The sequence below is a fragment of the Hemitrygon akajei genome, unplaced genomic scaffold (assembly GCF_048418815.1).
Source record: "Hemitrygon akajei unplaced genomic scaffold, sHemAka1.3 Scf000085, whole genome shotgun sequence".
Lineage (NCBI taxonomy): Eukaryota > Metazoa > Chordata > Chondrichthyes > Myliobatiformes > Dasyatidae > Hemitrygon > Hemitrygon akajei.
The window spans coordinates 3,075,007-3,147,095 of record NW_027331971.1 but is presented as its reverse complement, the minus strand read 5'-3'; the positions used below and the strand labels follow the sequence as shown (position 1 = coordinate 3,147,095).

Below are 72,089 nucleotides of genomic sequence, written 5' to 3'. Positions count from 1 at the left end.
ATGAATCCTCAAATCCTCTGCACATTAACAAATCAGTGCGCACTCCAAACACGCTGACACACCACATACATAATAAATTATTCCAAAGCAGAACTCATGTCCAGCAGTTCAGACAATGGCTGTTTCGACATTTAAAATTCGCACGCACCCCAAAATGCAATCGCAACTGTTGATCGGTAAACAAACCGCCCACGGAATATACAAACATCACATCATCTAATTACGCTCCCCTAATTGACTCCAAACCCCTAACTTTGCGCGTATCCCCAAATTCTTGTGCATATTTGTTGTGCATAGGGGTTGTGCCAACCCCTAAATCTGCCCTAAAACAAACTGCGGGAGTTTCCATATTGGTGATACCCAACTTAGATTAGGGTACCGCGTTGTGGAACACCACCGCTTTGATCTCACAATCTCAAATTCATGCGTTTAGCATGAACGAATGGACGTGTTAATCATTCCTAGTATTTCTATCCAAATTGGGTCAGCGGCCGGTCTATCAGAATGGAACTCAATGAATCCTAGGTAGATTGGCGAACCAATTTTCAATCTGCCTTGCCACCAGATGCAGAGATTCATTACGGAGACTTGCTCTGTGACTCGCCTCTCAACATATCTTACTTTCTGTCCACGCTTACATCTTCAGCAAGTCATTAGGAATGTTGATGTCATCCAGAAAAGGAAACTGGCTTCATCACTTTACATTCTGCAGTGTGAACCGTGTTCAATGCTGAACCAGACAGTACCTCCAGCGTCTGTAATAGTGACCACGATTACAGGCAATTCTCAGCACCTTAGAGGTCCCGTGCGAGTCAGAAATCTGCTTTGCCGAGAAATATATCTCCGTCCGTCACCGTTCTTCTCTACGTCTTTCCATTTGCTACTCGAAAGGCTGCAGTAGAAGTTAAGTTCTTCATTGCCATCTGAAGAGCAATTCGAGACACATAATAAATGACGCCTTGCTAACAACACATATTGCGCAAAGTTATAAACAAATTCAGTGCGAGGGTTGATATATTAATCAGTTAACCTAATGTCTTGGATAATAGCGCCGTTTACTATAAAATGGAAGAGTAGGAATGGAAATGAATTGCTGTCGCAACAAATAGCAGCTGTTTACGAGATAGGGATGAAAGCAATTCATAAGAAAAGGTAAGACTAGCGCCTTTAGGCTCTCAAATAGCATTCAATGAGCGAGAGGGAAAGCGTGTTATCAACGCTGAGAAATTCTCAAAGAAGCCAAGGGCCACGCATCAGTACGAGTTCCACAGTGCATACAGAGTGGCGAGTCATCCTATAGTGGTGATATCAGTTTGGCACATCGCTGATCGATACCAGTTCGCCAATGGATACAGCCGGATGAGACTTTCTCGAGACAATCGAGGACTGCACATTGGTACGAGTTCCACAAGGGATACAGAGTGGTGAGACTTTTTTTCCCCAATTAAGCCAGGAATTGCTCATTAGTACGAGTTCCTTAATAAGCACAGAGTGCAAGAGCAGAGGGAAGTGTTTGAAAGGCGAGCTTATTCTGCATAAATTTACATTGGCGATGAAGTGGAAAATGAGCAGACAATGAATGGCGAAATGGGCAGAGATATTCATGGAGTTATAGATTATTACTGAAGGGAAATAGGCTCTTCGGCCGATCTGGATCATCTCGCAATGAAATATCGGCTCCTCACATTTATTTTCACCGTCCATCCGTCTCTGAGTCACATACCCACTTAAACTTCACTGAAGTGACACCATTGAATTTACATCTTCTATTTACGCAGACAGGTCCTTCTTCAATCGCTCGACATCCTTCTCTCAAAACCTATGAACTCTAGTTGTTGATTCACTCAGAGGATGGGGAAAATCTCCGGGCATTCACCCTGTCTATAACTCCCATTATTTTCTGTACCTCTGTAAGATCTCCACTCATTTTCATGCTCTTCTGGGAATAAATTCGTCACCTATTCAGCCTTTCCCTGCAATTCTTGTCCTCAGTTCCCGAAATCTTTCTTGTAAATTGTCACTGCTCCCTTTGAAGCTCAGTAACCTTTTTAAACTGTTGGTAGGAGGCCAGAACAGCCCGCGATCTACGGCCTTACAAACGTGCTTTACAGTTTCAACAAAGTGTCCCAACTCCTGTACTCAGCGAACTGATAGTGAAGGCCAATGCTAATAGAGCTCTCGTTACTGCCCGATCAGCCTGGGAAGCCGCTCTCCTGAAATTATTCATCTGTATTCACAGGTCTCTTTTTTAAATAAAGTCCGCCTATGCAATATGTGCGTCTTAACCTGCTGTGTCTTTTCCTCACAAATTAGGCCACCTCACATTTGTCTTTGTTCAATTCTGTTTGCCATATCTCAACCCATTCTCCAGCCAGTGAAGATCAAGCGACCTGTTCCTGACTTCACATGAAGGTCCCAAATTTAGTGTCATCCGCAACTTTTTCGATTCAGTTTTCTGCAATAACATCTAAATGATTGATAGGTAACAAATAACAACGGACTTCACACCAATCCCTACGGCATACTAGTCGCAGTGAAATAAACAACCATCCACTTTCTGGCATCGTTTACTACCCCAGCGTTCGATCCAGTTGCTTTGCGTTGAAGTGTCTGAATGAAAAGTGGAAGACAGCATGCAATTTTCACCTGAAGGAAACAATGTGGTTACTCATCAGTGCTTCACAGGGATTTGGGATTTTCAGGCACAATTTCAGTATGAATATAATGTATTGCAGTTATTGGTGTTTAACTGGTGTTTAATTGGGGTTTAATAGACCAGCCGGGGAACTTGCTGGTAGATAACTGATCCTAGTTTCTACTTCTGTTCAACCCGAATATGGATGGCGAAATGATGATAGAATGGTGGCAGCTCTGGCTAATGTCTTTAAAGTTCATTAGACTGTACCGCACGCCATTCAGTTGTGGTAAAGTGGTCAAGTCTAGGAGAGGTTCAATGTCTCAAACCGAACACCCATGTGTGTGCAGGAAAAGAACGTTCAGCAATCGGTCCACAAACAGCAGCTAATATCGTGTGGGCTCGTATCTCTTTATTATCAAATATCCCTGAATTATTGTTCTCGATCTCTTTTAAATGCTTTGAAGAACATACGTACAGCGTGTTTTATTGTGATACATGACATCAGCTGTCACTGGGACTTTCAACATTCAAAACACTTGAAATAAGTAGAACGAACGACAGAAAGAATATCGCATCTGGGCCTTCAATAAAGTACTCCATTTCACCTGGCAAGCTGATTTCCCTCCCTCAATTTTAGAAGAGAATGTGCTCCGACGAAGGTGACAAAATAAATTTGTCTGCAGTTGATTGTCTGTGCTGATAGTTCAAGATGATAGCCGATGTTAGAAATAACACTGAGCAGAAAAATGTCCCATTTCAGCAGCTGAATCCTGATGTCCTGGAAATTAAATTGACAATGTGCATGTTATCTATTGTTTTAAAGTGTAACACGCCTCATGGCACAGTGACAGAGTGAGAAAAATAATTTAATGTAATTGTTTGTGACTGACATGATAACAACACTAACTGTCTCAGTGGAATTACTCTGAATTGTACATAACCCTGCAAAACTGATCGCCGGTTCATATGAGTAGTTGGAACATCCCGTACAATTGAACGCTGCTTCTGACGGATTATGGGATATCCAGCAATTTACCACATCGCGAGCATTTTCTATCCTGCACTTGTAGCGATCGGTATCCCTGGTAAGATAATAGGTCTGGTAACTACATGCATGGTACCGCCGTCATGCTTTTGTTCCGCGGTACTGTTCGGAGTTTTACTCAGCACAGACGCTACCGTCGTCTGATAGGTGTTTCCAGAATGGAGGATTCAAACATCTGACAGTTTTAATTTCATTATCCATGCTTTCTCGATGCAATTCTTTTCCTTTGTCAATTACGTTTGGTACTGTAATAGTTTCACAATTTCAGATTGTTCTGCTTTCAGAAGCGCTAATGATCTATGGTTTTCTCGGTCCGAGCCTCTGTCAATACAGCCACTTCGACCATACAGAACAACATTGCAGCTTTCGCAAATTGTTCTGTTTCCGACACGCAGGTCTGTTCATTCATAAATCAGTAAATGATAACTTAAGCGTTCAAACTACTTGATATCACTAGAATTACTCTCTTCAGCCGTTTCACCTTTAATAATGGAAATGATGTTGATTAGGAAACGGTAGACTCCTGACGGGACATGAGTCGTGGAAATCGGATGTCTCGTTCGAAACTGTCTCAAGGTCGCTAGCCCACTGCCACTCCAGTCCTTTTTTGTCCCCAGCTGGAGTTCATTGATGGAGTTCGCACACTGAGTTTCTGCTTCTCAATTCCAAAAGAAAACAAAAACGTCCTGCATAGCATGGGAAGAATGGTGGGCATTCAGATATCAGCAACTAACAATATTTCTGCTTTTTCCAAATTTCTTGTAGTTAATTTAACGGCGATTGTGATCCTATCTCGGGGAAAATGCGGACTCTCCAAATGCATCACCCGTTACCTGGTTGGAATGGCAACAGCAGATCTGATGGTGGTTATCGTTGTTGCTTTACTTGATCAGACTAACAATATCTACATTTACTCCAGATCGCTGCTCATTACTCCTGTTTGCGCTCTGACACTTGTACTTGGGGTTATAACGATCGACTGTTCTGTTTGGTTCACAGTCAGTTTTACCGTCGATCGTTTCATCGCAATATTTTATCGAAAGTTAAGGGAACGATACTGCACTGAGAGAACATCAACCTTCGTTATGGTGACCGTGCTTACAGTGAGTTGCGGGAGATGTGTCCCGTTTTACTTTGCCGTTGAACCTTACGTCATTATTGACAACATACCGTGGCGTTGCTCCCTCACAAATGAATACGCTACTTCACCCGTGTGGAAAGGATTCGAGTTGCTGGATAGCATTTTAATACCGTTGCTACCAATCGGCTTCATTCTACTGCTCAATGGGTTAACAGTAAGACGTATCATTGAAGCAAATAGTGTCCGCAGAGGACTTCGGAACAGCAGTGAAAACAAAAAGGATCCTGAAGTGGAAAACCGCAGAAAATCGATGATTTTCTTGTTTGCTATATCAGCTAATTTCATATTACTCTGGATGCCCTCTGTAGCTCATTCCCTGAAATGGCAACCGCAAAACTATTTTTATCTGGATAGATATTTGAGTTCCCCGGTGTACATACTACAACAATTTGGATATATATTGCAAATGCTCAGTATGTGCACCAATACTTGTATCTACACACTGACACAGAATAAATTCAGAAAAGAGCTGAAGAATGGAATCGCTTATGTGTTCACATTAAATGGCCGTCTGTGTAGATAATGTCCACGTCCAATTGCAAATCAGGAAAGTTTTCTAATAAAACAGTTTTAAAATTGAGAAGGCTTGTCATAAATTCAAACAATCATTTGCCTGGACATCTTGAAATCGCAAAAACAAAGGAAGATTGAGGAAGGAGACTGGCCAAATGTCCAATGCGCTGGCGTGATTGTTACATTGGTTGAATCACTCCCAACTATTGCAGAGACATGACAATCAGAAGAACAGGAATGGTCTCTGGTCATACCCGGGATCAGATATTTCAAGATGTACAGGGTGGGGTAAAAGATGGTAAAGGAAGTGTCCTTGAAACACAGGGAGAGTATGATAGTATCACAGGTGCAGAAAGCGAAGTCGCTGTGGAAAAACTGCCTATTGATAGACTTTGAATGGAGCTCAGAAAAAGAAATGGAGCAATCACAAGCATGCGCGTATTCTGTGTAGACCAGACCTGCCTGAAACCAACAGCAAAAAGAAAACTGACAGCTCGGACTCTTTGGGAGATAGACTTTTGGCCAAGTGCCATATTAACATGGTTGTTGCAACGGATAGCTTAATATCCCCGGATATTCATTGGCATTTCCTCAGGTTAAAAGGTTTAGACATGACGTAATTTCTCTGTTGTGTGCAGGTAGGAGTCGCCGTACAATTTGCGGGCATTCAGACTGTCGAACAGTCCATGCTGGATCTTGTACTAGAAAATGAAACAGATCAGGTGACAGATCTCGCCACGGCAAAGCGTTTCAGAACGATAGAGCACAATTTCCCTACATTTACTGTAACCTTGCGCTGGGACCGGAGCAACACTATGGAATGTACTTAATTGGTGCTATTAGGTAGGAATTCGGGAGCCGAAATTGGTATATGGTGTGCTCCTTGAAATGCGCAACAAAATCTGGAGATTGGTAATAGAACATTTGATTTGGAGTCAGTACAGGATTGTCTCATTGAGGCTGGGAACGCATGGTCGCATCAAGTAACCAGGTGGACAAAGGATATGGAACACCTCGGCAATAGGAAGAAAGACAAATACTTAAGGATTTAGGAAGAAAAGTTAAGGCAGAACTATGGAAATTCACAATGTAGCCAGGAGGGATTTAACAATAGACTTAGAAGATTTAGAAGGAGACATGAGAAGGCCCTGGAGAGCCGCATTAAGGTAGGTGAAGAACAGAAGGATTACCAGAGAGAGGTTGGGACAGATCAGCGATGAAAGAGGAAGAATGAGACTGGTTCAAGGAGGCAGTGAAGCTCCTTATTCACCAGTGAGTGCGACCTTGATGAATGTGGATACAGCATAAAAGGCAGATATGCTGGAAACGTAAAACATTAAATATAAATGTCTATTGTTAATTACATAAAACGAGCGATGATATCACTGCGCTTTTGTACATGACATTTGCATCCTCACTGGTCAAAGGAGTAGTTCGAGGTGACTGGAGCATGGGAAATGTTGTTGCTTTGCTCAGGAGATGGAATATGGACTGTCTTGATAATTACAGGCCTGTGCGTCTTACCTAAGTAATGGGCAAGCAATTGGACAATGTTCTAAGAGATGAAATTCATGAGTATCTAGAAATACTTATGCAGTTTGGGTAAAACGTCTCTTCTAATCAGACGAGCAGATGAAATATTACTATCGGAATTGTTTGCTCGGTGCCAAGTTCAATGCAGATAAATCGGATGCAAAACTCAGTTTGAAAACATAGGCGCCCTGTAGAAGTGAAATGTTTTAACTGCAGATCGTCTGCGGATAAACGTTTGCTTCCATCCCCTAGTGTACTGGAATATCAGGTCAAGTCAAGTCAAGTCACATTTTATTGTCATTTCGACCATAACTGCTGGTACAGTACATAATAAAAACGAGATAACGTCCATGGCGTTACATGACACAGTACAAAAACCAGGCAGAACTACGTAAAAAAAAACAACACAGAAAAGGAAAATACTAAACTAGACTACAGACCTAACCAGGACTTCATAAAGTGCACAAAACAGAGCAGGCATTACAATAAATAATAAACAAGACAATAGAGCAGTAAGGTGTCAGTCCAGGCTCTGGCTTTTGAGGAGTCTCATAGCTTGGGGGAAGAAACTGTTACATAGTCTGATCGTGAGAGCCCGAATGCTTCGGAGGGAGAAGAGTTTGTATCTGAGGGGTTTGTGGGGTCTTTCATGATGCTGTTTCCTTTGCGGATGCAGCGTGTAGTGGAAATGTCCGTAATGGCGGGAAGAGAGACCGCCATTAATGATCTTCTCAGCTGAACTCACTATCCTCACTATCCTAGTGGTAGAGCATACTTTCGCCGAGAATTTAGGGGCTTCTGGAACTGCTAATGACACCGATACACTTACAGCCAGGAATCTGCAAGAGAGATGTTTTACACTTTAAAATAGCTAAACGGGTCTATTTTCAGATCAACGTCTGCACCTCATTGCAAAGGTTTTGTAAGTTATGAAACACGGTTCCGCATTCCTTGTGAACCCCAATGCAGGGGAATGGTTGAACACACAAACGGAACATTGAAGAAAAAGCTAGTTCAAATGGCTGAACAGCAGTGAATCACATGGGTTACTGTCCCACCTTATGTCATTCTGCTAAACCGGACCAACAAAACTTCTTCAATAGAATTTGTAATTTTAAATTGATTACCGGGGGAGAAATGTGTTTGCTGATTGGCTGCATTTATCAGAGTCTGAGAATGATGCTATTGTAAAAGACGAAGGGTACAGGAATTCATTCGCACTGTTAACAAAGCTAATTTGTTTCGCCGCCCATAGCATCAGACCGAGGAAACTGCAAAACAAAGTGTGTTTATCGTGCGAACAGAACCTAAGAGGTGGAAAATAGTACAAGAAATGTTCTCATCTCAGTACATCAGCCATGTCTGTTTATACCTCCGAGATTTTTAGGAGCAGATGATGTTGTTGACTGGGCGAGTCCGTCAGCCAGGGGTGTCAAACTCATTTTAGGTCTCGGGCCGGATTGAGCAAAATGCAGCTTCATGCGGGCCGGATCAGTCGGACGCGTGCGAACGCAGCTTTCGTTGCCTCCGTTTTTTCAGCCTGCTCTCATGTGTCTCAGTCTCTGCTATAACACACAAAGTGTTTCACTTTACAAGTTCCCTTTCTTATGAAGAAGACTGCCGAGCAAGACTGCCGAATAAACACTTAAAACCCTGAAAACCTGGTACCTGAATAAACTCAGCATTAGCCATATCATACGCCATCGGCGCTTCGATTACTGGGGCCAGCTTTAATAGTAATTAGATATAATCTCGCGGGGCAAAGATAATTCAACCGCGGGCCGGATTTGGCCCGCGGGCCTTGAGTTTGACATATATGGTCTATACGATTCAGATTGCTTATAATATTTTCGGTTGATGTCATATTAATCAAACTGAAAGGCTTCAGAGAATGTTAATCACCTCTCGGAACTGTGGTGCATAAAACATATGATTTTCTGGATGGAGACGATGAAGTTCTCATATTTGTAAAGCATTCGAGGATAATGAGAAGGAAGGAACATTCCAGAGCAGCTTCAGTGGTTTGAGCAAGCTCCATCTGGAAGCTAAGGATAGTTCACCTCATAATCAGAAGCAGAAGGAGACAGTTATGCAAAACATTTATTTTAATAGCCCCGGACACATCAGAGACAACGGGAGACAGAAACAAATGGAATCACTAGATCTCCTCGGACTGAAGCTGGAAGGATAAGAGCTGAATTTAGGGAAGTATGAGATTAGCATTGGAATATTCCTACTGAGTGCACCTTAGCCATTGTAGAGTCGACAACAACTGATGACACAACGACTGAATATAGCTACTATATGTTGGTACCGAGACATAGAGATCTGTAAACTACTGCACTTGACAAAACTCCAATTCCTAGCTGGTGTGGAATAAGCCTCCAGGACGAAATTTATAAATTGCAATGAGTACCAAATCAAAATTTAATCTCGAGAGATTGGAAAGGGGGACGCACCGTTAGTTTTAATTACGTGATTGGGATAGGCTGCTGTGGATTCCGCGGGAAACATCAGATGGCACGATTTATTGAGGTCGAAGCCAGAAAAAAAACATGCCGATCCCAAGGTCAGTTACAGGCAGCTGGGATGAAGGGAAACACTGAACGCAGATGCTGCTGCTTTCTCAAGATGGAAATATGATTTGCATAATGGATGGTGCGATCTTTAAATTTGACGATTAAAGGTAAATCATAACTGTGTTGTGGAATAACTAGTTGAGGGGATATAGGCCCTCAAACATCTATGTGATCGTTTATGCATGGGGCCACCGAGGGTGGGCACGGTCTTCAGTGTGAATATTTTTTCTTAGATTATAACCGCAGAGAAATAAATCAAGGTACACGATATGGTGCTTGATATCTTAAAATAAAGGCCACTAAATCTCCAGAGCCTGCCCAGGCGCACATAGTGCAAATATTAATCCAGCCAATGCCGTAGCCAGAACTGAATGCATAACGGCTGGAGATGTGGTGAGGTTGTTTCGTTGTGCATGTGGAAAAAAAAGTAATTTATGTGACGTTGACTTTAAGTGATTTGAAGATCTCAGGAACAGATGATCTCTTGGGAGTTTTACTCACAACAGTTTCTAGGTTGGAAATACTTACGAACAAAACCCTAGTGAATGGCAGTTCTGTAGGCGAAAATGTCTTATTAATGAGAGAGATCAGAAGAGACTGGCCAGACTGCTTGAAATGCACAGCAAGGAAATACTACCTAAAATAACTGTGTGTGCAGTAGTGTTGGGATGGAGAGCATCTCTGAATAGAGTACACATCTAAACTTAAAGAGGATGCGCCCGAGCAGAAGAATACCATGAATTTATAATATACTCTGTAGTCCTTTCATCGGTGACGTGAAATGCCTGATACTGTGGCCAAACTGAGTGTATCTAAAAGACTTGCAGTAAAATGTGGACACACCGTTTAGCAAGAGTGAAGATGATAGGAAAAATGGAGGAGCTGTGGATTGCAAAGAAACATTCCCACTGAATCAGAATCATGTTTATTATCAATGGTATGTGCCGTGAAATTTGTTAACTTACCAGCAGCATTTAAATGCAATACATAATATGGAAAAACAAAACAACAATAACAATAAATACATAAGTAAATCAATTACAGTGTACCTATATTGAATAGATTAAAAATCGTGTATTAAACAGAATTAATAGTCGAAGGATTCAATGTCCATTTCCAAGTCTGATGTCGAAGGGGAAGAAGCTGTCCCTGTATCGCTGAGTATGTCTCTTCAGGCTTCTGTACCTCCTACCTGATAGTAGCAATGAGAAAATGGCATGCCCTGGCCGCGGCAGGTCTTTAATAATGGACGCTGACACTCTAATCCACGGATCCTTGAAGATGTCCTGGGTACTTTGTAGGGCGGTACACAAGATAGAACCAACTAAATTGACAATCCTCTTCAGTTTCTTTCGATATTGTGCAGATTCACCAAAACTGGCCCCTGCCATTACAGACAGCACCGTTGACGTACACTAATCTGCACGCACTCCCCAATCCAAGGGCATCAGAATATTCCACAAAACGCCCTGGAATCTATGCACATTCCCAAACCTGCATGCAGCCCATATTTGGGATACTTATCCCTAGATTTTGTGCAGCACTAAATTACGGAGCAGCCCAAACTCACCGACACTTTCTTAAGTCTATGCGCATCCCTACCTCCGTGTGCACCAATTTCATGTTTACCCCCTCCCCAAGTTTGTGCGCACCTCCAAATCCGCAAGCAACCCCCACATCAGCGTGCACACTCAAATCCCCAGACACCTGAAAGCGTGTGCTCCCCTAAATCGACATGCAGCCGCAAATACGCCGCCCCAAACCCGTCGTCATTCACTTTAGGTTATTACTGAGCAAGAATCATTTCGGAGTTCTCACAGAATAGTTTCTTTAATGAAACAGCCTCGAGCTTCGTTATACTTCCAAATCTGCAGTGTTACGTCCCCCGTAACTGGGTGTCAGACCAGCAGAGAGAGAAGAATCCGTTGGAGTCTGGTGGTACTATATATCAAAAGTGTTTATTAGTAAAATAAGCAAAACAATACCAGTAATGCAAATATATAGAAAACACAAGCGAGCAATAATAAACCTAAAAGTGTAGGAATAATAATAAGCAATAACAAACAAGCTCTATCGATGTCTAGGGGTAAATGAATTGTCATAGAAAAGTATAAAGTTCAGTTCAGTTCACGAGTGCTGAGGTAGTTATGGTTGTTGTGTTGTAATCATTGGAGAGAGAGTGAGAGAGATGGAACAGCTGCTGCAGGCAAACCTTCTATTTATTTCTTAATCCATCGTACCGTTGTGTTGGTCATTCAGCTTTGACCCTTCCATCCTTCAGCTGGACCATTCTTCTGTGGTGGACTCGTCACTCTGGCATGAGTGAACACACACTCAAGTCCCCACCGGCCCTGCTGTTACACTGAGAACTTTACTGACCGATCTGCTGATTCGGTCTCCGAAACCCCTACCTTCCCTCTGTGTTCACAACCCTCAGTCAATGTCCACTGGTGTGTCCGAAGGTTGTCTCTCCAGACCTGTCTTTTATCCCTACAAACGGGGTCTCAGCTATCAATCAATTCTGAATGACTGTGTCCATCAAATCAGGCAACTCCTGCAGTCCCCTGAGGAATGTTGACGAGCAAAATAATGTCCTTGAGCTAAATGACAATACAATAAATCAACAGTCTCTCTCTCTCTTATCTGTCGCAGATGTTTTGCCTGTGTCTCACCTCTCTCTCTCTCATAAGCAGCATAGCAACAGTAATAGTTCATGTTTCTCAGGGAGGGTGAATGGTTAACTCTGTACCACATTGTCCATCAGGTCTGTTCATCACTCATAACAGCAGATACCGCAAATATGTCCGTAATACACAGACATCTTGAATCCGCTTGCACACCCAAATTCGTGTGCAACACTAAATAAGCAGATATACTCGAATCTGTGCTCATCTACTAATCTGTGTACCCCCCTATATTCCAGAGCTCACCCCTAAAACTGCGCGCATGCATAAATCCGTGTGCACCCCCAAACACGTGTACCCAGAAAAATGCGCACATCGCAAGTTCGCACATACAAATCAAAGTGCACTACAAACCTACTGATACACCCAGATGCACAGCAGGAAGCATTTCAAATTATTTAGAAAAGGGTTGTCTCGACATTAAAAAGCCCCACGTGCCCCATAATCTATTTGTAGATCGGCAGACACATCCAGATTTGCTTGTCAACTCAAATTCCTGTGCACCCTCATATTAAACATCTCGAAAATCCGTGTGAACCCCTAAATCTGCGCGCATCCTCAAGTGAAAGCGCACCCCAAAATTTATGTGCACCCCAACCCGCACAATAGATTACCCGGACGAAGAATCCTTTCAAGCACAAAATGGTTGCCTTGACAGTAAAAGCCACATGCATCGCAAAGTCTACAAGAAATTGGCAGAGAGGAGGGGAGAGGAAAATTTGAAACAGAAGAAACTTAGTGACACAGAGGTCAATGTTTGGCATCTCTCGAAGTAGCCCATAAAGGCACCCCTGTGGCAAATCACTGTTGCAATTATTTCGTATGTCCTGGAACCAGATGAGTGGCTATCACGTTGCGTGGTTGTGGTAACCTTGTGGAATCTACCGGTGTGTCGACCCTTGCCTGGGTGGTGGTTCCCTTGAAGCGGGTCCTCTTTCTGAGACGCTATAGTTAATGATAATCCATATGTGGATTCGGTTTGGGATGTCCCAAAGTTGAATTCTGGTGTAGTACCACTTGTGTCGAAAGGAGATTCGTTCAAGATCACTGTCCGTGAGTGTGGAGTGGAACAACTTCGGAGATAAAAACTATTGCTATTGTTATTTTGTATTGCTGTCGTGGAATCTGTGAAATATCGACCTAATTGCCTTCTCACAAAATTCGCCTTTGGATTACAAATATCTCGCATCAATTAACCTGAAGATGGAACTGAACTTTCTTACATACCATCGTGCGATTTACTTACCACCTAAGCTTCAAGAAGTTTGTGGATTTATATACTTACAACTATATATGCATAACACTGTTAACTCTTGATTTACCTGTTTTACGTTAACATATGACGTAATTACTAATAAAATAGTGTTTTGTTAACAAGACTGCAGGTTTGTTCCACTGCTGCTGATTCTTTTAGTGTTGCGTGCATATAACTGGTACTTTCCGCAGCGGTGTGTGTACGTGACAATATATATCATAAATTCAGTTTATGCTGATTTACATTGTACTGCTGCCATAAAGACAATACTTTTCCTGAACTATACCAGTGATATTAATCCTGATTCTGAAGTTGTCAGGGGAGTACCGCCCAACCGTCACGTGTTCATACTTCACTGGATATCTGAAACAGTTACGGTAATGATTCCCAAGCCCCGCCCGGCGCATTTATTTACTAAGCCGAGGGAGCGATTACTGACTGCGGCGTGAAGACATCAACTTTACATCGGTAATTAATGAGGCCGGCCCCAAGAGGGCAGGTCTTATGTTGGGCAGTAAGTCCCGTTAACGTCCCTGAATTGGCAGTCTCGTTTAGTTTCCCAGACAAAACCTGCTGGCGTCACACGGTATGGGATAACGGCAGCGGAGTCGGGATGAGTTGAATAATTGGAACAGCCCAGGACTGAATGACGAAGCAGACTCGTGCACCGAATGGCCTACTTCTGCTCCTATATCTTATGGTCTTATGGCGTCTGACCGGGTTGTGGGACGTTCACTGCGAACCGCCTGAGATGAACCGGGGCAGGGAAGAATGAGGCGGTGATGCCGGGATGAGACCCATCTTTCATCTATCGCACGCTCAGACAAGGCGGTGGGATCCAGATCAGACACGGCCACCCATTATAGGGATGCATTCGTTTCTCACTCCATTCCACTGTTATGACCTGACGATGTGTTGCCAATGTTTCCCGATATATGATCCTATTTATGGGAGAATTGAATCTCCTCCATTTATCTGTGCTTACACATCTGGAGAAGAAGGATGCCTATGTGAGAATGCTGTTCTTGAACTACAGTACAGCATTCAGCACAGTAGTTCCATCCAGGATTGACAAGAAGCTCAGAAACCTCGGCCTTGACCTTGCCTTGTCCAGCTGGATCCTGGACTTCCTGTCAGATCCCCAGCAGGTTGTAAGAGTGGGCTCCATCACCTCTGCCCCTCTGACTCTCAATACAGGGGACCCTCAGGGCTACGTACTGTCCTTTCCTTTACTCCCTGTATACATATGACTGTATCGCCACCCACAGCTCCAATCTGCTAATTAAATTTGCCGACAACACTTCATTGATTGGTCTTATCTCAAACAATAACGAAGTGACCTACGGGGAAGAGGTCATCTCTCTGACACAGTCGTATCAAGAATACAACCTCACCCCAATGTAGCAAAAACAAAGGAACTAGTTGTGGATTACAGGAGAAATGGAGACGGGAAAACCGCTATTGACATCAATGGATCTGGGGTTGAGAGGTAAATAGCTTCCAGTTCCTCGGCATCCACATCACTGAGGGCCTCACGTGGTGTGTACAGACCAGATATGTGGTGAAAAAGGCACAACAGCGCAGCTTCCACCTCAGACAGTTGAGGAAGTATGGTATGACCCCTATATCCTAAGAACTTTCTACAGGAGCATAATTGAGAGCATCCTGACAGGCTGCATTACTGCATGGTATGGAACTGTACCTCCCTCAATCGCAGGACTCTGCAGAGAGTGGTGCGGGCAGCCCAGCGCATCTGTAGTTGTGAACTTCCCATGATTCAGGACAGTTACAAGGACAGGTGTGTAGCAAGGGCTTATAGGATCATCGGGGACCCAAGCCATCCCAACCAGAATCTATTCCAGCTGCCGCCATCCGGGAAGCGGTACAGCAGCATAAAAGCCAGGACTTACAGGCTCCGGGACCACCAGGCCATCAGATTAATGAACTCACGTGGACTTGAGTGTACTCTACATTACATTGACTGCCCTATTTATTATAAATTATTTTAAATTACAATGATTGCCATTTCACACTTGGATGGAGATGTAACGTAAAGGTGTTTACTCCCCACGTATGTGAAGGATGGAAGAAACAAAGTCTATTCAATTCATTTCAAAAAAATGTGCAGTTTAGTTACTCGTTCCTCCTTCCTTCCTCCAAATCAGCAACCCAGTTTGTTTAATTGACATGGGAGAGTCACAAATCGGTCATGTGAGCCTCTCTACTGCGGAGCTGCAGCATCTGCGGGTTGTTTTCCGCCCACCCCGCCCACCTCAGCTCTACAGGGGAGCTCATATTGCGCATGCTCAGTCTCTGGATAGCTGGTGTGTCCGTTTCCGTTGAGTGTTGATGCTGATCGTCGGCGGGCAGCGGGGGGAAGATTTACTGTCTGCAGGAAAAGCTCCTTTCGGTGAGTATTGAGGACTGTCCCGAGTGGGGAAGCCTGATGAAAGGTAAAGAGTCCCGTTAACTCACCAGAACAGGTTGCTGGACAAAACATGCCGGGGTCGATTCGGGTTTTGGACCTTCACACCGAACGCCTGAAATGAGCCTACCCTCAACTCTGCTGCTCTAGTCCCAGGAGCGGGATGAGGCAGGGTGCCGGGACTGTTCCCATCGGTGGAGTTGTTGCTGGGGAACTTTACCTCCATCACACGGCCCGGTAGCAGATCCAAACGTCACGTGGATCGATAATTGGCCATTCGATTATGTTGTGTTCTTGCAGACACAGAAGGCTAGAGGCAGTAGTCCCACTTTTGAGGCACTACCCCATGTGTATGAGCAGTTTAGCCTTACTTCTGTTCAGACAAAGCAGTGAGATCCACATTTCTGACGTCCCCTTATTTTGTCTGGGCATTTTTTTCCTAATTCCATTCCCTTGTTACGGCTTGCCGAAATGCAGCCAGTGTTTCCGGGTATATGACCCTATTAATGCGAGAAATAAGCGTATTCCATATATGCGTGTTCCTCAGAGGTTTGTACACATTCGGCAAGTCTCCCTCCAGATGTTCCAGAGCAGAAGCTCAGTCTGTCTCATATTTCTGCACAATGAAAGTGGGAGTCGTTTATTATTGTCACTTACGGAGGTACATTGAAAAACTTGTCTTCCATACCATCCATCGAGATCAACATATTACAACAGTACATTGAGGTGAGAGAAGGTAAAACAATAGCATATAAAAAGTATTATCACATGGAGTTTGATAGTGAGGTCCAGAGTCCAGATTATTAAGCTGTGTCTTATACTGGAGACATTCAATTTGATATAGAGCGGCATGCAAAAGTTTGGGCACTCCTGTTCAAAATTCCTGTTACTGTGAATAGCTAAGCGAGTAAAAGATGACCTGATTCCAAAAAGCATGAAGTTCAAGATGACACATTTCTTTAATATTTAAGCAATATTACATAGTTATTTCCATATTTTACAGTTTCAAAATAACAAAAAAGGAAAAGGGCCCGAGGCAACATTTTGGGAACCCTGGATGGTCAGTAACAACCCCCTTGGTAAGTATCACAGCTTGTAAACGCTTTCTGTAGTCAGCTAAGAGTCTCTCAATTCTTGTTTGGGGGCTTTTCGCCCATTCGTCCTTCTAAAAATCTTCTAGTTCTGTGAGATTCTTGGGTCGTCTTGTATGCACTGTCTTTTGAGGTCTATCCACAGATTTTCGATGATATTTAGGTCGGGGGACAGTAAGGGCCATGGCAAAACCTTTAGCCTGCGCCTCTTGATGTTGAGTGTGTTTAGGATCATTATCCTGTTGTAGAAAACATACTCTTCTCATCTTCAACTTTTTTTTAGACGGTGTGATGTTTGCTTCCAGAATTTGGTGGTATTTGATTGAATTCATTCTTCCTTCTCCAGTGAAATGTTCCCCATGCCACTGGCTGCATCACAACACCAATGCAGGATCGATCCACCCCAGTGCTTAACAGTTGGAAAGGTGTTCTTTTCATGAAAATCTGCGCCTTTTTGTCTCCAAATATACATTTGCTCATTGCGGCCAAAACATTCTATTGTAACTTCATCAGTCCACAGGTTTCCGAAAGGCATTAGATAGATAGATAGATAGATAGATAGATAGATACTTTATTCATCCCCATGGGGAAATTCAACATTTTTCCCAATGTCCCATACACTTGTTGTAGCAAAAACTCCTTACATACAATACTTAACTCAGTAATAATATGATATGCATCTAAATCACTAACTCAAAAAGCATTAATAATAGCTTTAAAAAAAAAAAAAAAGTTCTTAAGTCCTGGCAGTTGAATTGTAAAGCCTAATGGCATTGGGGAGTATTGACCTCTTCATCCTGTCTGAGGAGCATTGCATCGACAGTAACCTGTCGCTGAAACTGCTTCTCTGTCTCTGGATGGTGCTATGTAGAGGATGTTCAGGGTTTTCCATAATTGACCGTAGCCTACTCAGCGCCCTTCGCTCAGCTACCGATGTTAAACTCTCCAGTACTTTGCCCACGACAGAGCCCGCCTTCCTTATCAGCTTATTAAGACGTGAGGCGTCCTTCTTCTTAATGCTTCCTCCCCAACATGCCACCACAAAGAAGAGGGCGCTCTCAACAACTGACCTATAGAACATCATCAGCATCTCACTGCAGACATTGAATGACGCCAACCTTCTAAGGAAGTACAGTCGACTCTGTGCCTTCCTGCACAAGGCATCTGTGTTGGCAGTCCAGTCTAGCTTCTCGTCCAACTGTACTCCCAGATACTTGTAGGTCTTAACCTGCTCCACACATTCTCCATTAATGATCACTGGCTCCATATGAGGCCTAGATCTCCTAAAGTCCACCACCATCTCCTTGGTCTTGGTGACATTGAGACGCAGGTAGTTTGAGTTGCACCATATCACAAAGTCCTGTATCAGTTTCCTATACTCCTCCTCCTGTCCATTCCTGACACACCCCACTATGGCCGTGTCATCAGCGAACTTCTGCACATGGCAGGACTCCGAGTTATATTGGAAGTCAGATGTGTACAGGGTGAACAGGACCGGAGAGAGTACGGTTCCCTGTGGCGCTCCTGTGCTGCTGACCACTGTGTCAGACCTACAGTCTCCCAACCGCACATACTGAGGTCTATCTGTCAAGTAGTCCACTATCCAATCCACCATGTGAGAGTCTACTCCCATCTCCGTTAGTTTGTGCTTTAAGATCTTGGGCTGGATGGTGTTAAAGGCACTAGAGAAGTCAAGGAATGTAATTCTCACAGCACAACTGACCCCATCTAGGTGAGAGAGTGATTTGTGCAGCAAATACGTGATAGCATCCTCCACTCCCACCTTCTCCTTATACGCAAACTGAAGCGGATCCCGGGCGTGCCTGGTTTGTGGCCTCAGATTCTGTATTATCAGCCGCTCCATGGTCTTCATCACGTGCGACGTCAAGGCAACAGGTCTGAAGTCATTCAACTCCTTTGGTTGTGGTTTCTTCGGTACCGGGACAATACAAGATGTTTTCCACTGTCTGGGTACTCTTCTCTGATCTAGACTCATGTTGAAGATGCGCTGTAGTGGTTCTCCCAGTTCAGTTACACAGGCCCTCAGTAATCGTGGGGAAACTCCATCCGGTCCAGCCGCCTTGCTGGTACAGATCTTCCTCAGTTGACCTTCCACCTGTGCAGCCGTAAACCTGGGCGTGGGCCAGGTCTCCTGTGAGTGGATATTTTCCTGTGAGGGAAGTAAGCCTGGTGTGGAGTTCTTGTTTAGATGTTCTTTTGCAAACTTCTGACGCTGAATTTTGTGGTGAGGGCGCAGGAAATGTTTTCTTCTGATGACTCTTCCATGAAGGTCATATTTCTGCAGGTGCCGCTGCACAGTGGAACAGTGTGCCTCCACTCCAGAGTCTGTTAAATCTTCCTGAAGAACTCTTGCAGTCAAACGGGGCTTTTGATTTGCCTTTCTAGCAATCCTACGAGCAGTTCTCTGGGAAAGTTTTCTTGGTCTTCCAGAACTCAACTTCACCTCCACCGTTCCTATTTACTGCCATTACTTAATTACATTACGAATTGAGGCAAGGGCTACCTGAAAACGCTTTGCTGTCTTCTTATAGCCTTCTCCTGCTTTGCGGGCATTATTTATTTTACTTTTCAGAGTGCTAGGCAGCTGCTTAGACGAGCCCATGCTGCTGATTGTTGAGACAAGTTTTGGGGAGTCAGGGTATTTATAAAACTTTGAAATTTGTGGCCTTTCCTAGCCATGACTGTGAACAAGCCACAGCCTTAAAAAGTTTGTTAAGTTCTGAAATCTTGGTAAAAGCTATCTGAGAGCTCAAATCTCTTGGGGTGCCCAAACTTTTGCATGTTGCTACTTTCCTTTTTTCACTCTAAAATTGTACAAAACAAATATACTACAATAATCTTTCTTAAAATGTTGAACAGAATGTTTCATCTTTAACGTTTTGATTTTTGGAGATCAATTCATCTTCTACTCACTTTATTCACAGTAACAGAAATTTTGATCAGGGGTGCCCAAACTTTTGCATGCTACCGTAACAGCAAAATGGAAGCCACGTTTGAGCCTAGTGGCATGTTTTCCGTTTTTTTAAAAAAGTCTTCGATCAGGTGGGATGGTGAGAGGTGATTATGTCTGGGTTTGTGGGAAACTTTAACTATAATGCCTGCATTGCAGCGGGAAATGTAGGCACAGTCTATGGAGAGGCAGCCTGTTTCTATGTTGTGCTCAGCAGTGTCCACAGTTCTCTGCTGTTTCAACTTGTCATGGGCAGAGCAGTATCCGTATGAAGGCGGGAAGTATCCCTTTGGGATATCTTCTTTGACGAATTGATGCTGGGTAATATGCCAAATTTCAAATTTCAAATTCAAAGATCGTGCCGAATTTCTTATTGTTTGTTGTAGCTTTGTCATAAGTATCAGCAAACTGTCTTCTGACCTACATCTTCATCGTAAAGTGATCTCTTTCACCGATTCCTTCATTGAATTTTCTAGGAATAGTTGTTGTTTTATTTGTTTTCTGTTTTGTGTTTTTTGTTGTTTTTTTTCTTTTGTTAGCTAGGACGACCAGGGGTCTAATTGAGTACAGCACGAGGCAGAGTAAAAGCAGGCATTACAATTTTAGTTTCACCGTTATGAAATAGCTACAGTGTTGATCTTTGTCATAATGAAACATAGCATTTCTTATTCAGTTTGTTATTTCCTTTCTCAGTAACTTTTGCTGACCCACTTCCTCTGTTTCTATGGTAACGGCCCGCCAGAGCTGCAAGAGGTGTGGCACATTTTATCGCTCTGTGGTCACTGCCTCTCAGGGTAGAGACAGTTGCCCCAGGAGCAAATGCAACAGAATGACAGTGTGAGGGAACGATGCCGTGAGCACTGACTGTACGGGATGTATTACACCGGGGTCGGGTGGGGATGACATTTTGGGTTGTTCGAAACATTTTGAAATCAGCTACTATCTGTGCAATAAAAATAAATACAAACTGTTTTTGCCTGAACATTTAAAGTAAGAGAAAAGAGAATAGTGGAAACGATCAGCAGACCGGCAGCATCTTGAACGGTTCCATTTCTGAAACTTCCAACATTTCTCCTTTCATGGATGCAGCCTGATGTACTGAATTCCCAGCATTATCTATTTTATAATTTTACTTTTCTGCTACCCTGAAGGAAACATGCAGCCAATCATGTAGGGCAGGATCCCTCACAGTAATAAGATCTTGATCAAATGTGCTCAGTTGAGTTTCTGGAGAGAAGCAGAAGTGCATCCGTATCATCTCTCAAGCTATAGCCTGATTAATCAGTCTTAATCACCCTAATGACCCGGCACAGCATAGGGTCATTAGGTTCCAGTTCCACCTTAGTTTGTAAATCTAAAGTGGCAGGAACACCACGACAAATCGCCGAGTTCAAAGCGTTTGTGTGTCATATTAGGATGGAGTCTCTCAGAATATGCAACTGACACTGTACGTGCTTCAGATTGGGATCGGAATTTCCTCAGTCTGCAGTGAGGCTGAAGTCTCAGACGGTTGGCGACTACACCACCCGTTGGGACATCATACTTCTCAAGTTTTCTGGAGATGTGTGAAGAATAATTATGGAGATAGGTGAAGATGGGAAGTGATGTTCTGTATAAGGACTTTGGTAAAGCCCAGCGATCCCGCATGGCAGCTGATCTGGAAGTTTTGGTCACGTGGGATTCACGGGGAGCTTGCAAGGTGGATTCACACCGGGCTCAATGACAGGAAACAGAGAATAATGGACTTCCTCTTGTCCTTATCTGCCTCCCCTTCAGTCTCTGCGACTTCCACCATATCCAAAGTCTTACAACTAAACATATCTTTACCTTCCTCGCTCCCAACCCGCCCTCTTCTTTTAACAGGGATCTCTCCCTCCTCAATTACCTTGTCCTTTCATCCCTCCTCACTAATCTCCCTGAAGTCACTTGACGTGCAAGTGGCCTAAGAGTTACACCTACCTGTACACCTCCTCCCTCACCTGTATTCGGTGCCCGAATGAACCCTTCCAGATGCGGCAACACTTCACCTACGGATCTGCTGGGGTCATTTATTGTATCCCGTGCTTCCGCTGAGGTCTCAATTACATTGGAGGGACCCACATACCGTTTTGTCGAGAATCTCTTTATCATTTGGCACAAGAGGGACTTCGCAGTGGCCAAACATTTTAATTCTTATTCCCATTCCGATACGTCTCGACCAATGGCTTTCTCTTGTGCCAAGATGAGATCACCCTCTGGGTGGAAGAGCAGCACCTTGTATTCCATCTGGTTACCCTCCAACCTGATTGTATGAATATTGAATTCTCCTTCCAGTAAATAAATACCACACCCCCATAAACTTCTCAATTCCCCACTCTGAACTTTAATTTCTCCTCACCAACCTATTACTTCCCCTGTGTCCCCTTCTTCCCTTTCTCCTATTGACAGCTCTCCGATTTTTTCTTCTCCAGCCCTTGACCCGTCCAACGCTTGACTTCACCTATCACCTTCCAGCTTGCTTCTTTCTCCTCCCCGACCTTTTTATTCACATATCTTCCCCCTCCCTCCTCCGTAGTGAAGAAGGCTCTTTGTCCAAAATGTCGCCTGTTTACTCTTTTCCGTAGATACAGCCTGATTTACTGATTTCCTCCAGCGTTTTGTGTTTGCTGCTTTGGATTTCCAGCATTTGCAAGCTTTCACGTCTTTAAGTGAGGTATTTACCATACTAATTACTTATGCCTTGTTCAGATTGTATCTTGGATGTGGTGTAAACTCCTGATCCCCAGACTAACACGGGTTATATAGACCAAAGCACAAATTGCCAGAGGAACTCAGTAGGTCGGGCAGCATCTGTGTAGGGAAATGAACCGTCAACATTTCGGGCTGAGACACTCCAGGAAATAGTCAGAGAAAAGAGTTGCGGGGTGGGACGGTGCAAGAGCTGGAGAGTAAGAGGTGGATCCGGGTGAGGGGGAGGTGGTAAGTTGGAAATAGTGACAGAGGCTGGTGGTGAGTGGTTGGGGCAACACGGGGCTGCAGAAATAGAATTTAATTCCATGAAGGATTAACAAAGAGGTTAGAGACTATATGCTTTAGAGATTTACAAGTCTGATTCTTGGAGGACGATGATGATCCGTGATCGTCGTTACATAAAATAGAGGGCGGCAGATGTGTGGAGACCGAATGGTGCGAGGAAATGAGGATCAGGCAGAAACATATGGCTGAGATGAGAGAGCAGCCGCCATCTTGTTGATGGTTTGACGGGCTGAATCCTCACCTCCTGCTGCTTCTCATTTAACATTTCAGTTTTCCTGTCCTATGAGTCCTCGGGGGAATGTGAATAGAAATTAGTATTTATAAACACAGAACTGATTTGCATGAAATCTTTTCGGGTCTGACTTGTGTATCGGATTGGGATAGGAATCAAACCCGTAACACTGAGAACCGAGAGGTGGAGCGATGGGGACGCCGAGGATACCGGGGGGTGGGGGGTGGGAAGGGAATATATATTATATATATATATATATATATATATATATATATATATATATATATATATATATAAAATATATATATATATATTTTTTAAGCTATTATTAATGCTTTTGAGTTAGTGATTTAGATGCATATCATATTATTACTGAGTTAAGTATTGTATGTAATTAGTTTTTGCTACAACAAGTGTATGGGACATTGGAAAAAAAATGTTGAATTTCCCCATGGGGATGAATAAAGTATCTATCTATCTATCTATCTATCTATCTAACATATGAAGTAACGTGCAAAAGTGCGGCAGGTCGGTCGGGGCAGTGTGTGAGGGGCGAGGAGCAGCGTCACCGGTTCAGGTGGGAGACCATCCACACGTCACCAGATCCAGTTTCTCGCTCCCATTTCAACGCAGATCAGCAGCATCTGCTTCCGCGGCCAGCCCCCGCTCTCACAGTCTCTGGAATGGCGGTGGTTTTCTTTCTGTTCGTATCGTCGTATTCGTTTGCTGAAACGTATCGTCGGCTGTGAACCGGTGGGCTGATCGCTGTCTGCGGGACAAATTGGTCGGGTTCTCATCGGTCAGTGTTGAGGCCCGTCACTCGGGGTGAACGCGACCGGTAATTTCCCATCCGTGAGTACTGAACCCGATCCCGGGTGTGGGGAACCTGATGTTGGGCAAAGAGTCCTCGAGCTGGCAGCCTCTTCCCACTTCTTGGATACAACCTGTCGCGGTAGGTCCGGGTTCACACCGAACCGCCTGAAATGAGCCGCCGCTCAGTCCCTGGTGTTCTGGTCCCAGGAGCGGGATAATAGACAATACACAATAGACAGTAGGTGCAGGAGTAGGTCATTCGGCCCTGCTAGCCAGCACCGCCATTCACTGTGATCATGGCTGATCATACACAATCAGTACTTCGTTCCTGCCCTCTCCCCATATCCCTTGACTCCGCTATCTATAAGAGCTCTATCTAACTCTCTCTTGAATGCTTCCAGAGACTAGACCTCCACTGCCTTTTGGGGCAGAACACTTCACATATCCACCACTCTCTGGGTGAAAAAGTTTTTCCGCATCTCGATGAGGTGGTCATGCTGAGACTGAACCCATCCATTAAGATGCACCTGGGAAAATCTACCTCCATCACACGACCCGGTATCGGATCCAAACTCTACCTGGATCAATAACTGTTTTACATGTTCCCAGCACACTGGAAGCGGCCGTTCGGCCCGTTGTGTTCTTGCAGACACAGGGGTTAAACAGAGTAATCGCACCCTCAGGACACTGTTCCACGTGTATGAGTAGTTTTAATTTCCCCCGTTCAGACAGGACAGTGAGATCCAGATCTCTCACGTCCTTTCGGGGGACTGGGAACTTTATTTCCATCTTATTTCCATGTCTACGACTTGCCGAAATGCTGACAGTGTCCCCGATATCTGGCCCTATTAATGTGAGAATTAAGTCTTGTTCATTTATCTGGGATTCTCGGAAATGTGTACACTCACTCTGGAATTTCCAAATGAGCAACCCAGGATGTCTATATTTCCACACGATTGAAATGGGGAAGCTTTATTTTGTTTTAAATGTACAGAGATAGAGTGAAAATCGTGTCTTTAGTGTTATCCACACAGATAATACATTGCAGCAGTACATTGAGATAAAACAATACCAGAGTATAACGAATCCTTCTGGGTACAGAGGAAGTGCAGTGCAGGTAGATATGTGGTGCAAGGTCACATCGATTTAGACTGTGAGGTCAGGAGTCCACTCGTCACGCTGTTCGCTTCTAACAACAGAATGGACACCGTCCTTGACCCGGTGGCAAGTCTGTTTTATTTTATCTTGGCCCCTATGGGAGGGTGAGAAGTGAGAATGTTCAGAGTTGTGGGGATCCTTCATTATGCTGTCTGCTTTATTGAGGCAGTGGGGAAGTATAGATAGATTCCATGGAGGGGACGTTAGTTTCTATGTTGTACTCAGCTGTGCCCACAGTTCTCCACTATTTCATTCAGTTAAAGGAAGAGCAGTAACAGTATGAAGATGTAAAGTATGAAGATGGGATAATTTCTGCGGTGTATTGAAAAAGCGTGTAGAGAAGAAGAGTGCATATACCAAAGTTCTTATTATTTATTCTGGCTTTGTTATATTGGAATCTGTTATCTACTAGTGCTTACTATTATTTCAGGATCTGTGTATTGCTGGAGGGCTATCAAGGATCGTCCTTCATCCCCTTCTCCCATCAGGCTCCATCTGCTCATCCCCTGCACATCGTGTTCAACCTCTGTCCAGCCTGTATCCCATCACCTCAATGATATATATCAACCACCTTGTTCAAACTCTGACCAGCCTGTATCACATTGCTGCAATAATATATTTCAGCAAACTCTCTTTCAAACTTTGTCTTCATTCTGATGTTTTGTTTTGCATCTTTTCCGGGACTGGTCTTTTGACAGCTAGGACTACCAGAGGTGTAACTGAACACAGCACACGACAGGGTGAAAATAACCCTGTTTAGTTTCCCCTTTACAAAATGGCTGCAGTGTTAATCTTTGTCATAATGGAACTCATAGCATCTGATGTTTTTCGGTTATTTTCGGTGAGCCACTTCCTGTGTTTCCAGGGTAACAGCCCATCAGAGCTACAGCAAGTGTTGCCCATTTTAGTGTTCTGTGGTCACCGCCTCTCAGCGTAGACACAGTGTCCACAGGAGCAAATGTAACAGAACGACAGTGGAAGGAAGGGATGCTGTGAGTATTAACTGTGTGGTATGTATTACACAAGGTTCAGAATGAACTCCGAACTAACAAATTGTTTGGGCTGGGGTGGCATTTACAGTTTAGGGTAGCAATCAGTTATTATCCGTGCATTAAAGTAAAGAGGGAAAAATACTATTGCAGGAAATTTAAGTTAAGGAGGAGAAAATACCGGAGATGCTCAGCAGATCGGCAACATCTCGGACAGTCTCAGTTCTGGAACTGGGTCTTCCACCATTTCTCCTTTCAGAGATGTAGTCTGATGTACTGAGTTCCCAACATTTTCTACTTTATACTTTTACGTTTTGTTCCTGCTACACTGCAGGAAATATGGCAACCAACTGTGCTGCGCAAGATCCTACACAGCAAGTGATTATGATCAGATGTGCTTGGTTTAGCTGCTGGGGACAGGCTGAAGTGTAACCGCATCCTCTACATAGCATCGGCCCCGGCAGAGGGTCATTAGGTTCCAGTTCCACCTTAGTTTGTGAATCGGAAATGGCAGGAACACGAAGGCAAATCGCCGGCACCAAAGCGTCTTTGTATTGGTTATAATATTGCGCATGTGACTCTGAGGATATGGAAATGGCAGTATCCAGGGCTTCAATCCTGGTTGGTAATTCGACAGCTGGGATCGGAATTTTCTCAGCCTGCAGTGAAGCTGATATTTGGGCATTGGTTATGGGGAAATCACCATCTACACTGCCCAATGGGACATCCTTTCTGTCAAGTATTTGGGAGATTATTTAAGAGTTAACTAGGGAGTTAGGTGAAGTTGGGGAGTGATGTTGTCAAGATGGACTTTGGTACAGTCTCTAACAAGATCCCGCATGGCAGCTGATCTGGAAGGTTCGGTCACGTGGGATTCACGATGAGCTGGCGCGGTGGATTCACACCGGGCTCGAGAACAAGAAGCAGAGGGAGATTATTGAAGATGACTTTTGCAAATAGAGGCTTGTGATGAGGGCGATGTGTGTGCCAGTGTCGAGACCTCTATCATTCTTTATTCATGCCATTGATTTGTATATGAACGTACATGTCACGATTAATAAGTTTGAATTGAATTAAACTGAATTGATTTCTTACATCTTTCACATACACCAGGAGTAAAAGTCTTTACGTTACGTCTCGGTCCAAATGTGTCAATGTGTAATCAAAGTAATGTATATTAATTTATAATACATTGAATAGATCATGTGATATAGAGTAAACTCAAATCAGCGTGAGTTAATTAGTCTGATGACCTGATGGAGGAAGCTGTCTAGGAACTTGTTTGTCCTGGCTTTTATGTTGTTGTGCTGTCTCGCGGATGGTAGCAGCTGGAATAGATTGTGATTGTGATGACACTGGTCTCCAATGATCCTCAGGGCGCTTTCTACACACCTGTCCTTGTAAATGTCCTGAATCATGGGAGGTCCCATGCCAGGCAGTAATGCAGCCAGACAGAATGCTCTCGATTGTGCTTCTATAGAAAGTTCAGGATTTGGGGGCCAATTCTGAACTTACTCAACCGTCTGAGGTAAAAGAGGCGCTTGTGCCTTTTTCAACATACAACTGCTGTGAACAGTCCACGTGATGTCCTCGGTGATGTGGATGCCGACGAACTTAAAGCTGTTTGCCCTCTCAGCCCCGGATCCACTGATTTCAATAGGGGTTAGACCGTCTCCATTCCTCCTGTAATCCACAATCAGCTCCTTTGTTTTTGCGACATTGAGGGACAGGTTGTTATTTTGCCACCACTGTGTCAGGGAGATGACTTCTTCCTTGTAGGCCACCCCAGTACTGTTTGAGAGGAGACAAATCAATGCAGTGTCGTCGACAAATTGAATTATCAGATTGGTGCTGTGGGTGACCACACAGTCATGGTAATACAGGGAGAGTAAATTCGGGAGACTGGTTGATAAGGCAACAGGTGACAATGAATTTCAAAGACATCTTGGTCAGTTATAGAGATGGGCTGAGGAATGGCAAATGGTTTTCAACTTAGACAAGTGAGAGGTGGTTCATTTTGGACAGTCAAACTAGGTCGAACTGTAATAGTGAATGGGAGGGCAACGAGTGTTGAGGAACAGAGCGATCTTGGAGTACACGTGTACAGTTCACTGAAAGTGGGCGTGCAAGTATAGAGGTTGAAGAAGAAGGCTTTAATCATGCTGGCCTTCTTCAGTTAGAGCACTGAGTTCTGGATTATGGGTATTGTATTGTTGGTGCGGCTACACAGTATTATGTACAGTTGTGTTCACCCTACTGTAGAAAAGACATTATCATTCTGGAGAGGTTGCTGACGAGAAATCTGAAGATGTTGCCTGGACTCCAGAGCCGAGTCATAGGAAGAGGTTTGTCGAGCTGGATCTTTATTCCAGAGGAGAAAGAAGATGACATTGTTGGGTATCATAATATTAAGAGTGTAAATGAGAAGTGTAAGTGTAAATGAGAACAAAAAAGTATCCAAAGCAACAAAATTTTTTTAAAAAAACAAAATTATAGCGATCACAAGAATAAACAAAACAATATACATTAAGTATGACAACTTAAAAATATTGATCGTATATCCCTACAGTGACGTTAGGCACAGGAGTGTCTGGACATATGAGACTGACATTGATTCTGTGTCCATAAAGTGACGTTAGGCACAGGAGTGCCCAGAACTAACAAGAAATGTTAAATTAGTAGTAGGTGTGGTGTGGAGAGTGGGTTAGTGAGTGCAGGTGTTGATCAGGCTTACTGTTTGGAGAAAGTAACTGTTTTGAGCCAGATTGTCCTGGCGTGCGTGTTACAGATCCACAATTCCTTCAAGGTAGCACCAGGGCCGTAAAGGGAGATTTGGGCATATTGACCTTTATAACATAGGCTATTAAGAGGGGTGTCACTTGGGGACAGGAGGCTGGACCCAAGTGCAGGACGCAGGCACTGATGTACAAGTGGCGGGACAGGAATAACTAAAGGATAGAACCAGATGGGGAGACCAGGGCGTGCGAAAGAGAAAGGGCCTGCTAGGTAATCCTGGGGTTCAGAGAGAGTTCGTGGCTAGGCTGGATCCCGGAGTCCGTGGCTTGGCAGGGTGCTTGGAGTTTTCCGTGGCTAGGCCGGGTCTTGGAGTTCCGTGGCTAGGCCGGGTCTTGGAGTTCCGTGGCTAGGCCGGGTCTTGGAGTGAGTTCCGTGGCTAGGCCGGGTCTTTGAGTTCCGTGGCAAGGCTGGAGAGCCCCCTGGGCGGCCGCATAATTCCTGGGCAGGGCCGCCTCCCTGGCCGGAACACGGAGGCCCGGGCAGGACGCGGAACACCTGGGCAGGTGCGGGCACAATCCGTAGAGGGCAAGGGGTAGGAAAGGGCAGAGACCTCAGGGTGGGCCGCATACTTCTGGGCAGGTTCGCCTCCCAGACGGGAACACGAAGGCCCGGGCAAAACGAAGGACACCTGGGCAGGTAGCGGACACAACCCATCAGAGGTGAGGTGTAGGAAGGGGAAAGAATCCCCCCGCCGGGCAAAGGCAGTCCGGCCTGCTACCTGACGGAGGCAAGGTATCCGAGGGGAACTTGGTCCGGGGTGACTCCAAGGCTGATTCACGGAACTTGAGGATAAAGACGTGGGCCCTGCAAGCCGGGACGTCCGGAGCGAACAGAGCCGATCGGACGAAACACCTCGGAACATGGCAAAGGAGCTCGTACAAGACAACCAGTGAAAAGGACAAAACAGGTCAGAGTAAGACGACCACCCCAACTCGGCTCAGTCTCAGAGTCCCTTATATCCCCCTGCCAGCTGATAGGCAACAGGTGCACCTTCTTAAGCCAAGGTGATCCTGTTTGGCTTAAGGGTGACAGGAGGGACGGCTGCAAGACCCGGAGTCCGGAGTACGCGGACCGGATCAAGACCCGGAATGCGGCTCAGGACCGGACCATAACAGGGGGTTGGGATAATAATGATAAAGTTGTAAAAGACACCGTGATTCCAAAATATGCAGAACTGTGTGTAGTTCTTTTCAGCTGCTTGGAGGAAAGATATCGATAGGCGTGGAAGTGTACAGGGAAAATTACACGGACATTGCTGGTAACTCAGGAAATAATTATAGTGACATGTAGAACTGGATAGATCTTGATTACCTGGAATGCAGGGGAATGAGGGGGTACACTAGAAGTTTTTAAATTTTTCTATGCCATTTGCCCTACAATTAAAGAGAGTGTCCAGTGACCCCTGGTTGAGAACCCCTGCAATATATGATGGTATAAATAGGGTAAATGCGGGTGGGCATTTTCCCCTCAGGTTGGATAAGATCATCGATCTAGGGCAAGAAGTGATACATTTACGGGGAATCTGAGGGGGAGCTACTTCACTCAGAGGGTGTGCGAATGCGGAAACAACTCTCAGCAGAGGTAATAGATGAAGGTTCAATAGTAGGATCTGAGAGATATTTGGTTGGGTATATGGATGAGCGAGATCTAGAGGGCTATGGTCTGAGTGCAGGGCGATAGGACCACACTGGACACGGCACGGACTGGATGGGCTAACAGGCTTGTGTTTGTCCTGTCATTGTTCTATGAATCTGAATTGAAACTTCTACACATAATCGACATTTGTTGCAGACGTGTCGTATCCAACAATGTGTTTTTATTTCGGACCAGCATCTGCACTGCTGAGAGTTCAGTAGAGCTGGAACTACCATGAGGTTTACTGAATGCACCTCGAAAGGGTAAAAACAAGCACTGGAATTTGGAAGGATGTTGAACATGTTTCTCGCTCTCTGGTTGCTGACTCTCAGCGGAGAGAGAGTGGACTGAGATAAGAGGATTCTTTGAGCATTTACTATACGAGATGGAATGTATTGTAGGGATTGTATTTATGCAATTCTGTTCAGGGTATCAATCATCTTGCAGCCAGTCCATTGTTTCTGCATCAATAAAATATAAAAAATCTCCTCTACTGAGTTTCCAGTGCTATATTTTCAATGTTATATTTAACACATTTTGTTCCTGTTACACGACGGGGAAAGTGGCTGCTAATTGACCTGGGCTACACCGCACTCAACAATAAAATAATGAACAAATGTACTCAATGTAACTGGGAGACAATTTGAAGTGTATCAGCACCCTCTTTGTGACCAAATGCCCATGTTTCCCAACTGCGCTCCGTCCAGACAAAAGATCATCAGGCTCCATTTCTGTCATGGTTTGATCTGGGTGTGTACGTTTTTGGTCTGGGATTAGCTGAGACACTGCCGCATATTACCGGCATCAAAGAGCCCTGGGAGATTTGATGCTTGCTATACAATCTTGGGATTTGGCTCCAAGAATATGAAACTGTCAGAGTTTGGGCTTCGGTCTACGTTGGTGCTTTTACAGATGCGGCTGGACGTTCCTCCTTCCGCAATGAAGCAGACGTCTCCGGTGACTGGATATTGGTAGCGCGAATCTCTCAGTGCGGGATGTAGGAACACCCAGTGTGAGATGTGGAAAAGATGTGTGAGGCTCTCGGTGTGGGCTGTGACCCTCTGAAGTTGGTTCCTGGGATACCACACATGTTTTGACCCAGATAAAATGAATCAGGGGTCAAGTTGTCCGGGTTTATGAGCTACTGAGCGAGTATTTCTGTTCTGTGCTCAGATGTTTGGTTCCTTTGGAAGTAAAGCAGAGAATAATTTCCCATTCCTTCCATCACAGGGAGAGGCTGTGATTAAATGCACTGTTTTATGTTTGCACCAGTAGAAAAAGACTGGGGTTTCAGAATTCAATTCACATTTGGAAATTCCCCCCCCCCCCCACTGTCACCTGTCTACCTGCCAGTGGGAGTCAAACAGAAATTCAAGATGCTGAAGATAGAACAGAACGTTGAACAGTACATCACAAGAACAGACCATTCAGCTACAATGGTGTGCAAACCAGCTGAAAAGTAAATCAACCTCCCCAAAAAAAAGCTAATGACTCCTACCTACACAATGTCCGTATACTCACAATCTTCCTCGCTCCCCTGTGTCTATCTAAATGTCTTTTAAAAGCATCCACCGTATTTGCTTCCACCACCCTAACTGACAGCGCATTCCAGGCATCCACACCTCTCTGAGTAGAACAACTTACCCTCAAATTTCCTTTGCATCTACTCCTTCATACCTTCATTTCATGTCCTCTGGTATTAGACATTTCTAACCAGCAAAATGATACTCCCTGTCTACTCTGGTGATGTCTTTCATAATCTGAAAAACCTGTATCAGATCTTCCCTCAGTCCGCACCGCCCCATGGAGAAAAATCCAAGATTTCCCATTAAAAACTGGATGATGTTTGAATCCATTCTGACGGAAGGTCAGGAAAACGAATCTCTGACTTTTTTCCTCTCCCCACAGCCGTCCCTTACCTGTTCAGCGTTTCTAGTGATTCCAGTTTCTCTTTATTACATTCACCCTAGAACATTTGAAATCTCCTGCGAATGGATCAGTGTACCAGCGCTCGTTTTGTCAGAGTTGATAGAAGTGTAAAGAAACCATAGCTTTTCCCACTCCATTATCCTGGTAACAATTGTCATGTTTTTTCCCGGAAATGTATTCAGTCCAGCTGTTGCTAACAAGGTTCACCAGAATAATTTGAGGAATGGTAAGCATTATTCATGACGAGCATTTGATGGCTCTGGGACTGTGTTCATTGGATTTCAGAGGTATGGTGTTTGAGGGTTGTGGGGTGGAGTGTTTGGTGAGGGGTGATTATTTACACCAATTGAATAATAGCAAGTCTGGATGCAGTGAGAATGGAGAGGGTGTCTTGACTAGCCACGGAGTCTGGGATCTGAAACTACTGCCTTAGAATAAAGAAGCATCACTTTAAATCTGAGATGTGAGAAATTACTTCAGAAAAATGTTGGGTGAGATGTGGAATTTGTTACCACAGAGGGTGGTGGAGGATATCATTGGGTATATTTATGTTCTGGATTGCTAAATAGGTTGAGTATTATAACAGGGAAGCAAAAATACGGTGTTGGAAAAAAATCCTCCATGATTGATTATGAAGCAGAATAGATTGACCGAATCACATGATTCTACTCCTATGTATACTTGTATCTTATATCATGACTGAACAATGACTTCTTTGTATCCCATCACAAACAAGAGAACATTTTCAAATGCTGGAAATGCAAACAACACACTAAATTCTGGAGGAACTCAGCAGGCAAGGCAGCATCTATGGAAGAGAGTAGAGTCGACATACAGATGCTGCTTGGCCTGATGAGTTCCTCCAGCATTTTGTGCATGTGTTCTTGTGTATCCAATGTCAGGCTTCTGACTCCGAGTTTCCATTCATTCAGTCAGGAGGAAGTTTGGTGAGTCTCATTTACGCTAGCACTGGTCATTTAGACATTACATTTCTGTACCAAGAGAAATAGAAAATACCTGGATTGAGACTGAATAAACCTAGAAGTACCAGTTATGCCAGTTGCAATCATCCCAGATCTGCTGCCAGCATCAGCTCTGTGAAGCCACGCACATTCCCTCATGTTGGTTGCTCATTTCAAACATATCACTTCTGATGTTTCCTTGCTTGTCTGTGCTAAGTCAGAATAATTTCAAAATGCCTGACAATTTCCTCCCTCTGGAAGACGCCACAGTTGTTTCCTGTTGTAGTGATTATATCACTGCAGTGATAGACTAACAAACTTTTTCAACCTTTGTCCAGTCTGTGTCCCACCAACTCAATGATATCTATCAAACATCTTATACAATTTCTGTCCAACCTGTACCCACCCATAATTAGCTATCAACAATATTTGTCCTCCATTGTCTTGATCGTGAAGTATTTTGCCTCACTGAGATATTTCCGTAATCGGTGTTTGTTACCTGAAACTACCAGAAGATTTATTTAAAGCAGAACGAGGAAGGATAAAGACAGTCACCACAATCTTAGTTTCAAAGTTACCAAATGGCCACTGTGTTAATCTTTGTCAACAGGAGATTCTCCATTTAAAGCTGAGACTGTTATTTATTGTTTTGGTCATTTTTGGAGAGTTACATTGTCTGGGAGCAGATGTAACAGATTAATAGTGGCGTGGGGAGGAAGTTACGAGCATTGACCTTATCGGCTGTATCATCCCTGTGTTGGAATGAGGAGGAACCTAATGAATGTGGGCATCACATTTGTGCAACTTTGTTCAGGCCATCACAAACATCTTGTAATCGGTCAATAGTTGTGCATTTTTTAAAGTAAAAAAAGAGAAAATGCTGGACGTGTTCAGCAGATCGGGCAGAATCTTGGACAATCCCAGTTCTGATGCTGGGTCTTCCACAGTTTCTCTTTCCACAGATCCGATCTGATGTACCAATTTTCCAGCACTTTACTTTCTATTTTATATTAAAAACGTTTCATTCCTGTTAGTCTACAGGAAATGTGACGGCCAACTGTGCTGGGCAAAATCTCGTTTAACAATAAGATAATGATAAAATGTGTTCCGTTTAGCTGCTGGAGACAATGTGAAACGTATCCATGCCTGCTGAAGAACCACGCCCAGGTTTTCCAGCCCAATATCTGGCCCAGTCACAGGATTATCAGGTGCACATGGAGAATATGTTTCCATTAGACCAGCAGTCTGGGTTCTGACATCACAGTCTCAGCATAAAGAAGCATCCCTTTAAAATTGTGATGAGAGGAATATCTTAAGTAAAGGTTGGCTGATCTGTGGAATTGGTTGCCACAGAGTGTGGTTAAGGCTGCCATTTAGGTATATTTATGGCAGAAGTTAATATATTTGTGGTTTGAAGGTAGCTTCGGGGTTACAGGAGGAATATGGTGTTGGAATAAAACTCAGCCATGGGTTGGACGGTGGAGCAGACTCGATGGACCGAATCACTAATCCTGTTCTTGTGGCTTATGTCCCACCATGACTGAATGATGACTCCTTCATCACCCATACCAGGTTTTGTAACGTGCGAGGGACAATTACAGATTTGTTCACTACGATCATTATGTTTATCTTCAATGTTTGAATTTCAGTGTTTTGTCTTTCTTTTTGGAACATTGTGCAGAAATGTTCTCCTTTGTATTGTTAACGTGCTTCATTATCTATCTGGTTAAAGTTTGACCTGCGGTGCGAGATTTATTGGAAGAGAAAACCACGAATGAAGATGACAGAACAGCAACAAGTGAACCAGGGCTGAAATCATCGACTGTAAATTACCCCTCTGATTCAGGGTTTCCTTTGATTCCGTCAGGAGAGAGACTGGTGAGTCTCAGTTACTCAAGCAGTGGTCTTTAGATACTACATACCTGCACAAAGGAAGGTAGGAAATAGTTGGAGTGAGACTGAATCTGCCCAGAAGGCAGTGGATGTAGTCTATATGGACTTCAGCAAGGCCTTTGACAAAGTTCCACATGGAAGGTTAGTTAAGAAGGTTCAGTCGTTAGTTATTAATGCTGGAGTAATAAAATGGATTCAACAGTGGCTAGATGGGAGATGCCAGAGAGTGGTGGTGGATAATTGTTTATCGGGATGGAGGCCGGTGACTAGCGGGCTGCCTCAGGGATCTGTTTTGGGCCCAATGTTGTTTGTAATATACATAAATGATCTGGATGATGGGGTGGTAAATTGGATTAGTAAGTATGCCGATGATACTAAGGTAGGAGGTGTTGTGGATAATGAGGTGGGTTTTCAAAGCTTGCAGGGAGATTTATGCCGGTTAGAAGAATGGGCTGAACGTTGGCAGATGGAGTTTAATGCTGAGAAGTGTGAGGTTCTACATTTTGGCAGGAATAATCTAAATAGAACATACAGGTTAAATGGTAGGGCATTGAGGAATGCAGTGGAACAGAGAGATCTAGGAATAACAGTGCATAGTTCCCCGAAGGTGGAGTCTCATGTAGATAGGGTGGTGAAGAAGGCTTTTGGAACGCTGGCCTTTATAAATCAGAGCATTGAGTACAAAAGTTGGGAGGTAATGTTAAAATTGTACAAGGCATTGTTAAGGCCAAATTTGGAATATTGTGTACAGTTCTGGTCACCGAATTATAGGAAAGATATCAATAAATTAGAGAGAGTGCAGAGACGATTTACTAGGATGTTACCTGGGTTTCAGCACTTAAGTTACAGGGAAAGGTTGAACAAGTTAGGTCTCTATTCATTGGAGCTGAGAAGGTTGAGGGGGGATTTGATCGAGGTATATAAAATTTTGAGAGGGATAGATAGAGTTGACGTGAATAGGCTGTTTCCATCGAGAGTAGGGGAGATTCAAACGAGAGGACATGATTTGAGAGTTAGGGGGCAAAAGTTTAAGGGAAACACGAGGGGGTATTTCTTTACTCAGTGAGTGATAGCTGTGTGGAATGAGCTTCCTGTAGAAGTAGTGGAGGCCAGTTCAGTTGTGTCATTTAAGGTAAAATTGGATAGGTATATGGACAGGAAAGGAGTGGAGGGTACTGGGCTGAGTGCGGGTAGGTGGGACTAGGTGAGATTAAGAGTTCGGCATGGACTAGGAGGGCCGGAATGGCCTGCTTCCGTGCTGTGATTGTTATATGGTTATATGGTTATAAGTACCAGTTATGCCTCTGTCAGACCAGTTACGATCACTCCGGGTCTGATGATGTGTTGTCTTTAAATTCACTCACATTCCCTCAGCGTTTGCTCATTTCAAGGACTTGCATCTTGTGAAGTAGCATTTGGTCACTTCTGAGTTGGGAGATGGAGACAAATGGCAGAGTTTATACTCAATATCTTTCAAACTAAATAATTGTTTGAACTTGCTACAAATTTTCTTGCCATTTTCTCCTTGGAGCGATAGAGGATTGGAGCTGAGCTGATAAAGGTGGATAAGATGATGAGAGGCATTGATCGTGCGGATAGCCAGAGATATTTTCCCAGGGCTGAAATGACTGATATGAGGGGGCATAGTTATTAGGTGGTTGGAATTAGATGGAGGGGGGATTTTAGGGGAGTAGTGGTGGGTGTGGAGTGCATTGCGGACGACTGTAGTGGAGGCGGATACAATAGGGTCTTTTAAGAGAGTCTTAGATGGGTTTGTGGAGCTTAGAATATAGTGTTATACACTTGGATAACTCTAGACAGTTTCTAGAATAGGTTACAAAGTCAGCAGAACATTGTGGGCCGAAGGACCTGTAATATGCTCCAGATTTATATGTTCCATGTTCCAACTTACCACCAATACCCTATGTATTCCCAACTAGGTTATTGATATAGGTGACAAGTAACAATAGGTGTAAACACGGGGAACAACTGGCCTGGATTCCAAGAAACAGCCTCTCAGCATCACCCTCTGCTTCCTGCCATTCAGCTGTTGCCAGACTCTGGGGCTCTGTCACAAACACTATGTTAACAAGAACACTGGTTAGTAATTAATATGAAAGGCAAATTGCTGCTTCCTGAAAGGTCATGGATCTTGTCTGATTCAATAGACCATCTTCTCCTTTGTTTACGACTTAATTTGTCCTGGGACCCATCCTTCTGGGTGACACTGCGTCTGATAATCCTTATCCCCAACTTCCTTCCACCTCGCCAATGGCCCCACACCCTTTCCACCATTTACCCCACACCCGCACACGTAGAGTGATCCACATCGCATACATCCCAAACATCCCTCCACTCTGCCAATGGCCTCACACCCTTTCCACCATTTATCCCACACCCGCACACGTAGAGTGATCCACATCGCATACATCCCAAACATCCCTCCACTCTGCCAATGGCCTCACACCCTTTCCACCATTTACCCCACACCCGCACAAGTAGACTTATGCACATCACCCTCATCCTCCCTCCCAGCTTCGGGAACCACGAATAATGGATCCCACGGTCTCGGCTCGGGCACAAAACTAAAACAAAAGCTGAAAGACCAGACAATCTGGACTCTCCAGCCATCTGGCTTGGTCCTGGCCCACTTCCACCGCAATTAACGCTCGATTTACACAAATCTGGGATCAGCCTCTTCCTCACCGCCGCCTGAACAGAAGAACCACTGGATGATGCCCATTAGGTTTCATTTGTTGTTCCCCTGAAATCATTAAAAACGTCTATTGAACAGCTTTTGAAAACAAGCTGTCACCCACATGTGATGTCACTCTGCACCTCTCCATGCCTGATGACACGTGTGGGTTCCCAACACCGGGATCTTGACGTCACTTTGTACCTGCAGATGCCTGATGTCACATATAACCATATGACAATTACAGCACGGAAACAGGCCATCTCGGCCCTTCTAGTCCGTGCCAAACGCTTACTCTCACCTAGTCCCACCGGCCCGCACTCAACTCATAACCATCCATTGCTCTCTTGTCCATATACCTATCCAATTTTACTTTAAATGACAATACCGAACCTGCCTCTACCATTTCTGCTGGAAGCTCGTTTCACACAGCTACCACTCTCTGAGTGGAGAAATCCCCCCTCGTGTTACCCCTAAAATTTTACCCCCTAACTCTCAACTCATGTCCTCTTGTTTGAATCTCCCCTACTCTCAATGGAAAAAGCCTATCCACATCAACTCTATCTATCCCCCTCATAATTTTAAATACCTCTATAAAGCCCCCCCAACCTTCTACGCTCCAAAGAATAATGACCCAACTTGTTCAACCTGTCCCTGTAACTTAGGTGCTGAACATGTGGGTTCCCCACTCCAGGATCCGACGTCATGTGTGCAGTTCTTTATGTCACCTAGGCGCTGAGACGTTTGAACTTTACTGACCCACTCACCCCACCATAGAGTCAACAGAGGAGTTACACTCTTCCCATTGGAGCAAAACGATGTCAATCACTGGTTACACTTAATAGCCGAGGCGGACTAGCCGAGAGGGTGTTACCCTGCTGAGCAAATCTCCCGCTCCCGCACCGAAACACCCCATTGAATGGGAACAAATCCCAAACTTAATGTCGCACTTGCTGATTTATTTCCATTTCCCTCCATGGGAAGTAGGGAGTGCTTGTGAAGTGACTTCTGCGGCTGGAGTATAATGTATCGCTGACAGGCAGGAGGAGACCGTCGGTCCATTGGCTTGATGCAGGCTCCCTGCGGAGGGAGTGATCCACAAGAAGGACGAGGATGAGGGATTTTACTGAAAGGATAAAGATGGTGTGAGAGGAGGTGGACAGGAGGAAGTCTGAGAGGATGTTTGTTCCGGTGGGGGAATCAAGTAGCAGCATGGTGAAGGAGCCCATTAGTAGTGGGGAAGGGACAAGAGAGATTCGCCTATGGAAATGCCTGAGCCCACGGTGGTGGCGAGCAGAGATATTCACCACTTTGTTGGATAAATACTGGCAGACTGTTGAGCTGCAAGTGGGGTTGTGGGACCTTCACACCGAACTGCCGCTCAGCCCCGTTGGAATAGGCCCGACACAGGAAATTAGGACCATATCTGTGGGCACTGTGGTTAGCATTTTCTCTTTGGGCTGAAGGTTCTGTGTCTGTGCTCTGTATCTCTGTGTCTCTATCAGTACGATGCGTTAAATATCACTGGACAGACATACAGATGTGGTGTGGAAGTTGATGTTATTGGGGAATGTTTAGTCCCTGAGCAAACTGCTGCTCTGATACAGGGGCTGGAGGTACTGTCATATTTACAAAGTGATCGTTTTCCCTCTGACCTTCTCATGTAATTCAGGGCATCACCAGCAGGTGGAGATTTCCTGCACCGGGACCATTGTGCAAACAAGAAGAGACAACTAAGAATCGTCAGTCAGAATCAGAATGGACACAGGTAAGATCAGTGGAATCTTTATAATCTATTATATTGGTGCACTATAGTTCAGATGAAGAAACTTAAACAGATGCTAACAGACACAGAAAAGTTTCATCAAACAGGGTTGTTGAATCTGTTGGTAAAGAGGCCCTGAGTAATCGATCAATCCAACAGTTCCAGCACAGGGACCTGACACCGGTAATGGTTGAATGATTCCGCTCACCATGCAAAACATCACCTGATTGAAAGTAGCAGAAAGTCTTGAGTAAAGCGATATGAGTACAGTTCAGCTTGTGGAAGGGCGGTTACCTGTAGGTTTTTGACATTTTTGCATAGTGGAGATGTGGGGAGCTTTCCGGAGTCTCCGGAGTGGCGGAGTTGGAGAATGTTTCCAATGGGTGGAATAGCCTAGGCAACAGCTCTTTGTAAATGAATCATTCTTACAGATTTAAAGTATGTTATCACATTTTAATGCACTACTGAACATAAGATTCTGCTGATGCTACAAATCCAGAGTAAACACATACACGATGCTGGTAGAATTCAGCAGGTCAGGCAGCATCCATGGAAATAAATAAATAATCTACGTTTTGGGCCAAAGTCCTTCTTCAGGACTGGCCAAGGAAGGGTGGATCTCATGAAGGGTCTCAGCAGTTTGGAAAGTCCGTGCAACTGGCTTTACGGACTTAGTCCCAGCCCGGTGTATTGTCATAGACTAAAGAATGCAGCGCAAGTGGTGAGGACCAAGAAGGAATGGTCAAGGGAGGCAGAGGTTTGAGCAGGTGGACTGGACAATATTCAGGGATATTTGAATCTGAATGAATACAGCACAGTTGTCACCAACTTCATTAAGCCCTGTGTGAATGAGTGGGTTCCGTCGAGAACATTACATAAATTCCCATTCAAAAGCTGTGGATGAACCAGGGGATTTAAACTTTGCTTAACTCTGCCCATTTAGAAAATCATCTATTCTTGTGTTCCTCCTAAGTGCATAACCACACACTTTTCCAACTCTGTATTGTCTGCCATTTCTTTGACTACTCTCCTAATCTCTCCACAGTAGGGTCACCTGCTGCCTCCCTGCTTCCTCAATACATCCTGCCCCTTCACCCATTTTTGTACTGTCTGAGAACTTGGCTACACAGACATCAATTCCATCATTGACGTGTAAACCAAAGAGGTCCCATCACAGACTTCCGTGACACACCGGCAGCCAACAAGAAAAGGCTCCCTTTGTTCCCACTCTGTGCCTCCTGCCAGTCAGCCTGTCCTCTATGCATGCCCGATAATACCATGGACTCTTACATTGCTTAGCAGTCACATGGGCTTAACCTGGTCAAAGATCTTCTGAAAATCCAAGTATGCAACATCTACTGGTTCTCCTTTGTCCACCCTGCTTGTTGCTTCTTTAAAGAATTCCAACATATTTGTCAGGCAAGATTTCCCCTTCAGGAAACCATGCTGACTTTGCCCACGTGGAAGTCTGCAGATGCTGGAAATTCAACCAACACACACAAAATGCTGGTGGAATGCAGCAGGCCAGGCAGCATCTATAGTAAGAAGTACAGTCGACGTTTCCGGCCGAGACCCTTCGTCAGGACTAACTGAGAGAAAAGATCGTAAGAGATTTGAAAGGGGGAGGGGGAGGGGTAGATCTGAAAAGAGAGGAGAAGACAGCAGGGGGAGGGAAGAAGCTGAGCAGGAAAGTTGATTGGCAAAAGGGATGAAAAGATGGAGAAGGGGAGGATCATGGGAAAGGAGGCCTCCGGGGAAAGAAAGAGGGAGGGAAACCCAGAGGAAGATGGAGAGCAGGCAACGAGTCAATTTGAGAGACGGAAAGTGAAGAAAAACAAGAAGAAAAGAAAAGGGTGAACAAAATATAAATATAATTAAGAGATGGGGTAAGAAGGGGAGGGGTGGATTAACAGAAGTTAGAGAATTCAATGTTCATGCCATCAGGTTGGATGATATCCAGACGGAATATAAGGTGTTGTTCCGACAACCTGAGTGTGGCTTCATCTTGACAGCGGAGTAGGCCATGGATAGACAAATCAGAATGGTAATGGGACGTGGAATTAAAATGTGTGGCCGCTGGGAGATAATGCTTTCTCTGGCGGACAGAGCGTAGGTGTTCATCGAAACGGTCTCCCAGTCTGCGCCGGGTCTCACCAATCTATAGAAGGCCGCACCGGGAGCACCCGACGCAGTATATCACACCAGCCCACTCACAGGTGAAGTGTTGCCTCACCTGGACGGACTGTCTGGGGCCCTGAATGGTGGTGAGGGAGGAAGTGTAAGGGCAGGTGTAGCACATGTTCCGCTTACAAGGATAAGTGCCAGGAGGGCGATCGGTGGGAAGGGATGGGGGGGGGGGGCAGGACGAATGGACAAGGGAGTCGCGTAGGGAATGATCCCTGCGGAAAGCAGAAAGAGGCGGGGGAAGGGAAAATGTGCTTGGTAGTGGGATCCCGTTGGAGGTGGCGGAAGTTACGGAGAATTATATGTTGGACGCGGAGGATGTTGGGCTGGTAGATGAGGACAAGGGGAACCCTATCTCTTGTGGGGTGGCGAAAGGATAGGGTGAGAACAGATGTGCGTGAAATGGGAGAGAAGCGTTTGAAATCAGAGTTGATGGTGGAGGAAGTAAAACCCTTTTCTTTAAAAACAGAAGCCATCTTTTTCATCCTGGAATGAAAAGTCTCATTTTGAGAGCAGATGCGGCGGAGACGGAGGAACTGTGAGAAGGGGATGGCAATTTTGCGAGAGACAGGGCGGGAAAAGGAATATTCCAGGTAGCTGTGAGAGTCTGTAGGCTTATAGTAGATATCAATAGATAAGCCGTCTCCAGAGGTAGAGACAGAAAGATCCAGAAAGGAGAGGGGGGTGTCGAAATTGGACCAGGAAAATCTGAAAGCTGGAGAAAGCTGGAGGCATAGTTAATGAAGTCGACGAGCTCAGCATGCGTGCAGGAAGCAGCGCCAATTCATTCGTCAATGTAGCGAAGGAAAAGTGGGGGACGGATACCCGTATAGGCTTAGAACATGGACTGTTCCACAAAGCCAACAAAAATGCAGCCATAGCCCCGAGCCTGGGCCCACACGGGTGTCCATTGCTACACCTTTAGTTTGGAGGTAGTGGGAAATGCCAAAAAAAAAAAATTAGAGTAAGGTCCAATTCCGCTAGACGGAGGAGAGTGGTGCGATAGGGGAACTGGTTAGGTCTGGAGTGCTTTGAGCCCTTCACTCTCCGCTTCTTTCTGATGGAAACTCAGCCATTTTCATCTTGGAGGACTCCTCTCCAGCATTGTGGATAACATCATAAGGCAATACCGGTAATTAAAATAAAAATGACAGTCTCCGTCATTAAGAACTCCCGTCACAGTCTTCTCCTTCCATCAACAAGAATGTAGGGGAGCCTATGCACCCATACTCAGTGTTTTAGTAACAACGTACCCACCGCTATCACTGGAACAGTCAGTGTTAATCATCAGATTGAGAGGAACCGTTTGGATTATTAAGGCGATTTACAACAATGGTCGAGGGTAGAGCAGTAACTCGGAAAAGTCATGCTATAGCTGTAGGAAACTTTGATCAGGGCCCAATTGCAGTTTGTGTTTAGTTCTGGTTTGTGGAGTCTCCCGACAAGGTGCAAAACAATACTATATGGATTACAGAGTATCAGCTATAAGGAGACATTGGACAAGCTTGTATTTCTTTCCTTACAGTCTCAGGGTTTGATGCTGGGGTATTGAGAGGCATATATTACATAGGCAGTCAGTCACTTACTCCGGATGGAAATGTGTAAACCAGAGGGCATGAAGTTTTGTGAGGGGGGTTGTGCAAAGGAGATTTACAATGCTCGTTTTCCATTGAGAGTGATCAGGGCCTGGAACGCGCTGCCAAGGAGGTGACGGTATCCGATACGACTGCAACGTTTTAGAGACAGTCAAACCGGCACATGGACAGGCAGGGACTGGAGGTATATAGACCATGAGCAGATAGACCACCTTGCCACCGTGGGCGACACAGACGTGGTGTCACGAAGGTTCTGTTCCTGTGCTGTCCTGTTCCATGTTCTCTGTCTGTTCACAGATCTGAATTTCGCTCTCTCCACCTTCCTGTCAAATTGTGAGGATCACCAACTGTTCCAGTTGACGGTATTCTACATGGACAGACTGCAGCAGGCTATTGGAGAGGGTGTGGAGGATCTCGGCCTCATGTTATTAGGCAAGGATCGCTTCACCAGAAGAGAGTATCAGGTAAGTGGAAAGGACACCAACAGACTGAGTGTGGATGCTTCAACAGCCTGACAGAACAGATGTAAACAAACAGGTCTGTGTGGGTCAACAAGGCAGACCAGTGCTGCAGTCACACTGAGCCTTTATTTGGCAGATACAAAATGTGACAGGAGTCTCTCCAATTATCTGAACACATTCATTTTTAGCCGGGTTAGGATACAGTCAATGATTGAGCAGATTGTTAATGATGTAACATAATGGGTACTGGCAATGGATAGAGAAAGACTTTATATTAATCTGTCCAACTTCCCAACATGTGTCGAATGTTTGAGCTCGGCGACCATGCAGCAGTGTTGCCTTGAAGACTCCTGGGATCCCACAATCCATATAGATTGTGCTGTCTTTCTCCACCTATATCCGAGGTCTGCCTTCACTTGTCATTCGATCCCACGGATCAGTTGAATAGTCAGAACTGGACTAGTGTCTCTCCTTTGAACTACTGACGCTGTCTCTTTCGATCAAATATCCCATCATGCCTTATGGTTCAGTTACATTCGGTTCCCTGCGACAGTGTCAGTTTGAGGTAGTAGTTACTACAGCATGTAATGTTAACACTGAGAATTGCAAAATTAGAGTAACTGAAAATATTCCAAAAATCCACATTTAACCTAGGCACATTTACGAGCTGCCAACCAGACTGAATTTTAGCAAAGAGACATTGATTGTAACTATCCACTACATTTTCCATCAGACAGCTGTTTCACTTCAAACTTCCTTCTTTGCATTACTACCAGTCGGCTTTGTTCTCACACACATGCACAAAGGTCCTGCGATTCACTGCCAGTTCCCAGCTGTAGCCTGACACTGGACCCCCATGGATCCCAGCAGTGACTTGTGAACCTGCTGCAGTTCACCAGAGATTTACCGTGGCGAAAATCGACAAGGACCCTGTTATCGTCCAATCTAGTCTTAGTAAAAGAACTCCACAGTACAGCAACAGGCTATTCAGCAAACCTATTCCACACTGACCTAGCAACCTGCTTAGCCCCATTGATCTGCACCCAGTCTGGAAATGTCATACTCCTCCCATCCATGTACTTATCCAAATTGCCCTTAAGTGTTGAAATCGAATCCAGACCAACCACTTCCGATGGCAACCTCTGAGCGAAGTAGCCCCTCATATTCCCTTTCACCTTTCATCTTTAATCCATGACATCTAACTCTATTCACAGCCAACCTCGGTAGTAAATGTTTGATTGCATTTATCAGGTTTATATTGTATAAACTTTTATACTTCTATCAAATCTCTCTTGACTCTCCGACACTTTTGGTCATAATGTCCTAACCTAATCAGACCTCGTCTATCTCTCATGTCCGCAAGTCCTCGGGACATCTCTGTAAATTTATTCTACACTCTTTCATAGGTCGGTGCACACAATACCCCAAGTTATACCACAGCAACATCTTATTCAATTTCAACATAATATCCCAACTTCGGCATTCCTGACAAAGGGTCTCGGCCCGAAACTTCGACAGTGCTTCTCCTTATAGATGCTGCCTGTCCTGCTGTGCTCTACCAGCATTTTGTGTGTGTTGTTTGGCATTCAGTACTTCGATATATGGACTCCTATGTCCTAAGTAGTAGCAGGAAGGTGGTACAGGAGTTTCCTGCAGTCATCACCTTCCAAAACAGATATACCGCGATTAAGTCTGTTGGGGAAGATGGCTTATCAGGTGAAGGCAGCAGTAGCCATGATCATGTGGGTAGGCTGCACAAGAGGGCAAGAAAAAGACTGGAGGAGCTGTTGTGGTAGGGGTTTCAATGGTAAGGGGAATAGAGAGCTGCTTTGTGGCCGAAAACGGGACCCCTGAATGGAGTGTTGCCTCCCGCGGTCAAGGGCCAGAGATGTCGTGAAGAGGCTGCAGGGCATTCTGAAAGGGGAAGGTGAGCAGCCGGCTGTCGAGTTGCATGTATGTACTAACGATATAGGACGAAAGCGGGATGCGGTCCCAAAGCTGAATTTAGGGACCGAAGAGATAAATTAAAGAGTAGGAACACAAAAGGAATGATCTTAGGATTATTATCAGTGCCACAAGCTAGTCAGAGTTGGAATAGCAGGATAGCCAGAATGAATCTTGAGCGGTGATGCAGCGGGCAGGGTTTCAGATTCTTGAGGCATTGGAACCGCTTCTGAGGTAGGTGGGACAGGTTCCGTCCGGACTGTTTACATCTGGGCAGAGCCATGATCAATTGCCCTAGGGAGTTTCTTTGCTAGTGCTGTTAGGGAGGCTTTAAACTAATATAGCAGGGGGATGGGAACCCACACAGAAAAGAAGAGGGAAGTGATGCAGAGACCAAAGCTACAGTTAGTGAAGAAAAAAAAAGTTAAGAGTGGCGTGCATAAAAGTTTTTTTAAAAATCGCATAGGGCATTAGATTCTAAAAGGAAAATGAGTATAATGGCGCTGTATCTAAATGCTTGTAGTATTCGAAACAAGGTTGGTGAACTTGTGGCACAGAATAATTGGGAATAATGCACAAGGTGCAAAATTAGTTCATCCCCCGGAGAAGGAAGGATTCAAAGGGGGGAAAGGGGACACAGTGGTTGATAAAGGAAGTCAGAGATTGCATAGCATTAAAAAAAAGGAAGTATGACAGAGCGAAGGTGAGTGGGAGGACAGATGATTGGGAAATTTTTGAGGAACAACAGAACTTAACTAAAAAGGCAATATGGGGAGAAAAAATGAAGTACAAAAGCACGCTAGCCAGGAATATAAAGGAGGATAGCAAAAGCTTTTTTAGGTCTGTGAAGAGAAAGAGGATAGTTAAGAACAATGTTGGGCCCTTGAAGATTGAATTGGGTGAAATTGTTATGGGAAACAGAGAAATGGCAGAAGAACTTAATAAATACTTTAGATCTGTCTTCACTAAGGAAGACACAAGCAATCTCCCAGATGTATGGATGGGCCAAGGACATAGGGTAACAGAGGAAATGAAACAGATTGACATTAGGAAGGAAACGGTGATGAGTAGACTGATGGGACTGAAGGCTGACAAATCCCCAGGTCCTGATGGTCTGCATCCTAGGGTACCAAAGGTGGTGGCCCTGGAAATTGCGGATGCTTTGGTAATCATTTTCCAATGTTCCTTAGTTTCAGGATCAGTTCCTGAGGATTGGAGAATGGCTAATGTTATCCCACTTTTTAAGAAAGGACGGAGGGAGAAAACAGAAAACTATCGACCTGTCAGCCTAACATCAGTAGTGGGGAAGATGCTGGAGTCCATTATTAAAGATGAAATTGTGGCATATCCAGATAGCAGTGATAGGATTGGGCCGAGCCAGCATGGATTTACCAAGGGTAAATCATGCTTGACTGATCTATTGGAGTTTTTCGAGAATGTAACCAGGAAGTTAGACAAGGGAGGTCCAGTGGATGTAGTGTACCTCGATTTTCAGAAGGCATTTGATAAGGTTCCACGTAGCAGATTGGTGGGTAAAATCAAAGCTCATGGCATTGGGGGGAAGACATTGACATGAATAGAAAACTGGTTGGCAGATAGAAAGCAAAGGGTAGCGGTGAATGGGTATTTCTCGGAAGGGCAGGTGGTGACTAGTGGGGTGCCACAGGGCTCGGTATTGGGACCACAGCTGTTTATGATTTACGTCAACGATTTAGATGAAGGCATTGAGAATCACATCAGCAAGTTTGCTGATGATACTAAGCTGGGTGGCAGTGTGACATGTGATGAGGATGTTAGGAGAATTCAGGGTGACTTGGATAGGCTGGGTGAGTGGGCAGATACTTGACAGATGACGTTTAATGTGAATAAGTGTGAGGTTCTCCACTTTGGGAGTAAGAACAGGAAGGCAGATTGTTATCTGAGCGGTGTAGAGTTAGGTAAGGGAGAAATACAAAGAGATCTAGGAGTCCTTGTTCATCGGTCCCTGAAGGTGAATGAGCAAGTGCAGCAGGCAGTGAAGAAGGCCAATGGAATGTTGGCCTTTATTATAAAGGGAATTGTGTACAAGAGCAAGGAAATCCACTTGCTTTTGTACAGGGCCCTAGTGAGACCACACCTGGAGCATTGTTTACAGTTTTGGTCTCCAGGGTTAAGGAAGTACATCCTGGCTGTAGAGGAGGTGCAGCGTAGATTCACGAGGTTAATTCCTGGGATGTCAGGACTGTCTTACGCAGAGAGGTTAGAGAGACTGGGCTTGTACACGCTGGAATTAAGGAGATTGAGAGGGGATCTGATTGCAACATATAAGATTATTAAGGGATTGGACAAGATAGAGGGAGGAAATATGTTCCAGATTCTGAGGGAGTCCAGTACCAGAGGGCATGGTTTGAGAATAAGGAGTAGGTCATTTAGGACAGAGTTAAGGAAAAACTACTTCTCCCAGAGAGTTGTGGGGGTCTGGAATGCACTGCCTCGGAAGGCAGTGGAGGCCAGATCTCTGGATGCTTTCAAGAAGGAGCTAGATAGGTGTCTAATGGATAGGGAAATCAAGAGATATGGGGACAAGGCAGGAACGGGGTATTGATAGTAGATGATCAGCCATGATCTCAAAATGGCAGTGCAGGCTCGAAGGGCCGAATGGTCTACTTCTGCACCTATTGTCTATTGTCTATCAGTACCAAGGCATATGATTTAATGGCCATTATGTTGGAGATGGCTGGGAAATAAATATCCAAGGTTATCAAGTAATACAGAAAGATAGGCAGCAAGGTGAAGGAGATGGGATGGCGCTCTTGATTAGGGATGAGATCAGGGCGATTGTGAGAGACGATATAACATCTACAGAGCAGAATGTTGAGCCCATCTGGGTAGAGATTAAGAATCGTGAAGGGAACAATATCACTGGTGGATGTTGTCTATAGGCCAGCTAATAAAATATTGCAGTTGCTGAGGCGATTAACCAGGAAATAACTGAGGTTTGGAAGAAGGGATTGGCAGTAGTTATAGGGTTTTTTAACTGTCACATAGATTGGGGAATCGGGTAAGTCAAGGAAATCTTAAGGAGGAATGCATCCATGATGACTTTATTGAACAGCATGCTAGTTAACATTTTAGATCTAGTCTTAGGCAATGAGACAGGTAAGATTAACAATCTTGTAGTCAGGGATCCTCTTAGAAAGAGTGATCGCAGTATGATTGAATTTCGCACTCAGATGGAGGATGAAATAATTAGATCTAAAACTAGTGTATTATGCTTGAACAACGGAGACTACGAAAGGATAAGGGAGGAGTTGGCTAATGCGGATTGGGAACACAGGCTATTTGGTAGGACAGTTGAGGAACGGTGGATTAATTTCAAAGAGGTTTTTCACAGTCCTCAACAAAAATGTATTCCAGTCAAAAGTTGGGACAGTAATTGTGGGGAGAGCCAGCCTTGGATGACCAAGGAAATAAAAGTTAGTATCAAATTAAAAGTTCATGTGTACAAAGTCGCAAAGAGTAGTGGGAGACTGGATGATTGGGAAAACTTTAAAAAAACTGTAGAGAACAACTAAACAGGAAATAAGGAAAGGGAAGATGGAGCATTAAGGTAAATTAGCAGAAAATATAAAAATAAATAGCAAAAAGTTTCTATAAATATATAAAGTGGAAGAGGGTGGCTAAAGTCAACCTAGGTCCCTTCGAACATGAGAAGGGAACATGATATTAGGTGATAAGGAAATGGCTGGGACATTGAACGACTATTTTCTGTCAGTCTTCACAGCAGAGGAAACTTCTAAATAGGCCAAAGCAGGATGTTATCGACGAAATGGGAGATGAGGACCTGGTGAAAATTGCCAGCACTAAAGAGATAGTGATGAGAAAACTAAAGGGCCCGAAGGTAGATAGGTCGCCTGGTCCTGATGGGATGTATCCTAGGGTGTTGAAGAAATTGGCTGAGGTTATAGTAGACACATTGGTAATCATTTATCAAAACTCTCTAAGCTCTGGGCAGGTCCTGGCTTGGAAGACAGCAAATGTCACACTTTGTAAGAAAAAGATGTGGGAAAAAGAAAGGCAACTATAGGCCAGTTAGCTTAAGATCTGTAGTCTTGAAGCTTGAGAATGCTTTGAGCTGTCATTAATGAAGAAGTAGTGAAACATTTAGAAAGGAGCGCTTCCATTAGACAGATGCAGCATGGATTCAGAAAGGGCAGGTCCTGTTCGACAAACTTAGTGGAGTTCTTTGAGGACATAATGAATGCAAAGGATAGAGGGTAGCAGGTGGATGTCGTATCCTTGGATTTCCAGAGGGAGTTCGATAAGGTGCCACACAAGAGATTTATAAATAAGATACGGATACATGGAGCAGGAGGAAGTGTATTTGCATGGATAGTGTATTGGTTAACCGATAGAAGGCAGAGAGATGGAATAAATGGGTGGTTCTCTGGTTGGCGATCAGTGGTGAATGGGGTGCTTCAGGGGACGGTGCTGGGCCTGCAGCAGTTCACCATTTACACTGATGATTTGGGAAAGGGGACTGAGTGTAGCATAGCAAAATTTGCTGATGACACTAAACTGAGTGGAAAAGCAAATTGTACAGAGGATGTGGAAAGTCTGCAGAGGAATATAGATAGGTTAGGTGAGTGGGCCAAGGTCAGGCAGTTGAAATATAATGTTGGAAATGCGAGATCATCCACTTTGGAAGGAATAATAGAAGACCACATTATTATTTCAGTGGTGAAAGTTTGCAGCATGCTGTTGTGCAGAGGGATCTGGGAATGTTTGTTCATGAATCGCAAAAAGTTGGCTTGCATGTTCAGCAGGTTATTAAGAAGGCAATCAGAATGTTGGCCTTCATTGCTAGAGGGATTGAATTCAAGAGCAGGGAAGTCATGCCGCAGTGCAGAGGAAGTTTACTAGGTTAATTCCAGGGATGAAGGGGTTAATGCAGGAGGAGAGATTGAGTCGCCTGGGACTATGCTCTCTGCAGTTCAGAAGAATGAGAGGGAACCTTATAGAAACGTACAGAATTTGAAAGGGATAGATAAGATAGAAGTAGGAAAGTTGTTTCCATAGGCAGCTGAGACTAGAATTAGAGGAATTTGCCTCAAGATTCGGGGGAGAATATTTAGGACGGAGATGAGGATAAACTCTTTTTTTCTCCCCAGAGAGTGGTGAATCTGTGGAATTCTCTGCCCACGTAAGCAGTTGAGGTTTCCTCACTAAATATATTTAAGAAACAATTGGATAGATTTTAACATAGTAAGGGGATTAAGGGTTACGGGGAAAAGGCAGGTAGATGGAGCTGAAAATACGGTGAGATCAGCTATGATCTTATTGAATGGCAGGGCAGGTTCGGTGGGCCGGATGGCTTACTCCTACTCCTATTACTTATGTTCTCTCTTTACAGCCCTATCTACCATCGACACTTTCAAGAAATTATTCATCTGTGTTCCACGATACCATGGTTCTAGTACACTGTCCGATGGCCTAACACTCACAATCTACATTTGTTTTGTGGTTTGTCCTCCAAAATGCAACACCTCGTCCTCATTAATTTCCATCTACGATTTTTCATTCCATTTTTTCCTGCTATAAATCTCACTGCAATCTTTGCTTAACTTCTTCGTTATCCGCTACCTTGCTGTCATCCACGAATTTGCTGATCCTGTTTACCATATTATCATCCAGCCGGTCCATATATATGAGAAACAATACCAGACCCAGCAGAGATCCCTGCGTCACACCATTAGACATAGACCTCCAGCCAGAGAGTCAAGCATTTACTACCATGCTCCTGTCATGAATCCAATATCTGAAGAATTTACTGAGCGTGTCATGAATGCCAAGCGACTGAATCTCCCTGACCAGGCTCCCATGTGGGACTTGATGAAGTCCACGCAAACAGCATCTACTGCCTTGCCTTCAGTATTTTCTTGGGAACTTCCTCGAGAAACTATAAGATGGGTTAGACAGTATCTGCGCACACAAATAAGTGTTGACTACCCCTAATCAAACCTTGTGCATTATAATATTCATATCTAGTCCCTCAGAATACCTGCCAATAACTTTACCACTATTTGTGTTAAACTTACCATCCTGTAATTCGGTGGCTTAATCTTACAGCCTTTTCGAAAAGCAGAACAACATTAGCTATCTTCCAATCATCTAGCACCTCTTATTTTAAGTAACCTTGCTGGGGCTCCTGCAAGTTTTGCACTAGCCTCCAACAAGGTATGAAGAAAAACCTTGGGGACTTATCCTGCCTGATCTGCCTTCAGACAGCAAACACTTCTTCCTCTGTAATCTATATAGTGTTACGAATGTGGAGCAACTCTGATGGGCCGAAGGGTGCAAAGTCGCCCCCTCCTTTTTGAGAATCGCAAGATCACTATTAGTTCGGGTCTGAGACCCTGGAAATGAGAAAGATACACATCATGTCAGTAATGAGAGAGAGACACAAGAATACACAAAAAGTGGAATGTCTCCTAACAATAGCGGAACGGAACCACTGATTATGGAGAATGTGTGGAGCAGGTTAAGACCTACAAGTATCTGGGAGTACAGTTAGACGAGAAGCTAGACTGGACTGCCAACACAGATGCCTTGTGCAGGAAGGCACAGAGTCGACTGTACTTCCTTAGAAGGTTGGCGTCATTCAATGTCTGTAGTGAGATGCTGAAGATGTTCTATAGGTCAGTTGTGGAGAGCGCCCTCTTCTTTGTGGTGGCGTGTTGGGGAGGAAGCATTAAGAAGAGGGACGCCTCACGTCCTAATAAGCTGGTAAGGAAGGCGGGCTCTGTTGTGGGCAAAGTACTGGAGAGTTTAACATCGGTAGCTGAGCGAAGGGCGCTGAGTAGGCTACGGTCAATTATGGAAAACCCTGAACATCCTCTACATAGCACCATCCAGAGACAGAGAAGCAGTTTCAGCGACAGGTTACTATCGATGCAATGCTCCTCAGACAGGATGAAGAGGTCAATACTCCCCAATGCCATTAGGCTTTACAATTCAACCGCAAGGACTTAAGAACTTTTTAAAAGCTATTATTAATGCTTTTTGAGAGAGTGATTTAGATGCATATCATATTTTTACTGAGTTAAGTATTGTATGTAATTAGTTTTGCTACAACAAGTGTATGGGACATTGGGAAAAAAAATGTTGAATTTCCCCATGGGGATGAATAAAGTATCTATCTATCTATCTATCTGTTGTCTCTTGGAGATGGAATTGTGTATTGAGTACTGTACTATTCATTGAAACCCCTCAGGGGACAACCAGAGTGGTCTGGTTGAGGGATTGCAACATCCCAACCTGACTGACATCTGAGACCCCGTGAGTGAGGATAAAAGAGGGTCTGGGGAACAACCCCTCAGACACACCAGGAGAAATGCTAGAAATCCAGTGACAGCGTTTTATAGCGAACGCTGGTGAGAGCTCGTGTGCATCCTCCCTTGCCTGGGTGGCGGGCTTATCATGCAAGAAAGGTTTAGCTAAAGGAGAGGTCATACTTGAACGGCCACAACAACGAGACACCGACGGATCGAAATCATAAAGGAAGGTTGGCAAAAACAATAGCGGTAACAGTTCCCATTCTTCTCTCTCTCTCTCTCTACAACAATTGCAACACAGCGACAAACAAACACCGCAGCCTGTGTGAACTGAAACAAACTTTATATTTCCATCGGACAATTCATTATCCGCTAGACAATGATAGAGCTTATTTCTTATTGATTATTATTATACCCGCACTTTTAGATTTAGTATTGACGACGTACATTATCTGTATATTTGCATTGATATTATTTTTGTGTATTTTTACTAATAAATACTGTTAAAAATAGTATCATCAGACTTCAACGGCTACTCCTATCTTTGCTGGTAAGACACCCAGTTATGGGGTTCGTAACAACAGAGTCCATGATTCCATTGCTGTGTTGCCTCACTATATGTGTCCTGAGAATATATGACTGCAAAAATTCCATTTTAAATCTCCCTAACCTATTTCAGCTTCATGCATAAATGCCCACTCTGAACTTCAAGAGGAACAATTTTGTCTTTTGCTATGCTTATGTTCTGAATATATTGGATGAAGGGTCTGGTTTTCTCCTGTTTCATATCTGCTAGAGCAACCTCATGCGGTACTTATACCCGCTTGATGTCCTCCTTTAGTATCTCTTGAATTATTTATACTCATTTGTTGATTTTTGTCTATACTTACTATGCCAGTCTATAGCTTCTTCACCAGGGTCTCAACATCTGTCAAAAACCAATGTTCCATAAACATGTTACCCTTGCCTTTTATTCTGCCAGGGACATTTAAAATCTTCACTTGAGGTCATTTATACATTTGAAATCTGCTGTCTCAAAATTTCAGTTTTGAATGCCTCACACTTACCAAGCACAGCATTGCGCAAAAACAACCTGTCCCAATCCACATTCATCAGATATTTTCTGAAACAATTAAAATTGGCCTTTCTCCAATTTAGACTCTGAACCAGAGGATCAGATCTACCCTTTTCCACAATGATCTTTAAACTCTTAACATTATGATCCCCAGATCCAAAATGTTCCCCTGCACACACCTCTGTCACCTGCCCTGTCATGTACACTAACAGAATTCCAGTAAGAACTATCTGTTCTCCTGACCATTGTATTCCCCATCTGTGCGACTCACTCCTTTCACCCTTTCTGAGTCACAAAACCAAAGTCCCTGGCAGAGGGATAATCTCCCTGGCTTTCCTCTGCTAGTATCACTGAAACAGTAAGTTAATAGTTACCTGTTATAGAGGGATGTCCTGCAGTGTCTGTCTTTCCGATTTCCCATTCCTAACAGGTACCCAGTTACCCGTGTCCTGTGGAGCCTGTCAGTCAAACCCAGCCTACTGAATGATCCTGGGTTCAGCCAGCTCCAGCTCCAATTCCTTCGCTCAGTCTGTAAGAAGCTGCAGCTGGATTCATTTCATGCCGGTGTACTTTTCTCCTTGCCTTGCCACACCCTGTAAGAAGAGCAGTTCGCTTTCCTGCCTGGCATTCCAACTGTTCTAACTGTGAAAAAGAAGGAAAAGGAATTGCCCAAACTCTAATGAAAAGCTCCGATTCTCCACACTGAACGCTCTCTGATTTAAAATCTCAACTTCCCACTCTATCTCTGGCTCACTCCCGTGATGTCTGCTCCACTGGACCCTTGGCAAGTGGATAATCGTTCCACAAACATTGGCGTTCACAAAGTGGTGACTGACCCCGCTCACTTCTTTCAAAATCTCTTTCCTACTACGAACACTTCAATAGCTGTTAGTGATCTGTGGCGTGCAGAATTTGCTGGGTTGAAATGTTCGGGGTAGATTTGTACCGTACCCTCTGCTACTCAATACATTCCACATTGTTCATTACAGAGCGTGACTGATGTAGCCGAGAAGGGAAACCAAGCGGGTGCTTCCAAACTCCTCCTGGATCTGGTGATGGAGAAGGGCTCCGGGGCCCGGAGGGTGATGTGGGAATCCTTTGTGAAACTACATCACCACTTACCGAGGCTGAGCAGAATATTGAATGAAATACGGGAACGTGGTACGGTGAACAATATACTATGTGTTACAGATGTAAACGCTGATGAATTTACAGTATTACACAGAACAGACTTCATGCAGGTTAATCTGTTTGAACAGGTGACGGCCAGTTCGCCTACATGGACACCAAGCAGGGTTTATCTGAACTGCCCAAGCATCTGAAAGGTAAGCGATGGAATGGAAATCTCAAAGTCATTATTTCACTCTGAGACTCTGAGTTCTTGTCTTTGGAGATTGTTAGAGTTTGGCTGTAGCTGGAGGACAGTAAACCAATTGCATGTGTGACAACACGTCGCACATTCCGGGTCTCAGGCTATGCACCCAGAGACCTCTATGACTTGTATAAGCAGACATTTCCGTCGGTCAGAGGAAGCCTCGGCGTTCCCCTTTCCCCAGCGCTGAATATCCCGAGATTTGACCAAGCTGAAGCCAAACCGTTCCAATTGGAACATCCACCACTGGTACGGGAAATCCTATGCCTCGGATCTAAAGATTAGATGAGATTTGCTGTTACTCCTCCATAATACCACAAGGCATGGGAGCAGAAATAGGTCATCCAGCTCACCGAGTCTGCTCCGCCATTACATCATGGCTGATCCCGGGTCCGACTCAAACACATACACCTGCTTCTCACCATATCATTTGATGTTCTGACCTGTCAGGAAACGATCAACTTCCGACCTAAATATACCCACGAACTTGGCCCCCAACGCAGTCTGTGGCAGAGCATTTTACAGAATCGCTACTCGCGGGCTAAAAGATTTTATCTTTGCCTCCGTGGCGTAGGGGCATCAGCTCCGGACTTCGGAGCGAAGGCTCGCCAGTTCCAATCCAGCCGTCTCCCTTGCACGCTTTCCATCCGTACTGTGTTGAACATCGAGCCAGCACCCCGGTCTTGTAAAAATAAGAAATAATAATAATAATAATAATAATAATAATAATAATAATACTTCTTCTTCTTCCTCTTCTTCTTCCATTCTAAAGGGTCACCCCTCAATTTTGAGGCTGGAGCCTCTAGTTATGGAAACATTCACCATAGAAAACATCCTCTCTACATCCACCACCTTTTGGCCTTTCAACATTCTGTAGGTTTCAAGGAGATCCCCCCGCATTCTTTTAAATTCCAGTGAGTACAGACCCAAAGTTGCCAAAAACCTCCTAGTATGTAAACTACATCATTTCCGGAATCACTCGCACAAACCTCCTCCGGACTTTCTCCAATGACAACACATACTCCCCAAGACATGGGGCCCGGAACTGTTGACAGTACACCATGTGCGGCCTGTTTATTGTCTATAAAACCTCAGCATTATCGTCTTGCTTTCATATTCCATTCCCCTTTCAAATAAATGCCAACATTGCATTTGCCTTCTTTACCACAGATTCAACCTGTAAATTAACCTTCTGGGAACCTTGCACTAGGACTCCTACGTCTTTCTGCACCTCTGATGTTTAAACCTTCTCCCCATTTCTCCTCTTACAAAAATGCAATGTCATCCATTTGCCAACGCGGTATTCCATCTGCACTTTTTTGCCCTTTCTTACAATTTACCTAAGTCCTACTCCATTCAGATTGCTTCTTCAAGTACGTACTACCTAACCCTCCAGAGTTCTTCATATGATCCACAAACCTTGCCACAAAGCCATCAATTTCATTATCTAAATCATTGGGAATCAATGTGAAAAGCAGTGCTTCCCCTAAGGAACTTCACTTGTCACCAGCAACCAACCAGAAAAGGCCCCTTTTATTCCCACTCACTCCGTCCCACCTGTCAGCTATTCTTGTTATGCCATAGGATTTTATTTTGTTAAGCGGTCTCCTGTATGGCACCTTACCAAATGCTTTCTGAAAATCCAAGTAAATGACATCCACCGCCTCTGGTTTGTCTTCGAGCGTAAGTTTTTACGCAGAGATTGGTGAGTGCATGAAATGAGCTGCCAGCGATGGAGGTGGAGGCGGATTCGATAGGGTATTTTAAGAGACGCCTGGATAGGTACATGGAGCTTAGAAAAATAGAGGGCTATATATAACGTTAGCTAATTTCTAATGTAAGTACGTGTTTGGCACAGCATTGTGGGCCGAAGGGCCTGTATTATGCTGTAGGTTTTCTATTTTTCTAAAGTTCATCTGCTATTTCTTTGTCCCCCATTTTGACTTCACGAATATTGCTTCCTAGTGTCCCAATATCAACTCTCAACTCCATTTTACTCTTTATATAACTGAAGAAAAACAAATGTTATCCTGATTTATATATTGGCTGGTCTATCGTCATATTTCATCTTTACCTTTCTTATAACTTTTTTGTTGCCTTTTGTTAGATTTTAAATGCTTTCCAATCACCCAACTTCCCACTCACTTTTGATTCCGTATAGGCATGCACACACGCATGCACGTATCATTACCCCTATTACTGGTACATGCCTTTTCCAGGACCTTTACACTCTCAACCCCACATCTTGGTGACTATTTTGAGGAATATAATGTTTCTTGTTACCCTTGTAATTTCTTATCTCCACCCACAAAGATTCAACATTCTCTGACCTCACGTCCCCTCATTCCGAAAATGTAATTCCACCTCGAAAATACAACCACATCACCACCTACGTCTTCCTATCTGTCCTTTCGGTACAAAGTATGTCCTTTGATGATAGTCTCCCAATCAAGCCCTTATTTCTGCCAATACTCAGTGATGTCTGCAACGTCATACCGACCAAAATCACTTCTTGTCTCTGTGGTACAATTTAGCACTTGGCTGTGTCGGCATTTAAACCTGCTGGCTCATCCTCAGCTCTATCATACTGGTGTCCATCCCCATGTCATATTAGCTTAAAACACTCCCAACAGTTCCAGTAAATCTGCCAGCAAGAATACTCACCTCAGGCTCACTCAGCTCAATTCCGTCCAGGGGGACGTAGCCTTCAGCCCCACCAAGCTGGGTAATCAGCTTGAGTAGATGCTGTGTGATGTCCCCACCCCGTCAAATAACAGACAGTACACCACATGCGATTAAACGATTACACTTTATAGAGATTACTAGAACTAAGTGATTAATAACGATACAGTATATATGAAGAAAAAGAAAATAAAGAAAAGGTGCCAAACTTATCAGAGTCCAAACCACTTCGTGCACAACCGTTGGAGCTCAATTAACGAAGTCTTCTGGCCCCCATTCGATTCTCTCCAAACTCAGCACCACCCGAAGTGATCAACCAAGCCCATTTGTCCTTGCCTCCTCTCCACGCAGAACCTCCTGGCCTCGGACCACCGCTCGGGGTCCGTTCCGTCGACCAGCTTACAGCATCACGTCCTCTCTCTCTCACCCCCTCGCGCCGACTCCCCAAAAGCCCGCCAACAATAGCTTACAGACCCAGAAGAGAGAATAGCCCCAACTGGTTAATAAACGAATACAATTCTCGTCATCAGTAAATTTAACCCAAACAAACTGCAAGAGAAAGCACTTATCATAACAAAGAAAACATTCCTACTTTTAACAAAACAAATAAGTCATTTTGATTATGTTACGTATTCAGGCAACAATAAATATAGATGAGTTAGACGAAGGGTTTTTATAACAAATAACACGTTTATTAAACACTGATAACAAACCCCCTTCAAATGTAAACAAACCCAAACAATGGTCCGAGCTCAGCTGCTGGCAGCTGGTCAGACAGTTCTTAATAGCTTTGCAGTCTCAAACAGTCTTTAAAGTAGTATTGAAAAAAAACTCAGTTCGTTAAAGCGATATGCCGACAGTTCAAAAGCTCACGGTACTTTTAAAAGGAGAGACTTTTTAAAAGCGATGTAAATTCTCTTCCACGTCGATGTCCTTCGATTCCCAGCGTCGAACTCCCACGTCGAATTTTATTAAATATAACAACTTAAAGTGACTGACCTCTCTTCCCCACCTTTCTCAAACCCTTTCTGGTCATCCCAGGGGTCAACAGCGAGAATAGTCAACGAAATCCTTCCGAATGAGGATCAAACAAGGTCGAAATCAATCCACCGTTAAAAATCGGTTCTTCTCGATGTCCATCTTCCAAACTTCACTCTCCATCAGCAAAGAAACCGTTGGCTCTGACCTTTTAAACTTTAGGCATTATATAAAACTTCATTTTTAACTAAACTGCGTCATCACATTAAATCACACAGTAACATGAAGTCATCTTGGCAAATCCAGCCACGAACTGCCCCACCTGACAGGGTGGGTCTTCCTTTTATACCCTGTGGAAAAAACCTGTCACATGACCTCTACTGGCGGGAAAATGACATCACTCCACCATTACCTCATGTCCAGTATAACTTCAACCCCAGTCACGTGACAAGGGTACCACCGTCACGTGTCACGGGTACGTAACACCTCCCTCCAAAAAAAAACATTTTTGGTCTGACAAGAACAAAAATTTTAACAATTACTTACAAGAAAAACAAATGTATAAATTATATAACATACACAATATACAATACAGTAGGAGTGTTACAATAAAAAAAAACCACTCCAAAAAAAAAACATTGTACATTCAATATCGAGATAGACAATCAGCAACCACATTGTCTCTACCTTTAATATGAGTTATCACAATATTGTACTCTTGTAACATCAAACTCCAATTTAACAATCTTCTGTTTTTGTTTTTCATCTTACTCAGAAAAACTAACGGATTATGATCAGTGTAAACAATAAGTGGTTTTTGAGTTGTACCAACATATACCTCAAAATATTCCAAAGCCAAAACAAGAGATAACAATTCTTTCTCTATTGTTGAATAGTTTCTTTGATGCTTATTAAATTTCTTAGAAAAGTATGCTACTGGATGATCCACCTCATCACCCTCATTCCTCTGCATCAATACTGCTCCCGCAGCTTCATCACTAGCATCTACAGCTAATGAAAAAGGTTTTTCAAAGTCAGGTGCCTTAAGCACAGGTTGTTCACATATCATTGTTTTCAATTTTTCAAATGCTTCCTGACAAAACACTGTCCACACAAACTTCACATTCTTCTGTAGAAGATTAGTTAACGGAAGGGCAACATTAGCAAGATTCTTACAAAATTTTCGATAATATCCTACCATTCCCAAAAATCTTCTGAGAGTTTTTTTCCCCGTTGGAGTGGGAATTTCCAAAATTGCCTGAACTTTTGCCTGAACAGGAGCTACCTTACCTTGACCTACAACATAACCAAGGTAAGTCACAGTAGCATGTCCAAATTCACTCTTGGCTAAATTAATAGTCAAGTTAGCTTTTGAAAGCTTTTCAGACAATTTCTCCACCGCAATAATGTGTGCTTCCCAAGTATCATTTCCTGTCACTAAATCATCAATATAAGCATCAGTATCTTTCAATCCCTGAATCACAGAATTAATCATCCTCTGAAAAGTACCTGGGGCATTCTTCATCCCAAATGGAAGAACATTATACTCATATAACCCAGATGGAGTTACAAATGCAGAAATCTCTCTACCTCTGTCCGTTAATGGAACACACCAATACCCTTTCAATAAATCAATCTTTGTAAGGAATTTTGCTTTTCCAACTTTATCTACACAATCATCTACTCTAGGAATTGGATATGCATCTGTCTTCGTTACAGCATTCACCTTTCTATAGTCCGTACAAAACCTAATACTACCATCAGGTTTTGGCACCATTACACATGGCGAACTCCAATTCGAGTTAGAATGTCTAATAATATCATTCTCTAACATGTATTCAATTTCTTTCTCAGCAAGTTCACATTTTTCCATGTTCATCCTATATGGATGTTGTTTAATAGGTTTGGCATCTCCAACATCTACATCATGTGAAGCTATAGTAGTCCTTCTCGGAACATCTGGAAACAAATCCTTATACTTAAAAATCAATTCCTTCATCTGTTGTTTCTGCTCTAGCTGTAAATGTGCTAATTTCTCATCCATATTTTCCAAAATAGTTGAATTAGGTAACCTAACAGAAACAATGTTAGATTTAGAATGAAAGTCAGATGAATCATCTATCATGTTCCCAGTTAAATCCAACTCATTCTCACTAACCACAACAGTCACAGTATCAGATTGTTTCTCAAAATATGGTTTAATCATATTTATGTGGCAAAGTTGTGTTGACCTTCTACGATCTGGAGTTTTTATTACATAATCCACATCATTAACTCTAGACACAATTTCATAAGGTCCATGAAATCTAGCTTGTAAAGGATTTGTCTGCACTGGGAAAAGAACCAACACCTTATCTCCAGGCTTAAACATCCTCATCCTAGCTTCCTTATCATACCAAGTCTTCATTTTCTCCTGAGTCAACTTTAAATTTTCCTTGGCTAAGCTACAAGCTCTATGTAACCTGTCCTTAAATTTCAAAACATAGTCCAACAAATTAGTATGCACTTCCTTACTAATCCACTGTTCCTTTAATAAAGCTAAAGGTCCTCTAACTCTATGTCCAAACACAAGTTCAAATGGACTAAACCCTAAAGATTCCTGTACCGATTCCCTTACTGCAAATAAAAGTAAGTTTATACTCTCATCCCAGTCACTTTCATTCTCCACACAATATGTCCTAATCATATTCTTGAGAGTAGAATGAAACCTCTCCAAAGCACCTTGCGATTCTGGATGGTATGCAGACGAAGTAATTTGCTTAGCTCCCAATTTATAAACTATCTGTTGAAACAATCCAGACATAAAATTACTACCTTGATCAGTTTGTATTTCCTTAGGCAATCCAAAATAAGTAAAGAATTTTATAAGAGCCTTCGTCACAGTTTTAGCTTTTATATTCCCAAGTGGTACTGCCTCTGGAAACCTAGACGAAGTACACATGATAGTCAACAAATACTGATAACCAGTTTTTGTCTTTGGTAATGGACCAACACAATCTACAATAACTTTAGAAAACGGTTCACCAAATGCTGGAATAGGTTGTAATGGAGCTACTGGTGTAACCTGATTTGGTTTACCCACAATTTGACAAGTATGGCACGTCTTACAAAACATCGCCACATCTTTTCTTAAACCAGGCCAGTAAAAATGTTTTAAAATCTTGTCCACAGTTTTCCTTACCCCTTGATGTCCACCTAAAGGCACACTATGAGCTAAAGTCAAAATCTCATTCCGATAAACTTTAGGAACAACCACCTGGTAAACAACATTCCATTCCTCACTTGCAGGAATTGTAGGCGACCTCCACTTTCTCATCAACACTCCTTTTTCCAAGTAATATCCTACTGACACCTTCTCAATTTCACTACCTAGTAAAGCTTGTTCCCTTAATTTTACAATCTCAGGATCTCTATTCTGCTCTGCTATCATCTCCTTCCGAGACAGAGACAAATCTTCATAGTCAGACTTACTCCCAGAATCTTGTTCAAACAACGAAGGTAAGAAAGTTTCTGACACATCCTCAAAACTCACATCCTGAGTTGAACAGTCATGAGTAACAACCTCATTCTGCACATCAATTTTTTTAGCCATAGCTCTAGTCACAACACAAGAAAAATCTGTGTTAGAATTCACCTCTGGTTCCTCTGATTCCATTGTCAAATGCACTTCAGGAAAAACTTGTCCACCTGCCAAGTCATTACCTAACAATAAAGAAATACCCTTCACAGGTAAGCTATGCTGTAATCCTACCTTAACAAATCCTGTAACTAACCCTGACTTCAAATTTACTTCATGTAAACGTACAGGCATAAAATCACTTCCAACACCTCTTATGTAATTTACCTCACCAGTATCACTCTCTTCATTAAACTTCAACACACTATCTAACATCAGTGATCGAGAAGCTCCAGTATCCCTAAGAATTTTTATTGGCACCAGAGTAGATCCTTCTTTCAAGGATACAAACCCTTCAGTTATAAAATGATCATATCCCTTTCTAACTTTGTCAGACTCTAACAAATCCTCATTTGTGTTTACCAAACCCTGTAACTTTACAGGTGCTTTAGTATGTTGCACACAAGCATCTGGAACTGCTTCCTTCTCTTTCTTTTTCAATTTGAAACAGTTAGCTATTACATGGCCAGGCTTCTTACAATAGTTACAAATAAGACCAAACTGTTTTTCCTTCACAGGTTTTCCTTCCTCCTTACCTCTCTCATTAACCTCTAATTTAATTTCTGATTTACCTTGAGTCTCCATATTATTTTTCCTCTTAAAAATTCTACCCTGAGGAAACTTATTCTTATGGATTAAAACATACTCATCAGCTAATCTAGCACAGTCCTGCAATTTATCAGTATCCCTCTCATTTAAGTAGGTCCTTACTTCAACAGGAATGCTTCTTTTAAATTCCTCCATTAAAATCAGCTCTCTCAATGTCTCATAGTCCCCATTTACATTTTTAGAAGAAACCCATCTCTCAAAACACATAGCTTTATCATAGGCAAATTCCACATAAGTCTTTTCCACAGACTTTTTCAAACTCCTGAATCTTTCCCTATACGCTTCTGGGACCAATTCATACGATTTGAGAATATTTTCTTTCACAATATCATAATCTAATGCTTGTGCAGCAGTTAAAGCTGTGTAAACGTGTCGTGCCTTGCCTTTGATTACACTCTGTAATAACACTGACCATTTATCTTTCGGCCACTCTGACATCCGAGCAATAGTTTCAAAATGTTGAAAATATCTCTCCACTTCTGTTTCACTAAATGGAGGGACCAATTTAATTTCTTGGCTAGCAACAAACGGTTTTCTAGAATCAGAAGACTGATTCTCAGACCTTAAATTCACCATTGCATATTCATATTCTCTTTTCTTCTGCTCAGATTCCAATTTACACCTCTCTAACTCTGCTTTACTTTGTTCCAACCTCATTTGTTCAATTTGCAACTGCATCTCCAGATTACTTATTGGAAACGATTCTAAAATCGATTCTTCAAAATGACCCGAAGCCACAAAATGTGATGCGATCTTTCTCTGTATTACAGCTTTTGATGTAAACGACAAAATCCCTTTAAGATGCAACCGATTAGCAAGTTCAGAGACTTCAGTTTTTTTCGCCTTCGCTAACAAATCCGCGACTGGCGAATCCAGAAACTCATCAATATTCATCGTTGCCGAATACCACTCACAAGCCAATCAAACAAAAAAAAATCGAGCAATCCCCGTTACCAAAACACCGATTCAAAATTCAAAAAACTTTTTAAACTCAAATAATTCAATTCCGAACGTAGCCCCCATAATTATGTTACGTATTCAGGCAACAATAATTATAGATGAGTTAGACGAAGGGTTTTTATAACAAATAACACGTTTATTAAACACTGATAACAAACCCCCTTCAAATGTAAACAAACCCAAACAATGGTCCGAGCTCAGCTGCTGGCAGCTGGTCAGACAGTTCTTAATAGCTTTGCAGTCTCAAACAGTCTTTAAAGTAGTATTGAAAAAAACTCAGTTCGTTAAAGCGATATGCCGACAGTTCAAAAGCTCACGGTACTTTTAAAAGGAGAGACTTTTTAAAAGCGATGTAAATTCTCTTCCACGTCGATGTCCTTCGATTCCCAGCGTCGAACTCCCACGTCGAATTTTATTAAATATAACAACTTAAAGTGACTGACCTCTCTTCCCCACTATTCTCAAACCCTTTCTGGTCATCCCAGGGGTCAACAGCGAGAATAGTCAACGAAATCCTTCCGAATGAGGATCAAACAAGGTCGAAATCAATCCACCGTTAAAAATCGGTTCTTCTCGATGTCCATCTTCCAAACTTCACTCTCCATCAGCAAAGAAACCGTTGGCTCTGACCTTTTAAACTTTAGGCATTATATAAAACTTCATTTTTAACTAAACTGCGTCATCACATTAAATCACACAGTAACATGAAGTCATCTTGGCAAATCCAGCCACGAACTGCCCCACCTGACAGGGTGGGTCTTCCTTTTATACCCTGTAGAAAAAACCTGTCACATGACCTCTACTGGCGGGAAAATGACATCACTCCACCATTACCTCATGTCCAGTATAACTTCAACCCCAGTCACGTGACAAGGGTACCACCGTCACGTGTCATGGGTACGTAACAATTAACATACGCAGTTACAAAAGAACCCCCTTACATTTTTTAATTTGGAAAATGCGTTCAATGTTCTGTTCATCAGATCAAGCATTGTTAAGTTATTTATGTCTGTCCTAAGATGTTCGACGGAAACACAAGGAGACTTTGCGGACACAGACTGAAACACAGAGAGTGAACATGATCCTGATGAGGGAGAAGGTGAAGGTTTTCCAGCTGGTTGTTCGATACGCTAAGCTCACGGTCATTTCTACTGTTCGAGATCAGGCACCAGTGGAACATGAGCTGCTGGCAAGAGGCAGAGACCACGAGGAGTGGAGAGAGAAACATCTCCAAGGAGAGCTGGACAAAATCCGGACGGATGAGTTTTTCCAGATGCGCTTTGTTAAAAAACTGAGAAGATCTAGAATCAAATCCTGGAAGTTCGCAGCAGTGGCCGGAGTCGCGGGGATTGGGAAAACAACAATGGTACAAAAGATTGTTTACGACTGGGCCAGGGGAAAAATATACCAAACATTCCAGTTTGTCTTCAGTTTCAAATTCAGAGACTTAAACAATTTTAACTGCGGAATAACCCTGAGGGAACTGGTACTTCATCAGTATCCTTACTTTGGGAATTGCCTGAGAAAGATCTGGAAACACCCAGAGGAATTGCTTTTTATATTTGATGGTCTGGATGAATTTGAGGACAGAATCAACTTTGCTGATGGTCGGAGCGACATAGATCCTGAATTCCGGTGCAAGGTGTCTGAAATTGTGTACAGTTTAATCCAGGGCAAGCTGCTCCCAGGGTGTTCAGTGCTGGTGACCACCCGCCCCACTGCGTTACATTTCTTGGAAAAGGCAAAGCTCAGTATCTGGGCTGAAATCCTGGGATTTGTTGGTGAGGAAAGGAAGGAATTTTTCATCAGGTACTTTGAAGATGAGACGGTGGCGGCAGCTGTTTTCAACTACGTCGAGGAGAACGAGATCCTGTACACCATGAGCTACAACCCCTCCTACTGCCGGATCCTCGCTCTGGCACTGGGCCACTTCTTCACACAAAGAGTCAGGGACGCGCAGCGACTTCCCAGGACCATCACCCAACTATATTCCTACTATATTTACAACATCCTGAAAAACCACGGCCAAGAGATTGAGAGCCCCCGTGATGTGTTACTCAGGGTTGGTCAGATGGCCTTCAGAGGAGTGTTTGAGAAGAAGATTGTGTTTACAGATGGAGATCTGATCAACTACAATCTGCAGCCTTCCCTGTTCCAGTCCGGGTTCCTGGAGGAACTATTGGAGAGAGAGAATTCTGCCCTTTGTGTGGTGTACACATTCCCACACCTCACCATCCAAGAATTTGTAGCTGCAGTCGCAATATTTATGAATCCACATCCCGGGGATATTCTGAAATCCCTCACTGAAGCCCACAATACGACCGATGGGCGATTTGAGTTAGTTCTCCGTTTTGTTGCTGGCCTTTCCAACCCAATGGCAGCTCGGGACCTGGAGGAGTTTCTGGGTCCATTTCCTCATGACAAAACCGGCCAGGTGATTGACTGGGTGAAGGAGGAGGTTAAACGCCAGAGTGGAAACACAAGGAGTGAAGCTGGTAAAAGGAGGCTCCTGAACACATGGCACTACCTGTTAGAGTCTCAGAATCGTGGTCTGGCTCAAGCCGCACTGGAATCTGTGGAAACACTTTCATTCCGTGGAATGACACTGAACCCGATTGACTGTGCGGTCCTGTCTCATGTCATCGGGCTCTGCGATACAATAAAACATCTCGACCTGGAGAGCTGCCACATTCAGTGTGAAGGAATCCAGCGGCTGGGACCCGGGCTGCACAAGTGCCAGGAGTTGAGGTAATTTGATTTATCTCTCACTCTGAACTGTGAAACTGTTCCGTTGTCTTATTTCAATGTAAAGGGATTTGGGTAAAACTGTAGTAAATCAGATTATGAAGAGTTGTGAAAAATGCCCAGACATGGCCCAGGTCAGTAATTCCTCAAGGACAGGAAAGTTCTGGAGCTCCCTGTGAAGGGTTGTTAGAGAGTTCATCAGCTCCGTGAACAACGGCCATTGGTTTAATGGTAGTAAATCACAAGAATGACCATGTTTCTCGCTGACTCTGACACGTCCATTGACAATGTTCCTTCTCACTGTTACTGACACCCAGACCGACACTGACGGCAGCAGGTGGGTCAGAGATTCACACCCCCTTCCCGGTGAGGGACAATTGACCGTCAACAGACTGTCCGAGTCGGGAGAGAAATACTATTGACTGATAGTTCTCCCCTGCCGTTCCCCGTGTGTGCCTATCACCATCAGTCAACCTTTGTGACTTTGCTCACCACCAGATATCTACACCCCATGGCTTCATCTCATCTCCCATTGTGGTCCTCAGTTCGGACCCACCTCTCGTGTACCATCTATTTCTGGATCATCTCATCCCATTGGATTACTGCTGTGGGAACTCTCATCCCAATCTCCTCCCTACTATTGGATCTCTGTTCCTCGTTTCCCTTTTGCCTGCAAGTTTTCTCTCCCTTTCTCTTTGCCTCAGGTGGGATCTCTTCCTCCATCTCCCATCGACATTTCCCCAGTAACAAATCTTCCTCACTGTGGGCCTTTCTGTCATTCTTCATCCCACTCCTCCTGACCATCTCACATCAGGGACGTTTGCCCCACCATCGGGGAATGAGACGGAGTATGTGGAGTTTACAGGGTCATACCGACAGACTAAATAACTGACATTCGGTGAATTGCCTGGAGCTGGACAGTGAGGGACATTGACAGTGATGGGAAATCCAATCGGTGATTTACTGAAGGGTTTACTGTTTCCTGAAACATCCGAGTGAGAGAAATGCCCTACAGTTTGAATCGCTTTGTTCATCAATTTGTCTATTTGTGTTTAGACTTGGGGGGACTGGACTGGGAGATTCAGGAGTGAAACTGGTGACTGCGGCTCTGAGGAACCCGGAGTGTAAAATACAGAAAATGCGGTAAGTACCAGACTGTGGGAGATTGTGTTTACAGTCACTGGTTGTCCGACACTGAACATTAATGTGATCAGTAATTGTGTTACTGATAAACACTGGGGATTTGCACTGTCCCCTGTCTCCCTTTGACCTTCACCTTCACTCTTTCTCAATCCGAGGCTGCAGTGTGTCGGTCTCACAGATTCTGGTGCCGAGGATCTCGCCTCCGCTCTCAGTACAAACCCATCACTGGAGGAGCTGGACCTGAGTGAAAATGAACTTGGAGATTCAGGAGTGAAACTGGTATCTGCGGCTTTGAGGAACCCGGAGTTTAAAATACAGAGACTACGGTAAGCAACAGACTGTGGGAGATTCTGTTTACAGTCACTGGGTGTTTGAAACTGAACGTTAATGTGATCAGTAATTGTGTTACTGATAAACTCTGGTGATTTGTACCATCTCCTGTCTCTCTGTATCTTTCATCCTCACTCTCTATCATCTCCAGGTTGTACCGTGTCGGTCTCACAGATTCTAGTGCTGAGCATCTCATCTCTGCTCTCAGTACAAAACCATCACTGACGGTGCTGAGCCTGAATTCAAACTCGCTAACAGACCGATCTGTCCCTGCTCTCCACTGCCTCATACTGACCCTCACGAGTCTGGAATGGATCAGGTGAGTGTTTGTGTGAATGTTCAATCTGGTAAAATATCAGCAGATCTGCGGATTTTCTGGTGATATTTGTCTGTGAATGTTGTTGAAATATTACCACTGGTCCCCTGTTACTGACACTGTTGTGTGATCAGTTTGTTTCATCTTTATTCTTGCATCTGTTTCAGCCTGTGGAGCAATGTTTTCAGTCGGGCCGGGAGGAAGGAACTGAAGTCCCTGCAGGAACGCAGACCCGAACTGGCAGTGGTCGTGTGAACATCTGAATGCGTGGACATCGCCGCACGCGGAATGGGGAAACTTCGGCCGAATCCCCGCCCTCTCCTTTAACTCCCACCCTCCCCTTTAACAGAAGCCCTTACCTTTAACGGCTGGGCTTTCTAATGGAACTGGCTCCAGTCTCGCTCTCTGTGACATCGGAAGCGATCACGCAGTGACATATTTCCGCCTGTTGTCTGGCAGCGCTGCTTCTTTCTGCCGGATGTCCGGTTTCAAGGCTGCCCCAGGTGAGACCCCGAGGAATTACATAGACAAGAAGATCCCGGGACCAGTGTTCAGTATGGGACTGCAGTGTGCCAGGGTGATATTATCCAGAGACAGAATCCTTTTCTTCACTTTGCTGAGGACGGTGCATTCGGCAGTCTGGCCGATATAGTGATGTTAATTTGACAGATCCCTCGGCAGTGACCGTGGATCTGCAGCGATCCAAGACACGGACCTGAAGCACTCGTGGCCGGTCAGTTAATTGTGTGAAGCTTATTTATTCCCGTACGTCAGCAGCTCACTCATTGTTTAATTTACATTTGTCATGATGAAATCAATAAATCACTGTAACTTCTTGTCTTAGTCTCAGACTTGAGGCTCATTAGAGGAGAAACACATTCCGGGATCAGACACAGAGAGGGAAGCTCCCTTCACATTGCCCCATCACGCACTCCCGGGGACCGACACAGAGTGAATCTCCTTCCACACCATCCCATCACACCCTTCCGGGGTCAGAAACAGATGAAGCTCCCTCCACATCGTCCCATCACACACTCCCAGCGTTAGAGACAGAGTGAAGCTCCCCTTCACACACTCACGAGTCAACAGAGAGTGAAAATCAATCCAGACCGTCCCTTCACACACTCCCGGGGTCAGACGCCCTTCAATGTGTAAGCCTGTTTTCTTAGCAGGTACCGGTTCACAAAACTTTCAGGTTCTGGATCCTGTAAAGCTGAGTACCAGCATGTGAGATCTTGTGATCGTTTCTGGTTAAATCAAAAACCTCTACAAAAGGGATCGGCTTATACTCCAGAATATACGGCATGCAATGTCTAAAGGACCAGTGTCTGAGTAAATGAGACTCACCAAACTTGCTCCTGACTGAATCACTGGAAACCCTGAGTCAGAAGGGTTTCTCTCCAGTCGGTGCTCTCAGTCCTCGGGCAGGTTCACGTGTTGCTGCTCCCTCGTCTTCAGTCGTCATTTGCTTCCAGTTGTGGGTTTTTCTTCCAATAAATCTCTCACCGCAGGTCTAACTTTAACACGAAAGATAATGAAGCATCTTAACAATACAAAGGAGAACAAAATATTTCTGCTCACTGAAATCTAAACATTAAAGACAAATATAACGATTTCAGTGAACAAATCTGTCCCTGACACGTCACAAAACCTGATATGGGATAGGAAGGAGTCATCATTCTGTCATGGTAAGATATAAGATGTAGGGACAGAATTAGGTGATTCGATCCATCGAGTCTGCTCCACCACTCAACCATGGCTGAGATTTATTCCAACACCATATTCCTGCCTTGCTCCTGGTACCCTGATGATACTTAGCAATCATGAGTATATTAATCTCTGCCATAAATATACCCAAATAATAGCCTCAACCAATCACTGTGGCAACAAATTCCACAGATCAGACATCCTTTGGCTGAAGAAATTTTTCTCATCTCAGTTTTAAAGGGAAGCATCTTTATTCTGAGACTGTGCTGTCAGATCACAGACTCTCCGTCTAATCGAAACATCCTCTCCATGTCCACTGTATCCAGGCTTTTCAGCATTCGGTAGGTTTACTTAACCATCCCCTCCCCTTTCACCCCCGTCTGAACTCCATTGAGCACAACCCCATAACCATCAAATGCTCCTCATACATAAAGCCGATCATTCCTGAGATTATTCACGTGAACCTTGTTACTAATCCCTCCACCACCCCCACCGTCCCTCTGAACTCCATTGAGCACAGCCCCATAACCATCAAATGCTCCTCATACATAAAGCCGATCATTCCTGAGATTATTCACGTGAACCTTGTTACTAATCCCTCCACCACCCCCACCGTCCCTCTGAACTCCATTGAGCACAACCCCATAACCATCAAATGCTCCTCATACATAAAGCCGATCATTCCTGAGATTATTCACGTGAACCTTGTTACTAATCCCTCCACCACCCCCACCGTCCCTCTGAACTCCATTGAGCACAACCCCAGAACCATCAAATGCTCCTCATACATAAAGCCGATCATTCCTGAGATTATTCACGTGAACCTTGTTACCAACAACTGTATTGAACACATTCCCAAGCATAACAGACAATCAGGAAATTTAAACCATTCCAGAGTGAATGGAATAAAAAGAAACTGGAATCACAAGAATCACTCAACAGGTAAGGAACTGCTGTGCGGAGAACAACAAATTTAATGGTTCAGGTTCACAATCATTTGTCAGAATGGATTGAGAATTTTTCATTTTTAGTGCAGATCTCCAGCAACTTGAGTTTCTGTTTGATTTCCACTGTCTGACAGTCAGGTGACAGTGAGGAGGAATTTCCAAACACAGTTCAAACACTGAACCCCCCAGGTCTATTTCTACTTGTTCAGCCTCTCCTTGTCAGGGATGGAATACAAACTCATTCTCTCCTCAGATTAGCAGCATTGCTGCCAAAGGAACTCCAGAAACAAACATT

The 72,089-nt window shown here is 43.9% G+C and overlaps 1 protein-coding gene across 1 annotated transcript; it reads left to right on the top strand.

Moving 5' to 3' along the window:
- The first annotated feature begins 35,207 nt into the window (after positions 1–35,207).
- On the top strand, positions 35,208–69,958 carry LOC140722695 (NACHT, LRR and PYD domains-containing protein 12-like). Its single transcript, XM_073037394.1, has 10 exons — positions 35,208–35,282; positions 39,665–39,760; positions 43,834–44,000; positions 55,319–55,490; positions 55,589–55,654; positions 65,626–67,354; positions 68,408–68,494; positions 68,650–68,820; positions 68,976–69,143; positions 69,308–69,958. The coding sequence occupies exons 2-10, from the start codon at positions 39,751–39,753 to the stop codon at positions 69,393–69,395; spliced, it is 2,658 nt and encodes an 885-aa protein (XP_072893495.1). The 5' UTR covers positions 35,208–35,282; positions 39,665–39,750; the 3' UTR covers positions 69,396–69,958.
- Positions 69,959–72,089: the final 2,131 nt, after the last annotated feature.

Coding starts and splice junctions, on each gene's coding strand:
- LOC140722695 (XM_073037394.1), top strand. Junction 55,655..65,625: donor ACTGCCCAAGCATCTGAAAG/GTAAGCGATGGA, acceptor GTCTGTCCTAAG/ATGTTCGACGGAAACACAAG. Junction 67,355..68,407: donor CACAAGTGCCAGGAGTTGAG/GTAATTTGATTT, acceptor ATTTGTGTTTAG/ACTTGGGGGGACTGGACTGG.